The sequence below is a fragment of the Eubalaena glacialis genome, chromosome 12 (assembly GCF_028564815.1).
Source record: "Eubalaena glacialis isolate mEubGla1 chromosome 12, mEubGla1.1.hap2.+ XY, whole genome shotgun sequence".
NCBI classification, from domain to species: domain Eukaryota; kingdom Metazoa; phylum Chordata; class Mammalia; order Artiodactyla; family Balaenidae; genus Eubalaena; species Eubalaena glacialis.
Genome location: NC_083727.1, coordinates 66,128,889 through 66,200,977, shown reverse-complemented (window position 1 = coordinate 66,200,977; position 72,089 = coordinate 66,128,889).

Here is a 72,089-nt window from a genome sequence, read left to right as displayed (position 1 = left end):
TATAAGTGCCATGCACCATGATGTTAATACCACCTTTCCAAAATTGAATATGGAGCCTACTCTAATGGAGCTTACAATCTTTTTGGATTGGCGGCATGAAATATCAAAAATCATGATAGGGCTATAAAGAAAAAGTTCAAGTGCTAGAAAAACATAGGACACAGAAAGAAAAACTAGCCTTAACTGAGGAGACAGGAGTTACAGCAGGTAAAGGGGTGAGGGATGAGGAAAGGCAGAGTGATCAAAATATGTTCCAGTAGGGACTTCCCTGGCAGTCCAGTGGTTAAGACTCCGGGCTTCAAATGCAGGGGATGCAGGTTCTATCCCTGGTCAGGGACTAAGATCCTGCATGCCATGCGGTGCGGCCAAAAAAGAAAAAAAAAATGTTCCAGTAAACGAAAATGCATCCCTATGTTTATAAGGAACTTATGTTTGGAACATCAAGAGAATCTTTGGAGATGAGTTTGGAAAAGGTTATAAGCAGGGTGGAAAGGGTTTTACAGCAGAGTCAGATTTCATGTTGAAAGATCACTCTGACATCCTTGTTGACAATGAGGGCAGGAATACAGGTGGGGAGACTTATTTGATGCCTCCTGCAATGGTACACGTGAGATGATGGCCTTTTGAACTGGAGAGGGGGGAGCAGGTAGTAGAGATGGCTTGCAAGAAATTGACTTGCAATCTATATGGTACATCTTTTGACAAAACTGGCCTCCTGAGACTATTTCTCAGGAATATTTCTTCCTGGAATATATACAAAATTGAAACCGTTCACCTCCAATTGGGACTTGAACCCACGTGCCGGGACTCGAACACAGCCTAAACCCAGACTGGGACTTGAACCCACGGTCTTTTCATTAGAATCACTCATCTGGTGTCTGGACTTACTGAGGCTCAGGTTCTTTGCGTCTCAGCGCAGAAGGAATTCAGGGAGAGGCAAAGTGATAGGCAAGAAGTAGATTTATTAATATAGGACGCTTGTGAGAGATGCAAGCAGGCAGAAGAGGGGGCTCTGCGCCGAGGATTAAGCAGGCTACATTTTTATAATCAAAGGAGAGTGGGGGAGGGGGAAAGGACCGCCTTCCTCCTCATTCTTCCAGTAGATGTCAGGCTTACATCTCTAGCTCCTCCTTCGTATCTGGCAGGAGAGTGTCTGACCCTATGAGGTCAAACTAGGACTGTCCGCGCTTATTCAGATCAGCAGAAGGGTAGTAACATATACTAAAATATGTTGAATCATCTCAGGTTTCCATATAATGAGGGTCTCCTACTTTGGAATGTCACCTTTCCCTTCAATTCCTGTCTTTGGTCTTAAGGATCATTATCTTGCTGAACTCCACCAGCAGAATGCAGGCCTCACTTTTTTCTTTCACTTAATGACCTGGGGCATATCTTGTGCTTTTATTTATGGCTTTATAGTTAAGCAAGCCTGCTTTGTTCCACAATGTTCCGATAGCTTTCTTGAATGATCATTAACTTACAGTGGTCTCCCAAAGTTCCCTAAATTTCCCCCTTTATCTATAATCCCCTCTGGGACTTCTACAACTACCTGTGTAACTATCCTATTCTATCTCTATCAAAATGACTAAAACATGTGGAAAGTTTAATTCAACAAAATCAGTAAAAGGTAAGCATATATATTACAAATTTTGAAGTACTACCTTTAGATATTGTGAGTATGGAATGATATTAAAAAAATCATGGGTGGCCTACTTCAAATTTTTATTCATGAGCCCTCTTCACTCCTATGTTCCTTTCTCTACAAAATTTTTCTGATATGGAAGCAGAAACTGATGCTGGAACAGAAGAGGACAATGCACTTACAATTCCTTTGAAAACATAATATTAGTCACCAAGGCTTGGGGTATTTTATCCCAAGCAGAAAGGCTAAAGGTATAAGAACTTTGTGTTACTTCTTTCTAGCATTGATGGTTGCGCCCCCTCTGCCTGCAAGGTGCCAGGCATCTTTCCTGAACTGTATTTAGGACTTTCTCCAAAGTGGGGGCCTACCTCTCTTCTCAGCTCTTTTTCCCTCCCCCGATGCATCAGACCTTCATGTGCAGGCATCACACATGGCGACCAGCCACACCCTATCATGTGAGTGGAGTTGTGATAAGATGGAACAGAAAATCTGCCCAATAAATTAGGCTCTTTGCATGACAGTTCAACAAACACAGGGAAGAAATACAGTTCTCACATTGGGATTATACAAATGCCAGCTACCTCTCCAGATGCCTCAGGCTAACAGATCACAGAGCTGATAATATGCAAATCTACAACAGTCAATTATTCAGATTAATAACTGAGAACAGTAATCATTCACATTGATTGAGTACTTTGTACTGGGCACCGTTTGAAGTGCCTTATCTGTATTGTTCTTCACATGAGAAAGTTAGTATTTTCATTCATATTTGGTAGATGGAGAAAGTGAGACAGAGAACAATTAAGTAAACTTCTATAGTCACATGGGTAGTAAATGGTGAAGCAAGACTTTGAATCCAGTGGCCTGGCCTGAGCCCACACTCTCTACTGGTGTCAGGAAATGCTTCTTTAAGGAAGGTTCAAAGGGCTTCCCAGCAAAAGTAAAGACATATGATGTGGGGAGAGGGGATAGACCACAGTAGATTTTAAACAGTATTTGGTAGTGGAGCTGGAGAGGAATGAATGGAAACATGAACAACTCAGTGAAATGAGGATTTGTTGTAAGTCAGGGTTCTCCAGAAAAACAAAACCAATAGAAAAAAATATATATATATACACACACATATATATGTATATGTATGTGTATACATATATATACACACATATATATGTATATGTATGTGTGTGTGTATATATATATATACACACATATATATGTATATGCATATGTATATGGCCAGATAGCTATATACAAGGGAAGATTTATTATAGGAATTGGCTCACATGGTTATGGATGCCAAGAAGTCCCACAAAATGCTTTCTGAAGTCAGAGAACCAGGAAAGGCGGTGGTGTAATTCAGTCTGAGTCTGAGGGCCTGAGAACCAAGGGAGTGGAAGGTCTCACTCCTAGTCTGAGGCTGAAGTCCTGAGAACTGTGGGACTGCTAGTGTAAGTCACTGAGTCCAAAGATGTGGGAACCAGTAGCTCCGATATCCCCGGGCAGAAGATGGACTTCCCAGATCAAAAGGCGAGAGAGAGAATTTGCCCTTCCTCCATCTTTTTGTCCCATTGGGCCCACAGTGGATTGAGTGATACCTGCCCACGTTGTTGAGGACAGATCACTTTACTCAGTCCACTGATCCAAATGTTAACCTCTTCTGGAAACACCCTCAGAGGTACACTCAGAAATAGTGTTTTACCAGCTACCTGGGCATCCCTTAGCTAGTCAAGTTGATGCATAAAATTATCTACCCAGAGGCCAAGGATGAAAACATGAAGATCTTATTGAAAGCTAAAATATCAGCTGACAGAGATAAAGAAAAGGAGAATAAAAAGAAATAACACAGAATTTAAAATATTAAAAGCCATACAGAGTAGCTTATCAATTAGTGCTGAGGAGGCCCTTGAGAGGCTCTTTCCAAATATAGAGGAAGAGGGAAAATAGACGATAATGTTAAGAGAAAAGATGATAGCATTGGAAGAGGGATAATTGAGATTTAATATTCTAATAACATTTATTATAGTGAGGTAACAGAAGAAATGATATTTCATAGAAACAATATTCAGAGATACAATTGAAGAAATGTTTGCTGAACTGGAGAAGGATCTAACTATGTAGATCACAAGGGCTCATATGCATATGTATATATATCTATATAGATATATAGATATATATACATATAGATATAAAACACATATGCTAATAGTTTTAAGATTTCAGGAAATAAAAGATCTCATAAGCACTCGGGCAGGAAGAAAAGGAATGGATTACTTAGCTAGGTAAAAAAATCAAATTGTAAAAATGAGTTTAAATGCTCATGTTCTGTAGAGCCACTTTTTAAAGAACTACCCTAGCAACTTGAATGACTGAGCCTTTATTCAACAGACATGTCAACAGAGAAATGTGCCTAGCTTTATCCAAAGAATTTTGGAGAAAGACAGTGCATGACATCTCATAAATCTGGGCAAAAGAAATACAATCTTTAAGTCTGTGTGAGAAGATTTTTTTTGAGCCAACATTCTAGTTAGATTATCTTCTTATTTATGGGATGTGCAATTCAGGCCAAATTCTGACATTCAACACTTAGGTTCCCATGAGAGAGAAGAAGGTGCTTTCTGTCTGTAACTGGAGCAGAATTTGGCAGAATTGCCTTGTGAATAAATCTGTGAGTACTACACACAAAGAGATAAAGTGAGGGGTGTACTCACAAAAAACATGGAGTTCCCTATTTTGGAACTGCACATCAGACAAATCTTGTTCCCATTCTATTAAAATCAATAGCACCTAATAAAATTGCTTAATTTATAAAATGTTTACAAATACCTAATACATAATGACTTACTCAAAGAACACATTCTAAATGAATGTTAAATGAATCAACATGTGTTTAAATCTATGAAGAAAACAGGAAAAGGCAACAGGTTAAAGGAATACGCAATCTGCTCCATCCTTCTTGGGCTTTGAATTTGATTCCATTGTTGATTGTTTTTCTCCCACCCCAAACTCATGTAGGCATTTTTTAAACTTCCGTGGTGGTTGTTCCTCCTCTGCTCTTTATAAATTCTCTTTTGTGCATGTCTTTATTGCTTCCAACATTTTACACACACACACACACACACACACACACACACCCCAGCTCTCTCAGATCTAAGCAGACATTGGAGATCACCATTTGATTCTTTTACCATGAACGTAATCTCTACATTGCCACAACTTAGTTTACATTTTTATTCTCCTTGTCTCCCCCTGCCCATAATCAACTACCTACCACACATATGCCGTTAGAAACATATGTTTCAATGTTTTAAAAAGATTATTATACTTACAAAAATTTGAAAAAATATTCTTACCTTTCTTTCCTAAGAGAAATCAAGTTAAACAAAACGATGATTTAACTTGATTTTTAAAAAATTCCTCTGTCTCTTCCCACCACCACCATTTTGTATGAACTCACCATGAGTTCCCTTTTGCTGTAAAAAGAATTGTATGGCCTTCAGTCTCTAGGCATTCCAACGGATCTCAGAAGGATGACTTCACCCTCTAAAGCACATGTTCATTCCCCTGCACGTGGAACGAAGTAGAATCTATCCTGTGCACCAGGTCCAAATCCCCCACCTGGCCTTCCTCATCTGCTGGCCCCTTTTTACCTGTCAGACCCCAATCCACCCACTACTCCTTCACAAGTAGTCTCCTCTTTTTCCTGTAAGTCCTTGTGACATTTTCATGTCATGAGAATTCTGTGAGAAGATAGAGGCAAGCTGCTTAGCAATGGGCTTGTCATATAGGAAACATTTATTTGAGGCTAGTTTTTATTTTTCCTTAGAATTAGTGCTAAGAGAACTTCAGATACGATAGACTTGTTTCGCCACTGATTGGTTGCCTGAGGTCATGTCTTATGTTTTATCACTGCAGTACCTTACTCAACATGTCATAGACATCTATTTGTTTGCAATTTCTTACCTTTATGAAGAGATGTAATTAGCTGAATTTATTTATTTATTTAATTTTATTTTTTTAACATCTTTATTGGAGTATAATTGCTTTACATCGTTGTGTTAGTTTCTGCTGTATAACAAAGTGAATCAGCTATACATATACATATAGCCCCATATCCCCTCCCTCTTGCATCTCCCTCCCACCCTCCCGAATTAGCTGAATTTAAATGTGATTTTTTTTTTTTTTTTTTGATCCTCTAGCACCTAAAACTTAAAGACCAAAGGGAGGTGACTTCTAATTAACCAAACAAATAAAATGAAGTATTTGTTGTATATATATACATAGATATACATACATACATTGCAAAATATAGATTATATACATCAACATTTTATTATACAATCCCATTTAAGATTTTTTCTTTTTTCAATACTCTTTTTATTACTATTTTCTATTTTTGAAAAAAGAATACATCTCACCCCAACATTCAATACACGTTTTCACTGAAATACAGAAAAAAAGAAAAAAAATGGATTTAACTTTCCTAGAGAGTATAAATCATGTTCATGTCCACATTAGGATATTTTGATTTATAACTGAATTCAAAGGAATAGATTATAAATATACACTAAATAATGAGGAAGAATCTAAGCAGGTATCATAAAACTCTAAACCCTTGAAAGACTAATGACTGTCCATGCATTTCAGAGTAGATAAATGTAATCATACAATTACATTGATGGGCCTTTAAAGTACAGCTCTTTGTGGACCATAAACATTGAGAATGAAAGAAAAAACATAGCAAAAATATTGCATCAATAATGAATGATGAGAACCAAAAGGTACTGGAGGACTGCATTCACAGTGTCATTACTATGCAAGTCAGCTTCCTAAACTAAGAAGTGAAATAAAATAAAAACCATAGGCAACGTCTCTGTGAGTGCAACAAAATATACATGATTTTTCTGTGTTTATTTCGTTTGACGTATGTAAGTAATTTTATTTCTCTGACTAAAGTTATGAAATAAGGCCATCAGCAATTTACAAGCAATATATATATATATATATATATACAGTATTTTATCAAGCTGTTGTTGTCATCACTTTCTATGTATTGTGTTGGTATCATATTCCCCATTATTAAATAAAACGATAGTAAAAAAACCCAGATTTTATATGTGTACAGATTTCAGTTTCAGAAAGCAGTTTTATGCAATGACAGTTGCTATAACTGAGAAAAGTAATAAACAAATGGCCTGTTAGTGACCTGCTGCATCTTCCATACCTGGTTTGGTTTTGAGACAGCCTAGTAGAGTGCAAGAAAATGCAAATGGGTTCAGGGGAGAGTTATCTTCTAACGTAATCCTTGTTCCTTACTGTGTGACCTTGGGTTGTGACTTTCCCTCTATGGAACTCAGTTTCTTCATCCATAAAATGAATCTCATAGAATGGATGATCTTAAGATTCTCTTCGACATAAAATGCCTTATTGTGATATGGAGAGTATGTGATAAAACTTTTAATGATAGGTTTTTCATGAAGGATGAGTATGAATTTCAAAAACCTGGGAGCTTAAGGCAGACCTACAGAGCCTATTTTTTTGGTACACATTATTTTTTAAAAATGAACTACATGAAAACACTTTAAAATCAGAATATTTTACATTAAAGAAATGCATATTTCATAGTTCCTTTGAATAAACAGATCTGGAAATGCTGAGCCTAGATTCTGTCACTCTACATCTCAGGTTTAGGTAATGGAAGAGAGACTTTCCCTATAAAATGGAGACAACAATACCCACCTAGCAAGTTCACTGTGAAAACAGAAATAAGCATGTAAATTACTTAGCACAGTATTTAGCACATATGGGCTCAAAAAATAACAACTATTATTATTATTGCTGTTATTTTCATGAATTACTAATGAGAAAGAGGAAAAGCGTTTGGAGTTCAAGTCTTCCATTTCTTTATAACTACCATAGTTTTGGTTATATAAGCAGTCATGTTTACAGAACACAAACATGATTTGCTGCAGATCTAGGTTTTATTATGATTAATCAATAATATTGAAGTAGAAACCCAATCATCAAAATTAGGTTGACAACTGAATAAGGGATACATACATTCCAACTTTTTCATCACCCTTGGAGGAAAATGTGATACTACAATACATTTTATGAGAGGAAGATAACTTTTCAACTAAAGATGGCAGGATATGATCTCTCTTAGGCAGTTATTCCACTGGGGAGTCTGTCCCAGTGTCTTGAGGAAGTCTTTCCAGTTTTTATGCGTATTAAATTTCACAATATCCAATTAAAAAAAAAAAAAAACAGGAGGAGGAATCCTCTAGAATTTAAATATAGGAGTACAATTCACAGCTTCTCAATTTCTCCAAAAGAACACAAAGCAAGAAACACCTTTTATATTTCTTAAACTAAAAATGTGAAATGGTAAAAGTTACTGGGTCAAAAGAACTTTTGAAGAGTTTCTGAAGCCTGAGGACTTTTCTTTCTTTGGATCATGTATCTTTCTGGGCTCTTGCTCTGCTGTGTCTAATTTGCATTGTACAGGAAGTGTTCTGTGCACCTACCTCTTGCTTCTCCTCCTTCATCTTCTGAGTACCGCTACATTTTGGAACACTTCTCTCCTGCAATGCCTTTCTTTGCCTTGGGCCCCCTCCATTGCACCAAATTATGATAAATTGAAGGAATTTAGGTGTTCCTGTTACACTGGCCAAATGAATAGCTTAAAGGAAACCACACGCCACTAATTGCCATATGCTGTGTTTTTGATCACTAAGTTATGGCCTAACAGTTCATACCATGAAGCCTCTCGAGTCTCAGTTGCCTGAGGTTGCTTGGCATGAATAAAAAGGAAAGAAAAACTTAAAATACCCGCTGAAAAACTCTCGATTGAACATTTTTCTAATAACCCCATACCCTTACACTTAGTCACACCATTAAATATTTATTTTCATCTATTTTAGCGTTTAATTGTCAGCAGCTTCTTTTGATTCTTTTTTTCCCATTTGGTTTTCTGAAGACATGGTCATTTATTAGATAATAATGGTATAAATAAAGCAACTTCTCACACATGAAGCATTGTGAGAAACAAAGGCACATATTAGGTTGATTACAGCTTCAAAAGTTCTCTATAACTAAGAAAAGGGTCACATGGCTTATTACATTAGCTTACAAAGGATTTTCTTTTCCACATATTAATGATACTTGTCAAAAGATTTTTTAGAAGAATCTGTTTTTAAAATTCAAATGTACTATTATGCAAAACTTCTATTTAGTATTATCCCCTAGAATGTAAATTTCATAAGAGCAGAGACTTTATATGTTTGTTACTCCTTAAATAGCACCTTAGTATATTCTCAAAACTTATTGAATGAATAAATGAATATATGAGTATTTCTGGCCTTGATGCGCCACACTATGTTAATTACTCTTTCTAGTGATGATCATGAAAGACTGATTTTGTCCTGCTCTTCCGTTCACTCTTCACTGTAGCAGTGAGTATAGATACTATTCCGACAACCTTTGGTACATTCACTTACAGAAAGAAATGTAACCACTGTACTAGTATCCTGTGGCTGCTGTTTAACAGATTGGGTGTCTTACAACAGGAATTTATTCTCTCACAGTTCTGGAGGTCTGCCATCAAGATGTCAATAGGGCAGCACTCCCTTCCTCTAAAGGTTCTAGGGAGAATCCTTCCTTGCCTCTTCCAGCTTCTGGTGAATGCAGGTCTTCCTTGGCTTGTGGCTGCAAAACTCTGGTCTCTGCTTCCGTCTTCACATGGCCCTCTTCTCTTCTCCCTCTATGTCTTTCCTCTGTGTGTCTCCTATAAGGACACTTATCATTGGATAATCCAGGTTTACTTGGATAATCCAGGATGATCTCATCTTGAGATCCTTAATTTAATTACTTTTGCAAAGACCCTTCTTACACATAAGGTCACATTCACAGGTTCCATGGGTTAAGTTGTGGGCATATGGCAGGAGACACCATTCAACACATTACACTACCCTGATATCAGGAATAGTAAAGCTGTACTTCGACTGATTAGACGATGAGTTTAAAAGAGCACTTGGATGGAGCTCTAGGACTTCGCCTTGAGGTTAAAGGGTGAACTGCTTAGCATGACAGCTTTCCAGGAAACGGAATATCTCTGTGGCCAAGGAATGGAGAAATAGTTGTTAGCAGTCAGATTTGCAGCTGGTGACTACAAGATGCAGAAGAGAAATGAATGTTAAATCAACACACACACACGCACTTACACACAACTGTGACCTACAGAACTTCATTATCATCCCCACAGATCTCTCTGCTCATGTACAAAAGAAATCAGAAATTTGGAAAACAAATATCTTAGACTCAAAGTTAATATTTTTAAACAACTGAATCAAACTGAAGGAAATATAGACAAAATCTCAAAAGTAGTAAACATTCTTACTAGAGATATATTTCTTGTCCTAAATCAAGTAAAAAATCTTTATTTTCAAGTGGCTTTGGAATATTATAAAATGACCATATATTAGGCCACAGAAAAACTACCAAGACAAAGTCCAACACAAAGACCTAATTATTTCTGATAAAAATGCAATAAAGCAAAATGAATAACAGAAATAAAAAACAAACAAAATAAAACACATAGTTTGGGATGAAAATAATCTCTATCTTTTCAACTATGCTTGGATTAAAAAGAATATCAAACCCAAACTTTTGATAAGTGTAAGAACTGTATGAAAAATATTATAATTTAAAAGAAGCCTCATTTTAAAGAATCCAGAAATTTAAGAAGAAAAAGAAATTTAGCTACATGGAAACCAAAAGTTTTTACAAGGGAAATATTAAAATAAATACATATACGCATAAAGTCAAAACAAATGACAGTCTAGGGGAAAATAATATAACAGACAAATGGCTGGTTGCCTTATTTAATAAGGATCTTTTTAAGTAGTAAGCAAAGACCAACCCACAAATTAAACAATGAGGAGATAATATGAACAGGCAATTCATGAGCAAAGAAATAGGAGTGTTTTATAAACATATAAAAATAAGCTTAATCTTAATCATAATTTTTTAAATGAAAATTAAAATCACAATAACTAGTACTTGTATAGCCTGTTTGCTTGTCTGATTGACAAAGATTACAACACCTAATGAGACACTGTTGATAAAGAATATGGGTATTCCTTAGGTGGTAATAAAAAAAATAATCCAAAGCTTTTAGAGAGTAATTTGGCAATATCTAAAACATGCAAACTTTTTGATCTAGCAATGCAAGTTATTGGAATTTATCTTGAAAATATGTATATGCAAATATATCTACTTGTGCATCAATGTATGCAAAAATAGTTTTCTCTGTGGCATCAATGAAACTAGGTTTTCGGGCAGGAGGGAGACTGGTGTATTCTTATTACCAGTTTAAATTTTCTTTTACCAAGTACATGCCTTATTGTCATGATGTAAATAAATAAGCAGTTAAATGAATACGCAAATAGAAAAGTAAGTCAGGAAAAAAATGAATAAACAGTAACTGCATTTTTTGTGTGTGGGGGAAGCAAAGTAAGAACATAGATTCAGCAGATTTCAGGCAAAAGGCAAAGGCGATGTAAACCTAGACTTGGCAAGGCAGTGAGAAATGGTCTCACCAACTGAAGCAGCTTAGTGAGAAGGATGGAATTTCACAAGCTCTTTAAATAATGTGAGAGAGATTTGAAGATTCTTCCTCCACCAAAACACACACACACACACACACACACACACACTCATGATATCTTAAGCTCAAAAAAGACATAAAATCCAAACTAATGTATAAATGTGTATAAAATTATATTTTTGTGAGAAGTTATTAAAGCTGTTATTCAAATAAAAGAGGCGTATGCTTGGATTATTAAAGATTTTCTCCTTTTCTCTCTCTGATGTTCAACACATGAAACAAGAATGCCTGAACTTGACTAATACTGGCCACAGAGGATTTTTCATGCTAAACAAGGCTTTGACAAATAACATGACTTTCAAGGTAGATAAATCTAGACCCAGTGTTAGCAGGCACTAAAAACATCAGCCCATCTTTATCTTTCATGGTTCCTATATTCAGCAGGAAAATGTTCTTTTTCAGTTGAATGCATTTAAATGATAAATAAATAGCTGTGAACTGAATCCTAGAAGAAAAGAGAAAAACAAAAACAATCACTCTTGGCTTTTTTTATGTGACATATTAAAGATTTTCTGGAACTTCAAAATAATATATACCATATGCTTTATAAGTTATAACTGTGGAGGCCAAGTTTTTAGTAAATAAAAATAAAAAACAAAATACAATAATGGAAAAAGGTGACTTCTAAACAGTAAATTTTCTAAGCAGAGTAACACAGTTGAAAGATATGTTAAAGGTTATCTAATAGGCTGATGTTTGAATTTCTCTCTTAAAAATCTTCACTAAGAGTTGATTGTCTAATATGATTGAATACCTAGCGATGATCTACAATCTGGGCCCTACATATGTCTGTGTTCATAGACTACATGTCTTCCTAGATCCCACCAAAGATAGAAATTCTGAAAACATTAATAAGGCTTGGCATGAGAAGCAATATAAAATTGAGGGATTAAGAGTCTGTCATTTCCTTGTTCATTGATTTTTTAAAATTTGCCTAGCTCACATCAATATATTAATATATACATTTAAATATTATAATAGCTTATTACAATTTCAGCAAATAGAATCCCTGTTGTTAACAATAACAGGTCTATTGTGTCACTTGTATAACTGTGCAGGGAGCCCACGTGGAACTGGAAAAAGAGACGAGAAGATGGAGATGCATTTAGTAAAAAAGAGAGAACATGACAGGAGGTAATGGAAGGGGAGAAAAAGAATAACAGTGAAAATTATATAATTTTATTAACTACTAATTTTGGAGTTGAAGAAACAGCCTTCTCAACGTCACTTTTTAAATCTCTGATCTCAGTTTTCTTATTTTTAAAATAAGGATAATCAGAGTTTTTGTTGTTGTTCTTGTTAATAATTAAATTACTTATTCCGCAAAATATTTTGTGTCTTATGGATATTGAGGACTTGATAATAATAAGTTACTTGTTATTATTATCATTATCATCATCATCATTACTAATGCTGAGAATTGCTGAATCTTCTCCCTCACAAGAAAGAAATAAATATCCTAAGAACAATTGAAAGATGAATTCATTAAATCCATCTGTCCCCAGCTTTTCCTGAGATACTCAGTATGGATACTCTACTTTAAACTAGTGGATTCATCTTAAAAACGCAAAGATAAACAAAACTAAAATTCCATTTCTTTTTCTTATTCTTCCTTAAATCCTTCCTAGTCTTTAACCAAGTCTCCTAAAAATAAAGGCTGCTTTCTACTTATTTGTGTCTCCCTTTTCACTGATTCTGATCAAAATGAATATACTGCTTGTTCTTTTTTCAAGAATCTATTAAAATGCCCAGCATTTCATATGTGTGTGAAAAAAGATTAACTGAGGAGGAAGGGTGCCTTTTAAATTTTTCCATAAAAATGCAAAAGGAAGTAGTTGATCCTTTCTACAGGCCAGTTGATCTGACCTTGTTTATTTTATAGGACACGTAAGAGCCCATATCCTTCACCTATTCATTCACAACACTCTCAGGAGACTAGCAGCAATTACTGAAATCCTGTGCTGGTCCATTTCACGCAGTAAAAGAAAAGAAGAAAACCTGGTTTTATATTTTCAGCCCCCTCCTCCAAGATAATTTAAACATAAGCTCATAGTTTTCTGACAACAAAGTCTTTGCTTTAAAATGACAGAATAGTAGAGCTGACCAAGCGTGTGTAGGATTTGGGGTCCTCTTCTTTCAGGTATCGTCTGGTGACCTCTACCTGAAGTCCTGGCTCCAAGCCCCAGTCAGGATTTTCAGTTTTCAATAGAATGAGTCAGTGTGGCTTTCCTGCTCCCCACTTTACCTGTCAAGGTCAATTAGGTAAGAACTAAAATTTATACTCATATGGAAGAGCCCTTTGGATCCACTGCCCCACCTGAGTCTCCTTAGACCTAGTGTCTCTTCCACGGGGAGCATGTTCCAAGGAGCCCCAGTAGGGGGCAGCTCTGCTGGTACTTTTCCAGATGAATATTCTGGCCATTTTCTCTGAATTCTCCCCTTAAAAGCCCTTTTAAGGCTTTGGATTACATAAAGGAGAAACTTCAATTAGATAATAATGATCTTCAACACATACTAATCCAGATTTTTACCAAGGCGCGTCTGTCCAGGCTCAAGAGGAGGCTTCATCATTTCATTGTTCAAGCACAGGAGCCTCGTGTGTGTGTGTGTGTGTGTGTGTGTTTGTTGAATTGTGATGTAAAATGTACTTTTTAGAGCAAAAAAGTTTCCAGGCTACTGCAGTTAAGCTATACTGACAAATAAAGTCACAAATTAACCTCAAACACACACACACACACACAAACACACACACAGGAACCTCTTGACAGGAAACAAAGTAACTAATACATTGAAACATTGACTAGAATCAGATTTTTTTAAATTTCATTTACTGAAGAGCCTGTCTTGAATTATCCCATCTCTGTCTTTCTGCATTTCCTGGGGGTTGACTTTGCACCTGATGTTTTAAGTTAGGAAGTGATGAAAGCGGAGGAGTGTTCTTGGCTTTTTGACCCACCACCAATCCAGACGGGGCTTCTTTATACAGCTTATGTGAATTAGGGAGTTTTGACATCTTAATCACAGAAAGAATCCTTTTCCAGATTTTCTATAAATGATCTGAAACAACTTAAAATTTCTTGGAAACATAAAAGTATGAAATAAATTTACTTAGTTTGGAAACGTTCCTTGTTTATTGATTTGGATAACTGTGGACCACATTGCTTCTTCATAGTTATGCACTGCAGAGAAAAACTCTATGTATTTGGTTGTACAGTGAATGACAGCTGGAGTTGAACCTCATCAAACCATCCTTTGGCTAGAAAACTTAAATAAGAATTTACTAAAAATGCAGAGTACAAAAGAGAAAGGAGCTTACAAAGTAGCACATAGCTAGATGTCCCAAATGCTCTGGCTTTTCACTGACTGTAAACGAAAACACTGCCACTGCTATTGTGTATTCATTTTTCTTGTATAAATGCTAAGCTTATTATATTTCATTCTAATATCATTGGACTATTGCACAGTTAAGGCCGTATCTCCCTCCATATGATGCAAATTATCAGTGGAAAAGAATGTACTGAGGCCAGAAAGTTTAGAAGCCAGTGCTTAGACAAGCAGGAGAGAGAACTTCTGACTCTCTCTGGGCCCTGCATTTTAGTATAGGAAGGGAAGAAGACAGAGCCAGAGATGAGAGATACAGAGAGAGAAAGAGAGAAGTCATCCTGGACCCTTGCTACTCAGAATTACGGTTCAATTTGTAACAAAGGTCCTAAGCCCTAATGATTCAGAATCTGCATATAATAAGATCTACAAGTGATTCATATGCTCATTAAAATTTGAGGAGCTTCCCAAAATAAAAACAAGTCAGTTATATTTTATTGTGAAATTAGTTGTGTTACTCTGTGGATCCGTTTCTTTAAAAAAAAAAAAACAAACTCTTGAGACAAAAAAAAATTTGATTTAAAATTGGTACAGCATCATCTCAAATCTTTTACAGACAATGAAAGAAAAGGTCCCTGTCCAGAAAAAGAGACTCCTTAAAGTCATGGAGGTGAAGCATCAGTAAATAATGGGGGAGAGGGTTCAAGAGCCCAGTGGATCTCTGAGATCGAAAGACGAGGGCCTGAGGTTTGGATGTTCCTCTTCACATGGAGAGTCTGCTTAACATCGAAACAAACAGATTAAAGATCACCTTGTGGGTGATCTTTAACTTCCAGGAGTGTTCAGCCTTTGAGTAAACGAAACACATATAAGATCAAGACAGATTCCTGAATGCCAGTTTATTTGTTCTTTTACAATAATAAATAAAGCCAACATCTTCATGTAGGCAAGGTCAGCCCAGTTGAATAGGAAGCCAGCTTGTAACTTTGAAAAAGATTTGTAAATACCAGATCCTACAAAAAAGGAAAGTAGACAACATTGCAATTAGGTAATTGAAAGAAAGTTCTTTCACTGGGATAGCTTTTGACAATGTGGTCAAAGACACTTAAGACCAGTTTTGGCTAACTCCTGTATCTCCTTTGGGACCTTGTATCTCCATAGGCTAGTCTTATGGAGACATACATTTTTTTTTTTAATCTTTTTTCCATTTACTATTGGGCTGTGCTATCTTTTATTGATGCCTTATTTTACTTCCTCAGCATATATGTTAATATAATTTTCTAGGCCACAGGTTTATTCCAATAAATTTAACTTAACTCTGCTTAGATCAGTATTTCTAAAAATGAAGTTATAGGTACCTGCATCAAAATCACCAGAGATGTTAAATAATTCAGCTTTCTGGTCCCACCCAGAACCACTAAAGCAGAACCAACTGGAACGGTTCCTGGGAATCTGCATTTTAAAAACTCCTCAAATGATATTTACTTATCCAACTAAACTTTTTTTTTTTAAATCATTGGCTTGGGTCTCTACTCTGATTGCTTAATTAGGAAAAAAATCTATACCCACCAATTTAAAAGTTGTTTGAGATGGGTGCTTTTAGTGTAGGCCAACTTTTCCAACCCAAATTGATAGTTTAGTTTTACTCTCAGAGGACTAATTTATTTGAGGCTCTTAGAAGATTCTTCATTCTGAGGCCCTCAAGTAGTACTAACAAGTACATGATCATTTCACACCATCAAAGAATTTCAAATCTAAATCTACTACTTTTTTCACAAAAGTGCATATCTTATACATATATGATGAAATTTAATCCATATAGACATTCATTTACCAACTGCTTTAAGTAGCTACTGTATGTTAGACCTTTTCAGATGTAATCTTTTAAAAGTTTTACTAATATTTATATATTTGGTTATTTTTTTATTTCTTTTCATGAATTTCATTAACAAAATCTTTTTTGAGGGTCTGTCATATATCAGAAACTACCCAATGTACCCAAAATTCACTGTTGGCTAGAACAGGGTGCCAGCTAATGCATGATTCAATTGTTATTTACAGCATAATCAAATGGAAAGAAATTTCTTCAAAATACAACTCTGTAAGGACTTTGGTTTCGCCGAATTTGAGTCAGCAAATTTTGCAAAAGATAAGTGAGGTTAAGTTGTAGTTGATTTCAATATCTATATTTAGCACCATAAGAAGGGCTATTCTTAAAATGTCTAAAAATTATTTTTAAAATTTGTTAAAAAAGGGCAGGCCAGCAACCTGTAAAGAGAAGTACATTCAGTTTACTGTGCATATTATAAAACAATAAATTATGAACACATGATTCTAATACCAATAGATGACTCTTGAACAGTGAGAAACTAGAGATAACCCTTGACCAGCATAACCAAGGGTATGTTGGTCAAGGGTTATCATCAGTCTGGGTTCTCATCTCTGTTTCCTCTTTTCCAACCCAAGAAATCCCTGGTGACTTATTGCTTTTTGAAAGTGGGCAGGGTAAGGATAGGAGAGGGCCGTAAGACCAGGTTGTGGTATGGAATCATATCCTGCTTGGGATCCTGGTTAAAATGGAGTTTTACTCTAAGGAGAGCTTATACCAAAGTATATCTTAATCAATCCTACTGATACGTCTTTCCATTCTCCCTCCAGCTTCTCTCTGGGAGGCATTTAGGACAAGCGCAGATTACTTACATCACGTCTAATACTCCCAGGGCAACCCAATGTTATACAGAATACATACAATAGAAATCCAATTACAGTTTAGCATTCCATTTGATTTACTTGTTTTAAAATTCTGGCAGATGTTAAATAGGTTCAATAAACTCAACAGTAATCTAAAGTCTCTAGATTATATTTAAAATAGTTCTGAGGAACTCAGTAAAATGTCAATTTCCCCCTGATTTGCTACTACCTTGCATATTGTTTCCTATGAAACTATTAATTTTCCTGCTTCACAGTCCCCGTCCTCATCAGTCCACATTTATGTCCCTTCATTCCTTCAGATGAGGCTCTGAATGGGCTGAAGCTCCCTGTGACATGCCGAAGGCATCACGAGATCCAGATCCTGACAGGAAGCCAGGAAGATGGACCAGCCATCCATTTGTTAATGTGTCACACTCGAATTACACATGACTGGCTGCAAAATTAAATTGCTCTTTCAGGATATCAGCAGAGACACAGATACCACATTATAGCTCTGTGTTCCTATTGTTTTCGGATCAGAAAATGCTTTACTTGTGTACCCTTGCTAAATTGTGTTCACTGAAAGTGCAGATTGGAAAGGGTATTGATTGCAGCTTTCCCCAGGCCTGGAGTGGTTCTGTGATTTCAGAAGTGAACATTTAGAAGGAAAAAGTGTGTGTTTCCAGCCTTGGCACCTGGAAAATTCTGGAAACCTTTAAAGACAAAGACTGATAATGAGATGATGTTATTAAACTTCCTGGGAGCGATCTGTGCAGCTGTGTCCATTCTCTGCTTCCTAATCTAAAGTTCTGCATTCAGACTTAATAAGTCTTCCATGTATAATCCTCAAGGCCTGCAAATACAGTTGCATCCATAATAATGGCTGCTGTACATACAGTGTGATGAAGAGAGAGAAAGCAGGGCCCCAACAGCCAACACATATCACTGGCAAAAGATAAACACTGCAAACTTCAATGATTCAAACTTTTCTCTACAGGAGGTAAATACAGATGAAGTTGCCATCACTTGCAAGGGATTTCAATTATGCTTGAATCAAGGTCAAAAAAATATGATATAAATAAAGACCGCCCACATGAGAACACACAGAGGCTATTTATCCAGAGCTAGATATAGCAAGGGAGTCAGCCACCATGACTTGTGTTTGGCAGAGACTCCAAGGCAGGCAGGGAGTGAAAATGCTTTATGGTGAGGAGGAAAAAAAAAGGCATCAGGTCTGCTCTGGTTGGAGGGCGTTGGCATGGGGAAGCTGAAGGCAGCTACTAGAAGCAGGGCATCCTATGTGATGGACTAAGAAAATATTTGCCTTTCTGTGTTGGTCCTGAGTTAGAAGAAGAGGCAAAATGTATGGAAGCTGGCAGCCATTGAACAGCTCCTGAGTATCTGGGGCCAGTTGCTGCAGAGGCTGTGGTTTGGCTTCCCGGGCTGGTTCCCTCAAAGGTTGTGGGTCTGAGTTCTATTGCCACATAGTTTATCCCACCATGGTCCATTTGTATATTCAGTTACTGCAGTGGAAGTGAAAGCAGCATTGTTAACTTCGTGTCGGAAGATGGTGGGTAAACATAATATCCAATACTTCTTTTGAGAGTTTAGGATCACACACCTTAAAGGCTAACGATAGCAACAGACTGAAAATGAGAAAGGTGCTCCTAGTCTCCTTGGCTTCTGCTAAAGAGGCAGGGAGTCAAAATAGCTCTGAAAATGAATGAAGTGATCTTCTCGTGAGAAACTACACCCACATGCTTCAGTAGCTATAGGAACCAGATGATGCTTTGCTTTTGTACTAGGTCATGAAGGACCTCTCTGTTGTAGGCAAGATGACCAGAGTTGAGAGGCGGAATGGATCGGTGTGAACCAGCACGGTCAAGAAGGCTTTCGTGGGGAATGTATAGGTGAAACAAGCCCTTCCAGAGTTGGGCAGGGAAAGAACTGGTGGAGAGACAGTTTATGTACTGTGGATACAATTAGTAAAGGTGTATATTTAGAGATGAGATGGTCAATTTGACTACAGATTCTGCTATGGCAGAATGATAGCAGAAAGTGAAATGAAAGAAAGGTGTAGAAGATATCATAAAGACTATGAAATGCAGCTCTATTGATGGAAAAGAAAAGGAAAGTAAGAAGTGAAGTTGGTTTAGGAGAATGTTGTATTCAAATCTGGATGTGTATTTTTGGACCTGACAGAAGCAGGATATTCAAAAAGAATTAACTGTAGGCGGCTGAATGTCTCCCATTATGTTTTAAAATGGAGAATCATGGCAAGTATATATTTGAAATACTCTCCAGAGAAGTGATATTTTGAAGCTGTAAATATATTCCCCTTAGGGAAAGGTTTTACAGAAAAAAGCACACAAATCTCTTGAAACTTGAGTAATGGCCGCACACAGTGAAAGGAGAAATAAGAATTAGTGGAAAATTCAGAGAAGTAGGATTAGAAATCCACATATTACAGTTCCAAAGAATCTTGGGAAAGTCCATAAAGATGATGGAAGTAGGGGTCATATGAAGTTATCAGGAAGAAGAAACACTATGGAAGGCACTGTACCAAATGTCCTGATGCTATAGTTCAAAATGTTCTTTCATTAGCTGATTAACTAAAATGACTATATTTTAAACACAAAATGAGTTTTAAAAGTATCAAGTTTACAGCTTTGGCTGCCTTGTGTGAAAACTGAACACACAGAAAAGGAGGCCTGGCTGCGTCTGTTTGGAAGCCCGCAAGCTAAATTATTTATACATAATTGAAATGAACAAATCAACTGAAGAAGTTACCATTCACACATACCTAATAAATAAATAGCTGGTTATGTGAGAATATAGGAAAATATGTTATAAATACAAATGGTTTCAAACCAGCAGAAATTGACTTCAATCTTTTTTTTTTAATGTATAATTACTGATATCAGAGGCAGTTTGTGTAAATTTTACCAAAACACACTGAGTTGGGAAGAATTATGAAATGTATAAACACAGAATAATTACACTATATCATTGAGAGAACTAGTCACGCAGTTTTTTGAAGAATGAATCTTTACACACCTTTTACAAAGGGACCCTCCTAAGAATTGAAACTCTGGCAATTATTTTTAGGGCCAAATTATTTGACCTTTATTTCATCTCTCTCACCAAAGTGTACATAATAAGACATACCTTAGGAAGGAGTTTATTTTTATTTTATTTTTAATTTATTTGGCTGCATCGGGTCTTAGTTGTGGCACGTGGGATCTTTGTTGTGGTGCGCGCTTCTCTCTAGTTGTGGCGCGTGGGCTTCAGAGCACACAGACTCAGTAGTTGTGGCTCGGCCCGTGGGATCTTAGTTCCCCAACCAGGGATCAAACCCACATCCCCTGCGTTGGAAGGCGGATTCTTAACCACTGGACCACTAGGGAAGTCCAACGAAGGAGTTTAAAATGAGTATTCATTCCAACCCATACCAGGTATCTTTTCTTAGAGTCTTTATCATGATTCTTTTTTTCACTGAGTACATAGATATCACTCATAATACTAAATGTGATGACTTCATGAGAAAGGATGAATTCCAATTCTGTTTGTGGGTGTGAAAATTGGTGGATGATAAGCAAGAGATATCACAATTTTAAATATGCGTAATTACAACCTAGTATTACACTGTTAAAAATGTAACTGTGTAAAATGGTTAATGTAAATTGTATATGCAAAGTAAAATATTGAAAACAATTGAAGCATCTAGTAAAAGAATAGCCAAATAAATTGTGGCATATCTATATTATGCAGTAATTTTCCGTTATTTAAAAAATGAACCTTTTAAAATGTGAAAGTATGATCCAATTGTAAAAAATCAAAATATGATCCCAGAACTCCCCTACTGGTCCCTGAAGAAATCCCAAGGTCCAGAGATCCCAAGAGATCAGGTTTACTCTGCAAAGAGTGGTCACACAATTATTTGTTATTTTTTGTATACAAGTCCTTTGTGACATATATGTTTGCAAACATTGTCTCACAATAGGTGGCTTACCCACTTATACTTCTTAACAGTGTCTTCTGATGAAAAAAAAGGTTAGTTTTCATGAAATCTATTTTTACTTTTTTTTAATTTATTGTTTTCAATGAACTAAGAAATATTTGTCTCTTACCATGCCAGAAAGAAAATGGAAAATATAATTTCCATTATATTTTCTTCTAGAAGCTGAGTAGTTTTAGCCTTTATTTTAGGGCATGTTCAATTTAAGTCAATTTCTCTGTATGATGTAAGGTAAATGTCAGCTTATTTTTTATATCCAGCATCATTTATTAAAGATATTCTCCATTTCCCATTGAACAGAGGAATTGACACTCTTTTCCTTGATATATTTACTTATCCTTATGTCAATTGCATACTGCTTTTAGACTAAGCTTTACAGTAAACCTTAAAGTCAGATACTATTTATCGTCCAACTTATCATTTGTTTGTTTTTCAAGATTGTTTGGCTAGTAGAGGACTTCTGCAATTTCATCTATATTTTAGAAATGGCTTGTAAATTTCTATTTTTAAAATATACGGGGATTGTGACTGGGTTTATATTGAATCTATAGCTTTATTTGGAGACAGGAGTCAATTTAAGAATACTGAGTCTTCTAATCTATAAACTTGACTATCTTTCAATTTAGCTAATCTTCATTAATTTATCTTATCAAAGTTTTATTGTTTTCAGTGTAGGGATATTAGACAGCTTTGGTTAAAATTATTCTTGAATATTTTATAGTTTTGGTGCTATTATAAATAGAAAACAGTTTTCTGAATTTCATTTTCCATTTGTTTGCTTGTAGTACGTATACAGAAATATTATTGACTTCTACACTTCTTGGATTTGTGTTTTTTATAGCACCAGAAGTTTTACATCCATATTACTATAACTTATGATGCATCTTATCTATGGTTCTGATTAAGAACTTAATTGAGTTGGATAGAGAATATCGATGCTGTGCTACTCCAATCCAGGTGAAACCTTCCTAACTTGAATAATTGTGATTAATTACATTGCATTGCATCTAGGCCCAGGCAATACCCACACACTCACACTTTTATATATAAATATATACATACATTCACATATATATACTGTATATATATATTCATATATATACAATACATACATATATTCAGATTATATATACCTGCATAATATATATATATACAGTTCAGTATATATGTGTATACTTATCCATATAAATATAGATACATACGCATAAATAACCATTCAATTAACCAATAACTGTGATTATTTTGGGTAGTCCTAGGAAAACTACTTAACTCCTCTGTATTCCACTTACCTTTATGCAAATAAAAGTAACAACTCTAATCTGTACTGGGAAGGTTACTGGGGTTAATAAAGATAATTAAATTTGTTAGGAAATATTTGAGCAAAATTTTATTTCTATATCACACCATTTGATATCTATATATAATTTCTTACCATCTCCCCAAAGTGTGGCATTTTCTGCTATTTGTTTTTTTCTAAAATAGTGCAGTGGAAAGTATATTAAAAACTTTGGGCCTGACCAGATTTATTTTTAAAAAGCCAGCAAGATTAGAATTGCATGTTGTTTTAGCCTGGAATAGAGCTTTGGTGTTTTATATTGTTATTATTTTATGTGAATATCTTTGATGGTAGGGAGTCTTAGAAGGTTTTGGTATGATTAGTTCCAAAGTTGTTTTCATAATGAAACAGAAATGTAAAGTCAAGGGCTAAAATCCTGGTTGTAAGGTTTTTTGCTTTTGTTTTCAAATATTTTTATTTTATTAAAAGGATTTAGGCTTGCCCGAATAGTCTTGATGCCTAAGTCTGTCAGTTGCCTTTCATAAGATTCTAAGACCACATAATTATAAATGGGAAAAGTTCTTATCTGAACAGCTTTCTGATCATTGGCTTGTTTACTATACGGGTAGCCATTCTGAATAATGTAATGAATATTATATTTTCTACTCCACTCCTTCTTTCTTCCATGCTGTGATGATCCCAAAAGAAAGCAAAAATATGCTGATGTAATTACAGGTTCAGGGTAATATCTATAGGAGTTTAATGCAGTTTCTTATGCTTCTAAGGATATAAGCCTTTCAATTAATCACAGTTTAAATTATCCAACTGGTTATTTTAATTTCTTCTTATGCATTGGAGATTTTTTCCCCTTCTTTTGTTAGTTTTAGAAATAGAAAATATGCTCAGTGGACATCTTACCTCTTAGCTCCAAAGGTATATCCCATTCTTACCCTGGTTTAAAATTTGTCTATTTTTGTGAAAAATGAGGTAGCAATTTTTAATATTGCTGCTCAGCAATCAATACTGAAACAGAGATCTGGATTTCTGTGAAAGTTACATATTCATGACTCAATTTTTTTAAATGCAGTGCTGTCATTAATATTAAATACTTTGGAGCCAAAGTAATATTATCTCTGTGTTATACCTTACACATTTAATATATTATGGTAATGAGTAGGTAGTAGATGTTGGAAAAGTGACTGGAAAGTGACAAAGTAATGTCATTTCGTGCCTCTCCATCTTTTAATATGGTTGGCTTCTCTGGGTCTGTCCTGTTTTGGTTTATGGTTTTTTGTTCTATACCTCATTTGGCATGTTTGCAAATAAGTATGGATTTATTTATTGTTTATACATAGACCAAATCTATTTTCCATCCCTCACCCCACACTACATTGCTACTATTCTTACTTTCAATAGTCAGCTATGTTTTTAGGGATTATAATGCTTCACATCTCTAAGTCTTATTTATGGTGTCTTAAAGATCGAATTAAGGAATTACATGATGTAACTGATTCATGTTGTGCTTGGTACAGTATAGTCACTACTAGTTCAATAAATGGTAGCCTTGTGAATACAAATCCTCATCCTCATCGTCATCCTCATCATTACCGTAGTCATCATAGATGCTAAATAGACTAACTCAGCACTATTTTTCGAATACATAATATCTACCACTGCGCTAGGCTTTGGATTAAGCTCTTTGAGTGAGGATGCAAATCATAAAATATGAGGCTTAATAACTACAAATATATAAGCAAACACATACAGTTCAGCAAAACAACTTATTCTCTTTGAAATGGTGAAGCAATGTCATACTAAGCTATTTTATTAAAAATAACTTGTTTGAAAATTACAGTAAGGGATGTCATATGTCAATGGAAATTCCTTAGCTAAAATTAGCTTTGAGAATTTTGTCTCTGAGTATCATCTCCCCAAGCACAGGTACTTTATTTAAAGTCCATAATGACAGAGTTTGGTGCTCTGGGAAAAGAGGAGCATGCCCTGTCACTCTTTCTTCCTGAGTGACGTGTGAGGAGTGGGGCACTCATGAAGGTGGCAAATCTGTTGAGAAAGGTTCTCAGGCTGTGTTACCTGAATTTGTCTCCCGGCACCCAGAAAAATAAGTAATCATGTGATTAGTAAGTCTCATTTTGGAGTTAGTTAGGTTTTTGTGTTAAGTGTTGGTAATTCACAATTACTTCTTCCCTAGTAATGGAAATATACACTCTTTTGCCCAAACTCTTTCTCCCAATTCTCTACCAAGAACTCCTGAGACTCTTATCCTCTTCATAGTTATTATGTATCACTTCATTGCATATTTTCCTTGTTTTTCACTCTCCATGGAAGAGTGGACTTCAGATGAATTTAAACTTTATTCATGTGTGACAAAATTATTAACAACACACAAATCTTTATAAAAATCTAATTAAATACCAAGATTGATTATATGTTTACTTCTGCCTTTTAAATAATTACAGATCTTAATCAGGGCCTTGTATGGTGCTGGGAATATAATTCATCATCTGCATACCAGAGAATCCTCAAACACTGTTTCTATTTTCTGTCCTGCAAAGTGATCTGGGGTATCTTTCATACACTCATTTTCTATAGGGGTTTAACTCTCCATGACCTATGTGTGGGGATGTCCTTGATGGGTCAGAGAAAAGGAGGGTCACATAAGTACCTATTTACTTCCTTTAGGCGCCTTCTTTTTTTTTTTTTTATGTCCCACAGAGGCAATGACCCATTTCCCCATTCTCTGTTACTCCCAAATACCACCCTGTGGCCCCCTATTTCATCCTTACTCCTTCAGGTATACTGTTATTGTTCAAAGCTATTGATCATAAGAAAAAAGGAAAGGATCTTCTCAGGATCTTTGCTCCCACCAAAATTGCATCTGCATTAGTGGGCACACCTAAGAATTCACTTCAGTCGTATTCACCAAGTCTAAATATCTCCCCATTCTGATTTTTCCTGCAGCAAAACTACATGATGCATACTAAGATCTAGTTTTATATATTTTATGTTTCTACTCTTTGGTTCTGAAATTATTTTAGAACTGCACGTTGTTCACAAACTTTTAACAGCTATCAAATGTAAGGGACTACCATTAGAAAACAGCTGGCACTTCTTCAGAACTTTGATGACTAGCAGTAACTACTAAGTACATGATCAAGGCAAGACTTTCATAGGAAGTCTTGCATAGAAGAATATTGATTTTCTATTAATAAAATATTTTCTTACAAAATTTTAAGGAAAAAAATAAGAATCAATAAAATATGAAAGAAGAAATATGACAAGAAATGTGCAGGACCTGAGTAAAGATGATTTGAGAGAGTAGTAGATTTTACCATGTTCCTGAGCATCTTAATTCAAGTATCACTTGCCCTATAACATACTCTTATCACTTTCTGAATTAACTTACTTATTTGTTTATTTATATATTTTCTGCTTTTGACACTAAAATATATGTTCTGTAAAAGTAAATATTTTACCTATCTTGTTTACAAAGCACCTAGCACAGAACCAGGTGATCCATTAAAAAAAAAAGGTGACAATTTCAATCTTTCATATAAAGAGTTCTTATAATCCAACAAGTAAAAATAATGTCTGCTGCAGAAAAATAAAGTCATGAAGTGGCAACTCCAATATAAAGAAATACAACTAGCTAATAACTAGCTTACTGTCAATAACTAGTCAAAAAAATGAAAAATTATGACACAATTGACCTCCATTTAAAAAATAATTTAGTAATATGTATCAAACGAGTTTAAATAGTCTCCGTCCTTTGACCTAGGACTATATTTCTGATGAGTAAACAAGAGATATTTTTAAAAGTACATACAAAATAATATACAATATTCCTTGATATGAAAAATTGAAAAAAACAACCTAAATACCTAGCAATAAGATATTTATTATTATCTCCATAATAATTCTATGCAGACTACTAAAAATTGTGTTCAGAGAATATAAAAGGATTTTGAAAACTCCACAGAACAATGTTGATTGAGAAATGCAGAAAGCAAAGTTTCTATATAGTACTATCTTAAATTTGTATTATGTATAAGGATTTGCAAATATGCACATATGCATATAGAAAAATGATTGGGAAAACACGTAAAAAATTAACAGCAACTGTCTCTGAGTAGTGTAAATTTTGTTTCTTTATACTTTTTTGGTATTTTTTATATTTTCTACACTGACAGATGGACTGATTTTATAATTTAAAAAGTCAATAATATTATTGTTAATATTTAGAAATAACATCTGGTGATTTGGAAATATTGAAGGATGTCTATATTAGGAATATTAGTTTGAATAAAGAACTATCTACATTTTATTCTAAATGATAATTATCTTAATGGATAGAAAAATAAGTCTAAGACCATTTTTGGAGAGAGAAGGGGTTTCCAATTACGGGAGCAAGTGTTCTAAATATTTTCAAAAGTTCTCAATCCCCCTTGTTAGAGGAGTATTGTTATAGTTTTCTGAAACCAAGTATGATGCCCTTGGGAGAAAACAGAATTTTGAAAGGAATTTTGTATCTATGTAATTTCAATCTTCTGAATCATTCTATATTATTTGGAGGTTAGCTAGCATTCAGTGCATTAAAGAAAAAAACCACAAAAACAAACATAACAAAAAACTAGTCCATCAACATGTAAGAAATCAAGAACACCCTCTTGTTACTAGGAGGGAAACTAAGGCACAATTAAAGAAAATTCCCCGTGTAAAATCATGTGCATTATAAATTCTCCACCAATAATGAAGGTTACTTTTCAAAAGCTGAAGCAATAGTCATAGCAGCCTCAAGACTCCAGCTAAATATAAGCACAAAAACAGTATACTTGTTGTAAATACAGCAATCAAGCAGGAGCAGCCCAAATTATGCAGAAGAACCACTTCAATCAAGTGAGGCAGAAGGTGAAAAATCACAACCCTGATCATCTTGAGACTTAGGAAACAGTAAGTTAGAAGAAGATAGAAACAAAAGTGGCAGGATCATTTTGAAAAATCAATTATTAATGGATGAGGCAAATAACCTTATGTAAATATTTATCAAATGGATAACTTTCCTAGGGGTTAGGTCATCATAATTAGTCGGTATTTAACATTAGTCTACACTCTGCTCGGGCAAGAGGGTAGCCACGTGAATTCTTTACATAAATACCAATATTGTGGTGGTGGGAGAGTTGCCAGATTTAACTACTAATAATACGTATCTGGAAACCCTGGGTGGAGAGGAAGAGGGAGGGAATAAAGAGGGTTGGAGAAAGTAACAGAAAATGGTTATAGACATGGCTGCTTTTATAAAGACCCAAATCTTTTGTCCTAGTATTCCTGTAAGTGGAAGTTACCCTCTGGAACAGCAGATCTTCTAACCACCACTCTTGCTATTATAATGGCTGTCTTTCCGAGGTTTGGCTGGACAGTTTCTAATGTACCTCAAATTTATTGAGAACCACTGAACAAATTCAGGGATAGAAGTTTTGGGTGGGGAAGTGGGGGAATCCATGTTCAGGAACAGACTCACAGCTATTAAGTCCTTCCTGCAGCATATACACTTAAAGATCCCAGGGGTGGAACCATGACACTGGTATTTGAACTCTCAATTTGGGCATGAGGAGCAAAGGTAGAGGGAGAAAACTGTTTGGAGCAGAAGACACCTGATTTCCATCATTTGTGTAACTGAAATTTTCTGCCAAGTTGATCACACAAGGTTTTTTTTTTCCCTATACCTTCTGTACATACTCAAACAAATATCTTTTATTCATTTATTTATTTTTAATGTAAGTGTAGTTGATTTACAATATTATATAAGTTTCAGGTATACAACATAGTGATTCAATATTTTTATAGCTTATGCTCCATTTAAAGTTATTATAAAATATTGGCTATATTCCCTGTGCTGTACAATATACCCTTGTTGCTGATTTATTTTTTACATGGTAGTTTATATCTCTTAATCCCACCCCTCTATCTTGCCCCTCCCCCTTCCCTCTCCCCACTGGTAACCACTAGTTTGTTTTCTGAATCTGTGAATCTGTTTCTGTTTTGTTATATACATTCACTTGCATTATTTTTTAAATTCCACATATAAGTGATAACACAGAGTTTTTGCCTTTCTCTCTCTGACTTATTTCATCAAGCATAATGCATTCTAGTTCCATCCACATTGTTGCAGTTGGCAGAATTTCATTCTTTTTTATGGCTGAGTAATAGTCCATTGTATATATTTACCGCATCTTCTTTATCCATTCTTCTTTTGATGGACACTTAAGTTGTTTCCATATCTTGGCTGGCAATTTTAAATAATGCTGCTATGAACATTGAGGTGCATGTGTCTTATCAAATTAGTGTTTTTGATTCCTTTGGATGTATACTCAGGAGTGGAATTGCTGGATCATATAGATCTATTTTTAGTTTTTGGAGGAACCTCCATACTATTTTTCATAGTGGCTACACTAATTTACATTTGCACCAACAGTGTACTAGGGTTCCCTTTTTGCTACATCCTTGCCAACATTTGTTATTTGTGGTCTTTTTGATGATAGCCATTTTAACTGGTGTGAGGTGATACCTCATTGTGGTTTTGATTTGCATTTCTATGATGATTAATGATGTTGAACATCTTTCATGTGCCTGTTGGCCGTCTGTATGTCTTCTTTGGAAAAATGTCCATTCAGGTCTTCCACCCAATTTTTAATGGAGATTTTTGTTGTTTTGATATTGAGTTGTATGAGACATTTACATATTTTAGATATTAACCCCTCATAGATCATAACATTTGCAAAGATTTTCTCCCATTCAGCAGGCTGTTTTTTCATTTAGTCCATGATTTCCTTTGCGGTGCAAAAGCTTTTAAGTTTAATTAGGTATCATTTGTTTATTTTTACTTTTGTTTCTTCTGCCTTAGGAGACAGATTCAAAAAAAATATTGCTATGATTTATGTCAATGAATGTTCTGCCTAAGTTCTCTTTTGGGAGGTTTATGGTTTCAGGTCTTAGATTTAGTTCTTTAATCCATTTGAAGTTTATTTTTGTATATGGTGTGAGAAAGTATTTTAATTTCATTCTTTTACATGAAGCCGTCCAGTTTTCCCAGAATCACTGATTGAAGAGGCTATCTTTTCTCCATTGTATAGTCTTACCTTTTTCATTGTAGATTAATTGACCATAAATTTGTGAGTTTTATTTATGGGCTCTCTATTCTGTTCCATTGATCTATGTGTCTGTTTTTGTGCTGGTACCATGCTGTTTTGATTACTGTAGCTTTGTGTTACAGTTTGAAGTCAAGGACTGTGATAGCTTTGTGTTACAGTTTGAAGTCAAGGCTTTCAAACAAATATCTCTTAATTCTCCTAGGCTTTTTCCAATCCCTCTTTCTTAAAAAAAAATTAGCCTCCAATAAACAATTAAATTAATGAGGAAAAAGGAATTCCAGACATCTTAATATTTATGACATTAAACTTCCACAGGTCATCAAACTGCTGAGTAGATGTTTGGAATCTCCCTTTAGTAATCATTCAAGTGCTCCTATTGTCTGCAAATCTTACTCTCTCTAATAATTTTATGAGAACACCATTTTTTCCTCCTGTATTGTGAAAAATTAAAGTAGCCATATTTCTGATTAGCCATTGAAGAAAAGTACCAAATTAGGAAAAAAATCAGAGTTTATGAAGCTTAATCAAGAATTTTTTTAAAATTAGGGAACTCAAATCTTAATAAAGCACACTAAGTAAAAACAGGCAAAACAACATAATAGCAAGAATCATTCAATCACTACTTACTATTACGTTCCAGGAATGTTCTGGATGCTGGAAGAAAAAAAAGTGTAAGACGCAGTCATTGCACTAATGGAACTTGCATTCAAGTGGGGAGACAGACTTGTAAAATTCTATTATGGTGAGAGTTATTAAAGGAGTGGGAAGGAGATGAGGGTTACGGAATTCCAACAAGAGGGCCAGGGAGAGCATCAAAGAGGGGCTGACAGCAGAACAGAGGGAAGGCATTTGGGGCAAAGGGAATAGTGTTAAAAATATTTATGGTGGACTTAAAATTTAGTTCTTATCATCCTCTCTATTTTGATTTTTTTCTTTCTTTTGAGACACTAAGATCATTACTAATTTATATTCTGGCATAAAGTGATATTTAGAGAGCTTCCAAAAACTACAATAGGGTCTGACTCAATTGCCCAATAGCTTCAGCTTCTTGGCTTTAGCAAGTTTCACTTTCTGCCCTTCCGAGGACGGCCAAAACCCAGGTACTTCAAAATTTAGTTTGTTTTTCTGCTGGGTAAGTTTCTCATCTTAAGATTCCTCTTCTCCTAAGCCAAGTTCACTTCCACATGTTTTCTGATTGACTCTTACTCGATCAGGACAAATTGATGAATACAAAATTTATATTCCACACCTTTTTATTCCTCAATATAACAACTCCCAGCCTTCTCAGATGCTCTATGCCTTTCAGGGTTAAGGCATGTGCTTCCTCTCCATAGGGTCTTTATATAATAAGCTTTCTTTTTGATAATGGAATGGAAAATTCTATTCCCAGCTGACTGCATTTTATGCACAGAGAACAGGAAAGGCCAGGTAATTTGGATGTAGGATATCTTCCAGTGTTCCACTAACTTATACCATATGCTGGAGCCATCCACGTATGATCCCTGCTCTGAGCTCCAGCTACTCTTTTGTTTGTCATTCAGGAAGGCTTTGGATGTCAGTAAACTGTGCTCTCTAGCCCTCTTCTCTGAGAGGATAGGTGAAAGGGAGAGGGAAAAAGGGGGATACATTTCAAGGGCAATGAATGTTTCATTGAGAGAATGCCTTTTCTCTTCATCACACAATTAGTAATCATAATATTTGGATAGAATACCAGGAGGTACAGTCTAGAACATGTATGTGATATTCACGTTTGTTTTCATTCGCAGAGTATAAAATACACAGAATATAAGAATAACAAGCAAATTTTAAAAATACTTGGATCATAATGTGTTCCCTGATTCACAAAATAATGCCTTTTGTTACCTCCAGACACTAAACCTTGATAAGTTAAAAGTCATAGAAGCTATATCAGCAATGCTCCTTTTCTACTTTAATGATAAAATTGGAGAAAGCCAGGATGGTGACTTTATTAGAGATGGTGAACTAAATATGATAAAATGATAGAAGAAACAACACATTTACAAAACTATAAACAGTTTATAATGATTTTCATTAGTAGTTCATTCAAAGTGTATTCATGAATATGTAGTTTTGTGCATTTTGATTAAAGCCTAAGGACCGAATAAAAATAAAGTGTGGGATAACTAGATAGAAATATTTCAATGCTTCAAACTGATGAATTTTGAATTATTTTAGTCTTCACTAAAATTTGGCAAGTTTGTATTTTAAAGGCATATTATTTTATCAGAGATTTATTTTACAAAAAGCAAAGGACAAATTCAATAGAAGCCTATCTAGATGACCAAAACTAAAATATTTTCTCGAAGTGTAAAGGGAAAAGAAATAGATTTTCAATAAATAGATTCAAGGTTTAATTTTCACTTTTTGCTGACTTTGCATGGTTGCTGGCAGATATGTGACTAATAAAATCAGAAATCCTGAAGTTGCTTCTCAATTTTTAAAAAATAGCTACATAGCATTCCCCTGTAAAAATTTGCCCAAAGCATTGAACCAATCCTTTACCCACATAAGTCAGCTTTTTTCTTATATTGAGCTATTATAAACAGATCTAACATAAACATTTTTATGCATACATATTTGCTCACAGGAGTGAATTTTTTAGTATGGCTTCTTAGAAGTGTAATTACTGGATCTAATGACATCTGCATTTTACATTTTTACAAATTTACCCAAACTCAGTAATGAACGTTTCACCTCATTTTATCCAGTGGTACCCCTGCAACTGCTGCTTTGCTGAGGTGATATTAAGGAAAGGAGTTGAATGCTGAAGGGAAGAATAAATAGGAAAATGTAAGAAAGTAAGGAGGTAAACAGGAAGATAAAAGGACAGAAAAAAATTGTGGGAGTTGGGAGGATTAAGGTAAGAAATGCATATTGTGCCGTGAATTTAAATGTCAAGTCCATAACTCAAGACTCCATATTTTTGGTGAGCTTCAGACACATTACCTGCACATTTAATGTATGCAGTTTATGTTGATATCTCATTGACTGTGAAAGTAGAATACTTAAAATGAAAATTGCCAGCTGCTTCTTCTAGTTGCTTATTTCATCCTAACAAATGGTACCACCATCTACCTCAAACATTAGAACAGAAACCAAGGTTTTTCCCCTGATTCTTCCCTCCTCCTCCTACTTCACATTTACAATCCATCACTCTATTCCATTATTCTTCTACTTAAATATTTCTAGAATTTGTTCAATTTTCTCCACCCTGGCTATCCCTACCTGAGATTAAGATTGTTAAATTTTTCACCTGGAGTTCAGAGAAAGTTTGTTTTTTTTTTGTATGATTGCAGTTTCTTATTCTATTTTTTCCTTTGCTAGTTTGGCAACTTCACACTTAATATTAATCTTTTCACAGTTAAACTTGATATCTTATCAGGTATACTTAACAAATTCTAAAATTTATCACACAATCCCACCATCTAAAAATGCAAGAGCCTTGGAAAATGTAAATCTTGTTGAATCCCTTTCTGACATATATAATATTGTGTGACTATATATTTGTTTAGTTATTTTAATTCATTTTAAACTCCTAAGTTTGGCATTATTATTATTTTATATGGATAATATTCAATTTACTTAAACTGTATAAGTTCTATATATACTATTTTTATTATTTGTATTATGTTTCCCCTCATTAGACTGTGAGCTCCAAAAATGCAAGATTTTTATTTTTGTTTTTGTTTGCTTAGAACTGTTCCTGGTACATAGTAGATATTCAATATGTATTTTGAGGAAACAAATACCTTTATCTATAAGTTTACCTATTCCTTGCCTCATTGTTCTTTTCTGCATTCAGATAACCTTTTTGGGATAATGCTTCTTCATAATATATGCATCATAAGTTTGCCATGGTAAGGATTTGTTGATGATTAAATCTCATGTGTTTATCTAAAAATAAACACTTTTGCCCTATTTCTGGCAGTTATAAGTCTAATTTGACAGTCTTTATTTTCCCCTCTTAGTGCTTAGAACATATTTTTCCACTGTCCTTTGGCATCCATTGATGAAATAAAAAATCTGTTATTGATCTAATTATCCTTCTTGATAGGAGAATCTTTCTGTCTGTTTTTACTGAGGTATATCTAGTTTTGCATTGATTCTCTCTCTGTCTCTTCTCCCTCCCTCCTGCTCCCTCTTTTTCTCTGTCTCATAAAATTCAGCTTCTTATCTGTTGGGCTTTTTGGTATATGAGGCTTCATATTTTTACTGTTTCTGGAAATTTTTCAGACATTATCCTTAAAATAGTAATATTATCTCTGCCTCATTCTCTTTATTTTCTCTTTCTGAGACTCCAGTTAGACATATATGTACTCCTTCCTCCCATTCTATCCTCATGTCTCTTCCTGAGTTCCCGTTTTCTTGCCTCTCTTTGCTGTATTTTGACTAGATTCTTTAGGCTTATCTTCTTACTTGCTTTTCCCTATAGCTGTGTGTAACTTGCTGTTTTACTCATTATTTTTCCAAAACTACTCATATTTTTCCAAAAATTTCATTTTTCTCAATATATACTCTAACATTTAAAAAAACCTCTTGTTGGTTGTTCATATTTGTGAGTCTATTCTTTATTCCTTAATATTTCATCCATAAGTGCTTTATATTTTGTACTGTAAGATCTAATACCTTATGTATTTGTAAGTCTAAAGCTGTTTTTATGTATTTTTTAACATTTTCTGTTGATTCTTATTTTTATGGCTTAATTATTTGTGTCTTATCTAAGATTATATTTAATTTTAATCTATGGAAATCATGAGGGCCCAACTGAGAATAGTTTATTCTAGACAGATTATTCTACCTGCACGCAAGGGGATAATATGGACCAGGAACCATCTTAGTTCCTTTTTAGTTCCAGGTCCCAGGCTTAAAACAGAAGTCTGAGGTTCAGGGTCCCCATCTTCTCAATGGCTCAGCATTGGTCTCTAGAGCTCTGATGTTGTCACCTGCCCTTGGCACATCCTTTCCTTTCCTGTGTGTTTACAGCTCTCAGCTTTCAGGATCCACTTTCTTTTTTCTTTGCTTACATTTTCTTCTTTGTTTATCACTGGTGATTACCCTTCCCTCCCATGAGCTTAGAATTTCATTAAAATTCCTTAAAAGAAAGGCTGAGCCCCTGATAGAGTTTCTTAACAGCTTTCTATATCTTCAGTTATATCTCCCTCCAGTCCATTTTTCATATTACAGCCAGATTTGTCTACACCAGAAATTCCACCCTCTTCAGTTTAGTATCCCACAAACGATTGCTTGCCAGATAAAATTAAAAGTAAAAATTCTTAACATGTTTGTCATGTCCTCAATAAATTTGCTCTCCAAGAATATTTCCAGCCTCATCTCTTGCTCCTCATTCCACTTCTCTATTTCAACATACAGGGGTTCTTTCAAGTTTTCAAAAGTGTCCTGCTGTTCCCACTTGTAGACATACATTGTTCTCTCTACTTTAATGTGCCAGGATACATTGGTCCCTATGAAGAATATTTCAACATACAGTTCATGCTTTCATTCAGTATGTAAAATATTCAGTAGACAACATAATTACTATGATGTAAAATTGTTAAATATCTGTTTATTTTTAAATTGTGGTTCCTCATTTAATTTCTTTGCTTTAAGTAAAGTTCTCAAGTAAAATATGATAAATTAGCCATATTGATATATAATAAATATATATAAATAGGTAGAAAATATGCACTAAATATACATATATATAATCTACTTACCTATCTGCATATACCCAAACACACACTCATGTACACATAATGAACACTTGAACATGGCATAATGCATTTGTTTTTTGGGCCATGTTTGCAGGGATGTGAAGTGCTGTTTCAGTTGTTGTCAGTATCAATTGTGAAAACGGTTGAAGTGATTGATCAGCATGTATGAAAGGAAACTGACATCCTTAATGTGTCTCTGACTCAGAGATCTGTGGGAACTTGGCAAAAGGAAATTGAAGCTGCAAAACCTATTTAAAGATGTTAAACACACACACTGGGTCTCTGTTTTTATGCACAATTAATGTTCCCCTAGGCTAAACTACTAAAGCTTTCATCATAATGGTGATATGCCTACAATGGACCTTAAGATCTTGCTTCGTGAATCAAGGAGGAAAGAAGAGCTCTTCATTACTAAGGGTCTTTGCGACACCTCTTTGTTCTCTTGCAGCTGGTGGATCTACTCTTCACTTTGCAGCAGGACAATAGAACTCCTATGAAGAAGTGGTGCTGTTTTTATTTTCTAATCTCATTTCCTCTGTCTTAAGCTGCCTTATTTCCACCTGACAGTCAAACGATAAAAAACACTGAGTCACCACCAATGTAGCAGAAAAGGAAAACAAAGGCTAATGTTACCCTACAGCACAGCTACAAACACAAAGAAAGCATAATTCCATGTCAGGGGTATAACCTGGTATGAATTACCTCGTTGAGTTTTTGACAGAAGAGAACAAGTGGCTAATGAAGTCCCGAGAGGCTTTGGGGGTTCAACTTATGAAACCTTTAGTATTATGACAGTGTCAGGACAGGTCAGTCTTACTGTTTCCCTCCCAAGATGGAACACACTTGTCCCCTCATGGTAAAATTAGACATTTGAAAAATGGTAGACTCAAGTAAATTCTGATACTCTTATCATAAGTTTCTGCTCTGAATATGTATTTGGTTTTCTTCTAATTTTAGGAGTGTCACATTTTATTACAGTCAATAATTAATGTTACATCATTTTGTTTTGTTAGTATACACAGTTTATGCATCTTTCTTCTTAATACAGTAAAATAAATATTTCTTGGCTGAAAGAGAATATTAAAACACAATTTGCAAGATATTGTGTAAAATCACTACATTTGTGTCATTGTTCTGTGAATTCAGAGCACAGACCTTGATGATACCAAGAACAATCCATGTAAGTTCACAGATTTTCTGGGCTCTTCGACAATGGGACCAAAATCAGTTCTTGTCCCAGTGCTAACTTTGAAAGGTGTAAGATGATTTAGCCACTTACATTGTGACATTTAGAGAAAAATAGAAAGGTGTTTTCTCTAGAATCTGTTCCTCATCATTTTATCAATATCTGAAATACATGGAATTAGCACAATATGAAATTTTAAATAATTAATATTGTTATGAGACTTACAGTCTTAAAATTGATTTCACAAACCATATTTCAAAACTGATGAGGTAAGCAGCACATGTGTTATTGCAATCATTTTTATCAGAGTGGCAAGGTTTTCAAGGTGACATAGCTAGTAAGGAAAAAGCTGGACTCAAATATCAGGACATCTGATTCCAGAAGGTTTTTGTATTACACTCAAAAATCATGGAGTTTTGGGTTTAAGTAATTTCTCTTTGTTAAAGTGCAAATAAATCTGAAAAGTATATACCTATTAAATCCATTATCAGCACAAATGATCTAAGTATATTCTTTCAAATTAAGAAGGAAAGAAGGAAGGAAGGAGGGAAGAAATGGCAAATAATGACGACACAGCATTAGAACTGAGAGGAGGAAGAGGATCAGAGCACTGGTAAGCCCGTCAGGGCTTTTGGCTGCAAGTAACTAACAGTTAAAACAAACTAGCTGAAGGTTATATGGAAATTTTTAGAAGATACAGAAAAGGTGAAAAAGCAAATGTCCAAAAGGGCAGGAACCAGGACAGTTCTGGAATCACAGCAACAGGCACTAGGAAATCAACACATAGGATTCTCTATCTCTGCTCAATTTCTGCTTCTCTTTTCAGATTAGCTTTATTCTCTCTTCTGAAGATAAAATTCTTTACACTTTAGAACATGTGGCCACCTGGAGCTGCAATTTGCATTCTCAAGGTTTCCTTACTAGGGGAAAAAGATAATCTATCTACCAGTTCTAGTTCAAAATCTCTAGGTGAAGACACAGACTTGATTAGGTCCCATGCTCCCGTTTTGGTCTAATCATAACATTTAGCGGTAATGTGAAACATTTGCTCAAGTGCTTACCTTTAGAGAATATAATTTGAAAATAAAGTAACTCAGTTATTTTTCCACCTAACTAGTAGGAGTGGTAGATTGGCCTCAGAGGAGTTTTTTGAGAGTTGAGGCAGCTATTCTAGTATGACTGGATGGGCTGCACAAGGAGGGCAAGCCTAAACATGTGATGTACATTGTATAGGTGTTTAGGGATTAGTAAATGGGCCCCCTGGGGGATCTATGGGGTTATAAAGAAATAGAGGTAATGGAAGAAAAGAGTGGGAAGCAACTGAAGATAAATTCATTACTTACATAATCATTTCAAGTGTCATACTGACTTTAAGGAATTAGCTCAAAAGCAGAACAAAATAGTAGGCTTAGAGAAAACTGGCTTGAGAAAGTTAGGGATCTCTGAGAATTTCTGTGTGAAAAAATGTTTTTTCAAATTCTACAGATCATTATAAGTAGAGATTAAGACCAAAACAGATGAGGAAAAGCAAAACAGATGAATATGCTAGGACTAAATATAGGAAGGAACCAGAATCTAGAAGGAGAAAATTCATTGGCATCTTGGCCTAAGATGGAGAGTGCTTCTTCTCTCCTATCAGAGCATCATGGTGGTGAGGCCTTGCTTTTAGACTCAAAGGGACCTGATTTTGCATCCTGACTGTCATTATTAGATGATTGGTGCTGGAAAAAATGATTACTATATGAATCTGTTTCCTCATTTCTACCACGAAGTAATACTAGGTCATAGGTGTTGTTATTGTTTTGTAAGGATTAAAAATATTAGATCCTCCATTACAAGAGTCATACTTCCATGAATTGTTGATATGTAACAGAGGTGGCACTGCAGGTCAGCAGGGAAACAATTGGGTATCTCAAAAGAGGAAAAAAAGAAATAGGATACTGATCTTACACCATACACAAAACACAATTTCAGATACATTAAAGGCTTCCATATGAAAGACAAAAACCAAAACACTTTTCAGAAATAATACTGGATATTATTTTTATGACTTTGGGGGTAAAGAAGTATTCTCAAAAAAGATGCAAGAAGAATTAACCATAACATAATGGATTGAGAAAATCTGTTCCATTAAAATTAAGAGGCTATGCTTATTAAAAGATGAGATGATGCTACAAATCTACTAAATTAACAGAAATTTTAGTTTGAACAAGAACACATCACTGTGAATGTGAAGTGACAGGAACTCTCATGAATTCTTGTTGGAAGTGTATGTTGCCAACTACTTTAGAAAACAGTTTGCATTCTGACCTTCAAGATGGCAGAGGAGTAAGACATGGAGATCACCTTCCTCCCCACAAATACATCAGAAATACATCTACATGTGGACCAACTCCTACAGAACACCTACTGAACCCTGACAGAAGACCTCAGACATCCCAAAAGGCAAGAAACTCCCCACATACCTGGGTAGGGCAAAAGAAAAGAGAAAAAACAGAGACAAAAGAATAGGGACAGGACCTGCACCACTGGGAGAGAACTGTGAAGGAGGAAAGGTTTCCACACACTAGGAAGGCCCTTCACTGGAGGAGACTGGGGTGTCGGGGGGAAGCTTTGGCGCCATGGAGGAGAGCGCAGCAACAGGGGTACAGAGGGCAAAGCAGAGAGATTCCTGCACAGGGGATCAGTGCCGACCTGCCCTCACCAGCCTGGGAGGCTTGTCTGCTCACCCGCTGGACTGGGTGGGTGGGTGCTGGGAGCTGAGGCTCGGGCTTCGGAGGTCAGATCCCAGGGAGAGGACTGGGGTTGGCTGCGTGAACACAGCCTGAAGGGGGCTAGTGCACCACAGCTAGCCGGAAGGGAATTCGGGAAAAAGTTTGGAACTGCCTAAGAGTCGAGAGACCATTGTTTCGGGGTGCGTGAGGAGAGGGGATTCAGAGCGCCCCCTAAACGAGCTCCAGAGATGGGAGCGAGCTGCAACTATCAGCTTGGACACCAGAGACGGGCATGAAACACTAAGGCTGCTGCTGCAGCCACCAAGAAGCCTGTGTGCAAGCAAGGTCTCTATCCACACCTCACCTCCCAGGACCCTGTGCAGCCTGCCACTGCCAGGGTCCTGTGATCCACGGACAAGTTCCCTGCGAGAACACATGGCACGCCTCGGGCTATTGCAATGTCATGCCAGCCTCTGCTGCCTCAGGCTCGCCCCACATTCTGTACTCCTCCCTCCCCCTGGCCTGAGTGACCCAGAGCCCCCTAATCATCTGCTCCTTTAACTCCCTCCTGTCTGGGTGAAGAACAGATGCCAGAGGGTGATCTACACGCAAAGGCAGGGCCAAATCCAAAGCTGAACCCCAAGAGCTGTGTGAACAAAGAATAGAAAGGGAAATCTCTCTGTGCAGCCTCAGGAGCTGTAGATTAAATCTCCACAATCAACTTGATGCACGCTGCATCTCTGGAATACCTGAATATACAACGAATCATCCCAAAACTGAAGCGGTGGACTTCGGGAGCAACTGTAGACTTGGGTTTGCTTTCTGTGTCTAATTTGTTTCTATTTTTATATTTATCTTAGTTTAGTATTTAGAGCTTATTATCACTGGTAGATTTGTTTATTGATTTGGTTGCTCTCTTCCATTTTTTAATATATATATTTTTCCTATTTCTCTTTTTGTGAGTGTGTATGTGTATGTTACTTTCTGTGATTTTGTCTGTATAGGTTGGCTTTTACCATTTGTCCTAGGGTTCTGTCTGTCCATTTTTTGTTAGTATAGTTTTTAGTGTTTGTTATCATTGGTGGATTGGTTTATTGGTTTGGTTGCTCTCTTCTTTTTTTTTTAAATTACTATTTTATTTTTTATTTTAATAATAATTTTTTATTTTTTATTTTAATAAATTTATTTTATTTTATTCTTTCTTTCTTTCTTTCTTTCTTTTTCTTTTCTCCCTTTTCTTCTGAGCCCTGTGGCTGACAGGGTCTTGGTGCTCCAGCCAAGTGTGAGGCCTGAGCCTCTGAGGTGGGAAAGCTGAGTTCAGGACATTGGTCCACCAGAGACCTCCCGGCCCCTTGTAATATCAATTGGTGAGAGCTCTCCCAAAGATCTCCATCTCAATGCTAAGACCCAACTCCACTCAACAACCAGCAAGCTCCAGTGCTGGACACCCCATGCCAAACAACAAGCAAGACAGAAACACAACCCCCCCCCCCATTAGCAGAGAGGCTGCCTAAAGTCATACTAAGTTCACAGACACCTCAAAACACACCACCGGATGTGGTCCTGCCCACCAGAAAGGCAAGATCCAGCCTCATCCACCAGAACACGGGCATCAGTCCTCTCCACCAGGAGCCTACACAACCCACGGAACCAACCTTACCCACTGCAGTCAGACACCAGAAACAATGGGAACTACGAACCTGCAGCCTGTGAAAAGGAGACCCCAAACACAGTAAGTTACTAAGTTAAGCAAAATGAGAAGACATAGTAATATGCAGCAGATGAAGGAGCAAGGTAAAAACCCACCAGACCAAACAAATGAAGAGGAAATAGGCAGTCTACCTGAAAAAAAATTCAGAGTAATGATAGTAAAGATGATCCAAAATCTTGGAAATAGAACAGAGAAAATAAAGAAACGTTTAACAAGGATCTAGAAGAACTAAAGAGCAAACAAACAATGATGAAAAACACAATAAATGAAATTTAAAATTCTCTAGAAGGAATCAATAGCAGAATAACTGAGGCAGAAGAACGGATAAGGGACCTGGAAGGTAAAATAGTGGAAATAACTACTGCAGAGCAGAATAAAGAAAAATGAATGAAAATAATTGAGAACAGTCTCAGAGACCTTTGGGACAACATTAGACACCCCAACATTCGAATTATAGGGGTCCCAGAAAAAGAAGAGAAAAAGAATGGGTCTGAGAAAATATTTGAAGAGATTATAATTGGAAACTTCCCTAACATGGGAAAGAAAATAGTCAATCAAGTCCAGGAAGCGCAGAGAGTCCCATACAGGATAAATCCAAGGAGAAACGTGCCAAATCACATATTAATCAAACTATCAAAAATTAAATACAAAGAAAAATATTAAAAGCAGCAAGGGAAAAGCAACCAATAATATACAAAGGAATCCCATAAGGTTAACAGCTAATCTTTCAGCAGAAACTCTGCAAGCCAGAAGGGAGTGGCAGGACATATTTTAAGTCATGAAAGGGAAAAACCTACAACCAAGATGACTCTACCCAGCAAGGATCTCATTCAGATTTGACAGAGAAATTAAAACCTTTACAGAGAAGCAAAAGCTAAGAAAATTCAGCACCACCAAACCAGCTTTACAACAAATGTTAAAGGAAATTCCCTAGGCAGGAAACACCACCAAAAGACATAGACTGGCTGAATGGATACAAAAACAAGACCCGTATATGTGCTGTCTACAAGACACCCGCTTCAGACCTAGGAACACATACAGACTGAAAGTGAGGGGATGGAAAAAGATATTCCATGCAAATGGAAATCAAAAGAAATCTATTCTCATATTAAAATAGACTTTAAAATAAAGGCTATTACAAGAGACAAAGAAAGACACTACATAATGATCAAGGGATCAATCCAAGAAGAAGATATAACAATTGTAAATATTTATGCACCCAACATAGGAGCACCGAAACACATAAGGCAAATGCTAACAGCCATAAATGGGGAGATCAACAGTAACACAATAATAGTAGGAGACTTTAAAACCTCACTTTCACCAATGGAAAGATCACCAAAATGAAAATAAATAAGGAAACACAAGCTTTAAATGACATATTATACAAGATGCATTTAACTGATAATTATAGGACATTCCATCCAAAACAAGAGAATACACTTTCTTCTCAAGTGCTCATGGAACATTCTTCAGGATAGAACATATCTTGGGTCACAAATGAAGCTTTGGTAGATTTAAGAACATTGAAGTCATATCAAGTATCTTCTCCGACCACAATGCTATGAGACTATATATCAGTTATAGGACAAAAAGTGTAAAAAATACAAACACATGGAGGCTAAACAATACGTTACTAAATAACCAAGAGATCAGTGAAGAAATCAAAGAGGAAATCAAAAAATACCTAGAAACAAATGACAATGAAAACACGACGATCCAACACCTATGGGATGCAGCAAAATCAGTTCTAAGAGGGAAGTTTATGTAATACAATCCTACCTCAAGAAACAAGAAAAGTCTCAAATGAACAACCTAAACTTACATCTAAAGCAATTAGAGAAAGAAGAACAAAAAACACCCAAAGTTAGCAGAAGGAAAGAAATCATAAAGATCAGATCAGAAATAAATGAAAATGAAATGAAGGAAAGAATAGCAAAGATCCATAAAACCAAAACCTGGTTCTTTGAGAAGATAAACAAAATTGATAAACCATTTGGTAGACTCATCAAGAAAAAAAGGGAGAATACTCAAATCAACAGAATTAGAAATGAAAAAGGAGAAGTAAAAACTGACACCGCAGAAATACAATGGATCATGAGAGATGACTACAAGCAACTATATGCCAATAAAATGGACAACCTGGAAGAAATGGACAAATTCTTAGATAAGCACAACCTTCCAAGACTGAACCAGGAAGAAACTTGATTAAAAATCTTCCAACAGGGCTTCCCTGGTGGCGCAGTGGTTGAGAATCTGCCTGCTAATGCAGGGGACACAGGTTCGAGCCCTGGTCTGGGGAGATCCCACATGCCGCGGAGCAACTAGGCCCATGAGCCACAATTACTGAGCCTGTGCGTCTGGAGCCTGTGCTCTGCAACAAGAGAGGCCGCGATAGTGAGAGGCCTGCGCACCGCAATGAAGAGTGGCCCCCCCTTGCCACAACTAGAGAAGGCCCTCGCACAGAAATGAAGACCCAACACAGCCAAAAATAAATAAATTAATTAATTTTAAAAAAAATTTTAAAAAAATGAATCAATCATATATATGTGTGTCTATTTCTGGGCTCTCCATCCTTCCATTTATAAAAAAAAAAAAAAAAAAAAAAATCTTCCAACAAACAAAAGCCCAGGACCAGATGGCTTCACAGGTGAATTCTATCAAACATTTAGAGAAGAGCTAACACCTATTCTTCTCAAACTCTTCCAAAATATAGCAGGGGGAGGAACACTCCCAAACTCATCCTACGAGGCCACCATCACCCTGATACCAAAACTAGACAAAGATGTCACAAAAAAAGAAAACTATAAGCCAATATCACTGATGAACGTAGATGCAAAAATCCACAACAAAATACTAGCAAACAGAATCCACCAAAACATTAAAAGGATCATACACCATGATCAAGTGGGGTTTATCCCAGGAATGCAAGGATTCTTCAATATACGCACATCAATCAATGTGATAAACCATATTAACAAATTGAAGGATAAAAACCATATGATAATATCAATAGATACATAAAAAGCTTTTGACAAAATTCAACACCCATTTATGATAAAAATCCTCCAGAAAGCAGGCATAGAGGGAATTTACCTCAACATAATAAAGGCCATATATGACAAACCCACAGCCATCAACGTTCTCAATGGTGAAAAATTGAAACCATTTCCACTAAGATCAGGAACAAGTCAAGGTTGCCCAGTCTTACCACTATTATTCAACATAGTTTTGGAAGTTTTAGCCAAGGTAATCAGAGAAGAAAAAGAAATAAAAGGAATCCAAATCGGAAAAGAAGAAGTAAATCTGTCACTCTTTGTAGATGACAAGATACTATACATAGAGAATCCTAAAGATGTTACCAGAAAACTACTAGAGCTAATCAATGAATTTGGTAAAGTAGCAGGATACAAAATTAATGCACAGAAATCTCTGGCATTCCTATACACTAATGATGAAAAATCTGAAAGAGAAATTAAGGAAACACTCCCATTCACCATTGCAACAAAAAGAATAAAATATCTAGGAATAAACCTACCTAAGAAGGCAAAAGACCTGTATGCAGAAAACTATAAGACACTGATTAAAGAAATTAAAGATGATACCAACAGATGGAGAGATAGACCATGTTCTTGGATTGGAAGAATCAACATTGTGAAAATGACTATAGTACCCAAAGCAATCTACAGATTCAACGCAATCCCTATCAAACTACCAATGGCATTTTTCACAGAACTAGAACAAAAAATTGCACAATTTGTATGGAAACACAAAAGACCCTGAATAGCCAAAGCAATCATGAGAAAGAAAATTGGAGTTGGAGGAATCAGGCTCCCTGACTTCAGACTATACTACAAAGCTACAATAATCAAGACAGTATCGTACTGGCACAAAAACAGAAATGTAGATCAATGGAACAGGAGAGAAACCTGAGAGATAAACCCATGCACATATGGTCACCTTATCTTTGATAAAGGAGGCAAGAATATACAGTGGAGAAAAGACAGCTTCTTCAATAAGTGGTGCTGGGAAAACTGGACAGCTACATGTAAAAGTATGAAAGTAGAACACTCCCTAACACCGTATACAAAAATAAGCTCAAATTGGATTAAAGACCTTAATGTAAGGCCAGACACTATAAAACCCTTAGACGAAAACATAGGCAGAATACTCTATGACATAAATCACAGAAAGATCCTTTTTCACCCACCTCCTAGAGAAATGGAAATAAAAACAGAAATAAACAAATGGGACCTAATGAAACTTAAAAGCTTTTGCACAGCAAAGGAAACCTTAAACAAGATGAAAAGACAACCCTTAAAATGGGAGAAAGTATTTACAAACAAAGCAACAGACAAAGGATTAATCTCCAAAATATACAAGCAGCTCATGCAGCTCAATATCAAAAAAACGAACAACCCAATCCAAAAATGGGCAGAAGACCTAAATAGACATTTCTCCAAAGAAGATATACAGATTGCCAACAAACACATGAAAGGATGCTCAACATCACTAATCATTACAGTAATGCAAATCAAAACTACAATGAGGTATCACCTCACACTAGTCAGAATGGCCATCATCAAAAAATCTACAAACAAAAAATGCTGGAGAGGGTGTGGAGAAAAGGGAACCCTCTTGCACTCTTGGTGGGAATGTAAATTGATACAGCCACTATGGAGAACAGTATGGAGGTTCCTTAAAAAACTAAAAATAGAACTACCATATGACCCAGCAATCCCACTACTGGGCATATACTCTGAGAAACCCATAATTCAAAAAGAGTCACATGTTCATTGCAGCACTATTTACAATAGCCAGGACATGGAATCAACCTAAGTGTTCATCGGCAGATGAATGGGTAAAGAGGATGTGGCACATATATACAATGTAATATTACTCAGCCATAAAAAGAAATGAAATTGAGTTTTCTGTAGTGAGGTGGATGGACCTAGAGTTCGACATACAGAGTGAAGTAAGTCAGGAAGAGAAAAACAAATATCGTATGCTAACACATATATATGGAACCGAAAAAAAAAAAAATTGTTCTGAAGAACCTAGGGGCAGGACAGGAATAAAGACACAAATGTAAAGAATGGACTTGAGGACACAGGGAGGGGGAAGTGTAAGCTGAGACAAAGTGAGAGAGTGGCATGGACATATATACACTACCAAATGTTAAATAGATAGATAGTGGGAACCAGCTACAACAGGGAGATCAGGTCGGTGCTTTGTGACCACCTAGAGGGGCGGGATAGGGAGGGTGGGAGGGGGACCCAAGAAGGAGGGGATATGGCGGTATATGTATACGTATACTAATTCACTTTGTGATACAGCAGAAACTAACACACCATTGTAAAGCAATTATACTCCAATAAAGATGTTAAAAAATGAATAAATTAAAAAAATAAAAGAAGAAAAAAAAGAAAATACTTTGCATCATCTGACAAAGACAAAGCTGTGCAAACCCTATGACGTCTGGGGAAATATGCAAATATTCACCAAGATAGATGTGTAAAAATGTACCACGTGCCATTTTTCATGGTAGCTAAAAGCCAGAAAGAACTCAAACATCTACATACATACAAATTGTAGAATACTATATATTTTAAAAATGAAAATGACTAAATTATAACTACATGCAATAACATGGATGAATCTTATTAACAAAATCTTGTTGAGCACAAGAACCCGTACCCAAAATGATACAATGGTATGATTTCATTCATAAACATTTCCAAAACAAGCAAAACTAAAGCATCTTACTCGGGCATGCACACATAAATAGTAAAAATTGAAATAATAATGAAGAAATATCCTTAAAATCAGGATGAGGGTTTTGGCCATCATCAGGAAAAGGTACACAAGGGTTTCTAGGATGCTGGCAGTATAATTTTTTTCTTTATCATTGATGAATTATCTGGCTCACATTTATTTTGTTTTGTTGATGAAAACGTACCCAAGGTGATGTTTCATATGATTTTACATTAGGAGACCTCCAATATTAAGGTGCTTCTGTAATCCACATTCGTAACTATGTTGTATAGTCTTTGTTTTCCCCTCTATATCTACTCTTCATCTTTGTCCATCCTGAGAGGCTGACTATTTTGGATCAATAACTATCTCTCGTGTCCTCTAGCTTCCTGTGGACTTGACCAATGAGACATTCCAGCAGGAATGAGTGCGTGATACTGTTACCCCTGGCTTTTTACGACCTCAAATTCCCAATAAGTAGTTCTCACCTACAACTATGCCCACTTTTCCTCTTACTGGATAACTGCTGTTCCCCTCCCTTGCAGTTGGGAGCGCTAACGCCACTCTCTATTTCTAGCTCTAGAGTATTGGATTGCTCCTTAATTGTTTTCCTTAATCCTGCTCCTATGATTATAAATAGACCCTCCACTGAACTCTACTCAAATAGTCATATATTTGAGTATGGCTCTCAGTTTCCTGTCAATTAGTTTTCTGACTAACACAATACTGCTTTTCTTCTTCTTGGTCAAATCAAAATGAAAAAAAAAAAAAATGTTTCTAATCACTTTAGCTGGAATTCCAAATTCCAGTAACACACATTGTTAATGCTTCATGATTTGGCAATCAAATACACCCTCCACTGATTTTTATGTTTCATGAAATCATACAGTTCTTGAAAGCAGGACCATCTCATGGTTCTATCCCACACATAGCATTTAGCAGAGTGCTAAATAGTCCAGGGCATAAGAGTTCAGCATACACGTGTTGACTGATTCATCTCTTATGTTTTCATTTAATATGGTTTATTTGGCAATTGGGCACATGTTTCCCACAAATAAAGTTTTCTCTAATTCTATCATTTAATAAGTGACTACTAAAATTTTCCTTTGTGGTCGTCTCATTTGTATTATTATATGTTTACATGTTATAACAGAATAATGCTATTAGACATTGTTTGTATGCTATTATAAGGGGAAAATTATTACGTATATTGATGCCATAGGAAATTAGAACAATGTAACTCTCTATAACTTAAACATCCACTGTAAATAGAAAGATGAGATTTTCATTATTTTATTAGAACATAATAAGCCAGCATCTCATCTTATAAGCCCATATAGTATCTAATATTGTAACTGAGTAGAATTAGGTTTTATTTATAATATATTAGGTATTGAATAAAACTGCATGTTGGGACTTCTAAATTAACTTTTAAAGTTATTTGAATAAGGTATAATTGCTGCCAATCCAATCCTCGAGGTAATATTAATTTAGCATTTGTTTGTGTTTTCGTTTTGTATTTGCAGGAAGGCCACACTACTGCTGGGACTTATATTAGATACAATTCTGATTTGTTCAGTAGAACTTTGTTTCCACATTCAGGCAACCTAACAGGGACAAAGCAAAGCAGTCTTCAAGCCAGCGGCTCTACCTGTCAGACGTAAAAATTGCTATGATTTTTGTTTGTGATATATTTATTTGATTTTGTTCCTATCTGAATACCTATTACAGAGTCATAGTGCCAAGTTTTATCTACATTATTTCAGGATAGAGCAAAAAATGTAAATCATCTATGTGCTTCAAAATACTCAGATGTTAGGTGACCCAGAAGAGTGTATTCTGTTGAAGTTTAGTTCTGTCCAAGAGTGTGTCAAAGAGTCAGTGGATGGGCCGGATTTAATGTCTATTGGGTGAAGTTATGTGGTGGTTAGGGTCTTAAATAGAACATGGCAACAAAGAAGGGACAAAAAACCTCCATCTAGTTTTTGTGATATATTGTATGTATAAAATAAAAGAAAGTTTTGAAAGCTTCCCCAAGGCTAGTGATTTAGTGAATTATAAAAATAACCTGCTCAATTGCAAAGGGCAATGGGATAAGAACTGAACGACCATGAGAAAATACGGCAGAGAGATTCTAAACATCTCATTGAGCTTAAGGTGCTCAATGCAGACAATAAGCTGCCCTTAAATTCTTTTCATTTTACTCTGCGATGTGTGAGACTATGTGTGTAAGTGTTGTTTGTACCTTTAAAATACACCGTTTTGTTAGACTTCAGGTTCAAGGGCAGCGTACGATTTCTGGGAGAATATAGAACTGACAAGTACAAGACCAGGCCTCTGGTCCTCCAAAGACTAGAAATACAGTGATTACCCAGCCAGGGCTTCAGTCACAAGGAAACAACTCAGCTTTCCAATTCATTACTAAACCAAAATAAAATTCTGAATGTTAAAAAAATTAATGGTAAGAATGTAGACTAGAGGATACTCAGAATTTCACACACGCACAAAACCCTGATCTTTTGCGTTAACCACAGATTCAGTGTGTCAGTATTGTGAAATAGCTGCTAGAATTTAGTGCAAGTTACACAACACTGATAGAAGAAGAATGTTTCTCTTCCTCTAGCCTGTACAGAGAAACGGGGATAATGATAATAATAATAATAGATTATTATACCAGCAAGGTTTTAGTGTAAAATTCACTTTTGCATACATTATCCCATTTTAGCATAGATGCTAACAGAATTTTGTATATCTAGATGGGTGTCATAAAATAAGTGATGTGGAAACCAAAAAAAAAAAAAAAAAAAAACCAAAGAAAGAAAAACCCCAAACACAAAACACTCTAGGCAGTTGTCTCAAGGCAGCAGTGTAGGTTTTAAAGTATGGTCCTTGGACTTGTTAAAGTTTCTAAGTTTCATTCAGGTTATTGAAAAGTAAAATGAATTTTCATAATAATACTAAGAAATTATTTGCATTTTTCAATGTATTGACATTTGAACTGATGATGCAAAAGCAGCAGTGGGTAAAATTTCTGATATTTTGCCTGAATCAAAGCAGTGGTACAAAACTATGCTATTAGCCATTTTATTCTTCTCTGTCAGGTACTCACAGGAAAAAAAAAAAGCCAGGTTAACTTAAGAATTTTTGTCTTTGAATTATTTGTATTAAATATCAATCCTTGAGTACGTCTCCTTATATTCTGGGCAATGAAATAAGTACACATAAAGCATTTCTGCTACCTACCAAAGTGAACCAATATTTTCCAAATGAACAATGCATGATGTTTCAAAAGCTTCAAATTATGCATGGGTAAAAGATCCATTCAAAGTAAAAGTTAGACCAATAGACCTTAATGGAACAGAATTTAAAAGTTCATTAGTACACTTTTGGATTCCATCTTACAACCTTTAAGGAATTATTTGTCAAGTTTGGATGTAGTATCAAAGATCAAGAGTCACAATTGCTTGAAGAGGAAAATGCCCTTCCTTTTTTCAACTATATATCTCTGTGAGGCTGGATTTTCATTAAAACAACACAGATTGGAGGCAAAGAAGATGTGAGAATCCAGCCATCTGGAGACATTAAACAAATCTGAGACGTATAAAAACAATGCCATTTTTCTCAGGAATTTAATTTTTTTGAATATATAGTTATTTCTCCTAAAAAGCACACTAGTTGTATTAATAGGTAATAGGTTTATTATTTTTGTTTTATAGGAATTAATAATTAACAGTGCTTAAGTTTTCTGTTTTAATTTTTAATATGGTAAATATCAGTACATATAACTCACATACAGGAAAATTATTGGAGGTTCTCAACAGTTTTCGGAGTTTAAAGGAGTCCTGAGACTACGACGTTTGAGAAGTGCTTGCTTAAGTAAACCTAACAGAAGAATAACGAGACAACATTGTAGCTGTCATTAAGCGTTTGAGAAGCTACCTTGGACATCTTTTGTTTTTACCTGCACAGCATCCAATTCCTGTTTTTCTGAGAAAAGCACACCTGTTTTCCTCTGAGGAGTCATATCGCTTCTCTATTTTAATTGGGGTCTACCTTAACCCCTAGCTGCAGGGGTAGATATTCTACCTCAGTATAGCCAATTAGTACATTTTTCGTAAACCCCATCTCCTCTCACAGCTAGAGTGATTAATCAAAAATGGGTATAAGTCAATGAAGCTCAAGTCTCAGACTTTTGCAGGAAGCTTTGGAGAAGAGATGGGGTTACTAACCCACGGGGCTATTTGGCTAGAACTGTTGTTTGGCATCATGGTCATCATCTGGGCACACCTTTCTCAAAGCAAAAGGATTGCAGAAGAAGATAGAGAGATGGAGAGAGACATAACTCTAATCTTAGCATTTGAGAATCTGGCTCCAACCATGGTAGCTTTATGAGGCTGTAAATTCCCTATTTGATAAAAATCAGTTTGACTTGGATTTCTCTCACTTATGTCTGAAAAGATCCTACTGAGTATTGTTCCAGAAGCAATATGAATCATGACTGACCAGCTTTATTCTTAATATAAGGAAGAAAATTCTGACAATCAGTGCTGTTTCAGTCATTGCAAAAATTGCGCCAAAGGATGATCTAATTTTGAGTTGGAAGAACACTTAGGGATGAAAGGAATAAACACCTTTATTTTAGGAGTAAAGAAATTTACTCCTAAAGATTTTTTGTTATTTGCAATACCTAAGATTCAGATTTTTTGTTATTTCCAATACCTAATTAGTGGTAGACTAAGAAATAAGCTCCGTATCACTTAAGTATTTATAAATATCCAATGACCATTTTTCAGTGATAGAACAGATATAAAGGATTCCAAAAACACTGGTGAGGACCTATATAATTTCAAGATTATAGAAGTCATATCAAATGAGATGAAATAAAGTGGGGAGTTTAAGGAAGTATCCAGAAAATCTAAAAGAATAATACCTGCTATGAACAAGAAGAGTGGTTGCCACAAGGTCTATTATTGTTGTTTACTATGATTGAGAATTAAAATACAATAACTGTTCAGCAGTCGAGTTTTTTGCTTAGGTCTACACAAAATTAGTCTTATGTAATTTCTCCTAGTCATTGAAAAGTCAGTTTTCAAGATTATTCTTAAGAAAATTTGCTGATTTTACACACAAACACACACACACACCCTGATTAATACAATATATATGATGATGCACATTTAGCGAGTTTAGTAATTTTTCTGAGTTTTCCCTCTATATTGAATCAGTTTTTCCAATATATAAGCTTTTCATTTATTGTAATTCAGGTAGAAGTTTAGGAAATATTTGTTATTTCAATCTCCTAGGGTGATATGTACTGCATTAAATCAACACCAGTTTAACTTGAACTGTGCCGTGCACGTACACATGAGTACTGGACTAAAATGTGGGGTAGTTTGAAGATTTTGCCCTTTTGTACACTAGGGCATGGTGTTCCAGAACACATTATTTTATTACTATTCTATTGCTCTGTACTTTTCTTTTTATGCTGTTCTGACTTGAATGTAGTTTTCTTTAAAATATGAAACAAACAGGTTCATGTTTTGACAACTGTAGTCTTTTCTTTCCAGATATTGATCATTCAGATATCCCAACTAAACTCTCACTAAATTATTTTCATTCTCTTGCAAGGAAGGGCCTTAAATTATTAAAAACTCGGTGTAGACAATTTTTCCAGGCACTAATATTTGATATCCTGTAAGTTCAAGAATACTAATCTACAAAAACAAAAAAAAAAAAAAAAAAAAAAACCCAAACAAATGAATTTCTTATTTGGAAACATAAGAAACATAATAAATTCAGTAAAAAAAGAAAAATAATACTGAATACCTTAGGGCACAAATTTAATTTATTTCAGGTTTACCCAGCAGTGCTGTGATTCTGTTGATGAAAGGTGAAGCTCAACTTTGAAGATACAGGTATAGCAAATCAAGTTGAGATGAGAAAAAAAGCCAAATAAGGAAAGAGGGTAAAAAATGTCAGTAATTCTATGTCATCATCCATTTCTTCATTTATAGCAATTGTTCAAAAACTTCAGAGCTACTTGAAGACCTTGTTAAATATTTAGACATGGGTTGTAAATATTTTGATTCTGTGAATTTTAGTCATAGCCTAAGAATTCTTTTTAGTCAGAGCCTAAGAATCTGCATTTTTACTAATATCCCAGGGAATTTTGATAGAGATAATTCAAATGTTACATCAGGCAGAACAAACCTATATAGTCCATATATGAACCCCAGTTAAATTGTGTAAATTACGTATACTAGTTCTTTAGCTTACAAAAGAGAAAGTAAAGGGTATTCAGGAAATAACCCTTCAATCGAATGTCCATTCTGTGTGTTTAATTTGCCAAAACTCTCTCAATGGAAATACAAGAAAAAAATCAAACAGATGAGAGAGAGAGACAGAAATAGACAGAGAGAGATTTGCTTGAAAAACAGAGTGAAATGCCTTTTTCTCATCTTAGTGACTGTCTAGGGCTAAATCCCTTATAAATTGCAGTTGTACTATAATTGATTTCATTCTTAACAAAACATCAAATCCTCTTGGGAAAAAACAAAGGAAAGTGAGATTAGCTAAGGAAACAGAAAAAAAATTTCTATTTCAATGATTAAAATTTATGCCTCAGGAATTAAGCAGGCTTGATGCTTTCCTGGATTTACAGCATTTCATTTGTTACTGTCATTAGCTTTAACTGCTTTGGGAAAATTTAACAACAGAGCTATAGCATGGCTTACAACCATCATGAGCTACAAAGATAGATTCAAGAGCATGCGAAACGTTTCCTTGCAAGCGCTGCTTTAATAGGATTACATGGATAACGCCTTTGAATATTTATTCCCTCTACAAATCAGGTAGGATGCATTTTAATGACATATCTAAAATGTTGTCGTCTTACGGCTGAAGACGACACCTAGAAACGTGTACATTTTCGAAAAGCAATGAATCACAAGCCTCAAAAACTTTCTTGAAAATAGGAAGCTAATTTCAGGATGCATGGTGTCATCTTCATTGAACATATTGAAAAGTAGAATTTATGAAATAATAGCATTGCATATCAGTTCAGCAGTGAATTGGAAAAATGAGATTAAACACAATCATAGGAACATAAAGCTAAAATGGGGCCCTTAATCTTTTGCAATATTTGCTATGAAACATTTTTTGCTTCTGAAAGGACAATTATGATACACAGTTGGATTGGTATCTCTCTCTCAGTTCTCATGCATAAAAAATAAACTGCTAATACATAATTAATGCAAATAATGAAACTGGAAACAAAATCTGATGCCTTGTTCAGATTAATGCCAATTGCTTGACTTGCACGCGTCCCTGTCACTTATATTGAAATTTTACTAGATTTCCTTAATATCTTCCTATTTAAACATTTTTAATCCAAAAATTATGATGCTATGAATTTAGGCATTCTGTGTTTATGCATATGATTTTAATGTCAGAAAACTTGCTTGAAGCTTGTACAATCAGGCTGGCGGTGACTTGAATAAAGTTGTTAACTAATGAACAAAGTCGTTGTTTATATTAATCTGCATATGCTCATCACTCTCCTGAAGGACATTTATTCAACTTTGAGTTGCAAAGCTAATTGAAAGTCATGGTAGGTTGATAAATATTGGAAGTAAGGCTCATATTGTCATAGCACTTATTCCTATTTCATGAATTTTGTAATGAAGAAATATCTGAATGCTTTCTCTCTGTAAATAGTACATTTCTTATATGACTGAACCATAATATTTATGGAAAATTGGCCACTATTTAAATAGCATCCCTATTTCTTTATAATTAAAATCCTGCTTACAATTAGAACTCAAGAACCATTCTTCAGGAGTTATAATGAAAAGAAAGAATTATTAGGACTACATAGAATAAATAAAATATTTTAAAAACAAAACAGTAGTTAATAATGTGTGTTTATGTTTTTCTTTTTCCTATTACTAAATTACACTTTTAAAAGAGGTATCTGTTCGTTTATTTAACCATTGTTTAAATTCCCACTTGTATTAGTCGGCTTTGCTGCTAAACAGTCAACCCACACAGTGTTTTACAAGAACAGACATTGATGTAGTCCTTGCCTCCGTAGGTATTGGTGACTGCAGGTTATCGGTGGCTGTTATGACTGCTTCATTCAGCATGACTCTGCTCAAAAAATCTCCCATTTTAAGACAAAGACTGAAAGAGAGAACACTATTTAGGGCATGCCCATTCTTCTGGCAGTGGGAATTAGCAAGAGACTAGACAAACCTTATGATCACATCTAAAGCTTCTCCTTAGTTGTAGTGTATTTCAAATCCACTTACATTCCATTAATCAAAACATGTCACTAATTAAGCCCACTATTAATGCGATAGAAAGTGGACTCCAGGGCTTCCCTGGTGGTGCAGTGGTTGAGAATCTGCCTGCCAATGCAGGGGACACGGGTTCGAGCCCTGGTCTGGGAAGATCCCACATGCCGCGGAGCAACTAGGCCCGTGAGCCACAACTGCTGAGCCTGCGCATCTGGAGCCTGTGCTCCGCAACGAGAGGCCGCGATAGTGAGAGGCCCGTGCACCGCGATGAAGAGTGGCCCCCGCTTGCCGCAACTAGAGAAAGCCCTCGCACAGAAACGAAGACCCAACACAGCCATAAATAAATAAATAAATAAATAAAAGCTTTATTTAAAAAAAAAAGAAAGTGGACTCCAAGGGTGAAGTGGACAAGGAAGTGTGAATGAATATCTACAAACATTAATAAACCTACCACACCACTGTAGGCTCTTCCACATGGCCATTGCCCTCAAGAAAGTTTCGATATAGAATAGGTTGTTTGCAAATAAAGCAGATTTGCATTATTTAAGAAGGCCTTTCTTTAGGTTCATCCTATCATACCATTTGAATTCTGGACATGTTTATTTAAGAAAAAAAAATCTTATTTCTGTCTGGGATTTCATTTAAGCTATGTGTTCTATCAAATTCCTCATTGCAAACACTTTCTGTTACTGATTCAGATTGCATTTTCATAAATTATTTTAATTCTATACATGGGAGACAGCCCAAATCTAGAATCTCTACCAGAGAAAAATCAAAGTTGATTTATAAGAGTGAAGACTCATGTGTTGTCACAATATGAGGGGAAGGCTGAGAGACATTCGATCACTTTTAATCCTAAGTGAGTCTCTTTCTTGCTGCTCCAGGATGAGATATCTTACTGCTTCCAGGCTAGGTGCACCTTTCTGCCTCATACAGATCATCAAGTATCAATGACCAATGACCAATGATCAGTACCTTTCACCTTCCCAGGTTTCTTCCTGGGAATAGTAGTGGCTAAATTAATTAATTGGTATGTGTGTTGGCATCCAGATGAAACTATAAATAATAACACTTCGTCTAGGGCTTTTTTGTAAGGTGAACTGATGGGTGTGCAATGCAATAACCCATTCCTTATTCCTTAGAGGTTACTATTGCTATTTTTCACATGGAAATGAGAAAGCAAGAATTCACAAGAGCTTCCATCTCCGATATGGGTCCAAATCTAATGGTATCCAGCTCCATCGTCTATGCTCTGCTTTGGTCTTCTTTGATGAGTGAATGCTTCTGCTTATTTTACTTATTCTAGTCAAATTATCAAGATCACACCTGTGTTTCTTGCTTTGTTTATTTCAATTAAATTAACAAAATTGTAGGTGTAATAATTGTGAGAAATATCATCTATAAAATTTGATGAACATCGATTGAATAAAAGGAATACTTCAACCACCTTCTCTGGCTCACAAACCTCAACCAATAATAACTATCCTCTATTTTGCCTATGTAAAGACTTTGACAGTGGTGACTCACTCATTGATGTAAGGGATTCTCCCTCTACTTTTATAGAGTTGGCAGGACTGGCTCTCACATACCAGGAGAGAGGGAAGGGACAGGGTTGTGTACTGAGTTTTACATGCATAAGCTCTAATGCTGCCAAGTTTTGCTTACCCAAAACGTGAGAGCTATCAAATTATGTTAGCTATCAATTGGCCATCCCTTCAAATTCATTTAATTATTTTTTTTAAATTATGCCTCTTTCTGCCTTATAGATAATAGACAAAAATAACTTGGCATATTTTTTCTCTCTCTCTCTCCATACACTATAAATATATTCACACACTTGTACATATTTCTTTTTTCACAGCATAGAATTGGCCAACAGAGTTTATGGATACAATTTTATCTCAAGATACTGATTTTTTTAATTGAGTAAGAATAAATGGTTATGTTCAGGAAAATATTGCCAAATATTTCATTTTGTTTTCATTTTGTTTAATGATGTCTTCATAAAGAGTTAAAATGATTTTATGAAATTGTTTAATACTTGGGCAATCTTAAAAATAAAAGGCAAACATAAATGCTTCACTAGATTTCTTAGAGGAATTAACTAAGGAATTTCTTAAATGCATTTCTTCTGTCAAATTATCAAAGAAGAGCCTATTCAAACAATAAAATGACTAATTTTGCCTACGTAAGGATAAAGTACATAGTACTCAGTGCTAGTGATGATACTATAAAATGTGCATTACTGGCGTGTTGTATAATCTTAATACCATCTTTCCTAAAAGCAATTTGGCCACACATATTCAAAGTTTGAAAATGTTTCTACATTTTGTCCAAGTAAATCTACTTTGATATTCCAAAGGAAGGACAGTATTTATATACATCAACTTAACTGTAGAGGGAATTTTAGGTTAACAAAGCAAGATACAAAATTATGGATTTATAAGGAGATGTAAGTCACTCCGTAAAACTAGAGATCACATCATTATTTGTGTATTTAAAATGAAACCCATCCAACTGACTAGAAGAAAAGCCTGAGATCAGAATTTTTACCTTGAGTCTCCTCTGTAATTCCCTAATTTTATAAATTGAGATCATTCAGCATTTCTTTATTGTAAATCTCCCCCTCTGTCACAGGCAAATGAAACATACAGTTTAGGACTTTAGCTCACTGGTCCAGCATCGGTTCAGTTTCATTGTTGCTTCCTTCTGGATTATTTATTATCTGACTTCTTAGGCAAAACTCATATTTCAATTAACAGGTTGAGGTCATGTGCTGTAAGGTTGAGCCCTTATGTGGGTACCAGGATTGGTATCTCGCCCTGGAAAGCCAGCACCTATTATTGTGTTTTCTTCTTCGGAAACTCCTAAATGTTGTGCTCTGGATGCTTTCTGTAAATTCTACTGAATATTTATTGCTGAAGCTTTCTGTGTATATCGCCCATCTAACTACACCTTCCATATTATTCATCTTTTACTATCTCTTATCCTGCCTCTGCAGATTTACCTGGCCTTCACGTGTCACTTCTCTTGGTCGGGCATAATATAGCCTCAACCAAGCATGGAGTATATCATGAATTAGCAGCATGTCACAATTTTCTCTATTCATCCCCTGCCCCCTCCCCAAGTTCTACAAACAAATTTTGGATCCAGGATAGTGATAGTGGTTGAGGCATGTTCACATTTGCTCTTCACGGCAAATTAAAATAAGTAGATTTACTAGAGAATATTCTGACCAAGCTCCTTTTAATAGAGACACAGGTTTCAGAGGGAAAAGTTGGCATAAGGGTTTGAAACAATCTCAGGATGACAGGTGAAAGATGAGGATCCTATGGCATAAAAAAACATTATACTAAAATATCCTCCTTGAATTCCAACAATATAATCCCATAGTTCTAACACTGAGCAAAATCCTGAAGTTGGCAGAGTTGTAGTTGGCTCGTTCCTACTGATCTTTCCCAAGTCCTCAGACCTCAAAATACCTGCTGCTCATGAAACACCTACTCTATGTCTCATTCCTTTACGATAAGACTCTTAAATGCAGGAAATATGAATATCAGGTGAATAGCGTTCTACCATGGAGTCATGAGGGTCACCAGAATGAAGTGTGGAGAAATATTCAAGCCTAAGGGACTGTCTGGCATCCTATACTACCCCTATCATTCACTCTACCTGTTCTATTGGTTGCACCCCTGATTAATGGTCTGTGACAGTAGGTTCTGTGTCTATCTTGCTCACTACTTTATCACCCGTTCCTTGCATGCCATATGACCTACAGTCTGATGTATAAAGAAACGCCAAGTCCGACAAGTCCTTTAGCCCTAGTCTAAGAAATGCTGATAATTCTTTATGCCATTGTAATGAAAATAAAAGTGATTCCCATAAAGGTAGAGCTTGAAACTTGGGGGAGAAGAAAAAATTTTTATTAAAAAAGTCAGCAGCAGTTAGATGTGAGTGGATACATAAAATATGTTATTTGATAAAATGAGTCTTAGCTTCTTCGTCAGATAAAATGTTTTATTTCAGAGTCACGAACATAAAGAGAGTCTAGAAAAATTATTATGTAGTTAGAAAACAGCTAGAGAATTGGAACATTACTGAACTCTGCAGGATAACAAATGATAACCCTGAGGATATAACTAAATGGGAGTAAACAGTACCTCAGACAGCCTTTACAGTGGCACACCAGAAAAAAGGAAGCTGTATATTTAATGTATTTTTATGGAACAAATGCATAAGAATGTGTGATATGGGTAATTAAAACCAATGAATGTTTATATACCACTGTTCAGCAAATCCAAAATTGATAGAATAAATGTAGTGGGCAACTAAGGTAGGGTCTTGTGTGACAACAGAAAAAAAAAGAAATTAGAATGAGATTATGCTTTGAAAACATAAAGTTTTTTTATTGAGGCCCACTATAAAGTTTATAGGTAGAGATAATATCATCAGATGGGTTTTAAACTGTTTGACTCAAGACACAAATAAAGACCTTAAATTGTTTGTTGTGCTTGGTACTGCCTATGGCTTTGGAAAAGAGAGATCAATAAAAGAAGCAAATAACCAGGGAAAGAATCAGTGCGGTTTTAAGGAATCTAAGTAGAAAGTTAGTGATAGATAAAGTTAATAATGCTGTGTAAAAGTGAAGAAAAAATTTCCCCTTCCACATTTACTAAATTCACGAGTGTGTAGGTCTTGCAAACAATGGGGCATATTTTGCATGCAGTAACCCAATACCTTTTCAAAAGAAAATTGAATATAAATTGTATAGTAGTAAAAATGTCTTAGCTATGATGACTAGAAATCTTGGAAGAAAGAATATGATGCTCGTTCACTAGCATCAACATCCTTGAAAGAATAGTAAGCTCAAGATCTCTACTCCAACTGGCCTCAGCTCTACCACTGAAACATTGTTCCTGTTACAGCTGGCGGCTGATTCCAGATGGTGATTGCTGAAGTTTCCCACAAGGAAAAGGGTGCGCCATGCCCTGGTAGATTCCCAGGAACCGTGAATGCCAAGAACATTTTGATCCTATGGAGGGAAGGGAATGGAAATGGATTGCAAAATATTCTACTTATGGTGAACAAAGCCGAATGACTCACAAAATACTCCCATAAACTGTTGATCCAAACCACCCAGTGAGCCAGGGACCAAGTAGAGATATGACCATTCTCAGAAGCACGATCAAGAAATATTAAGAAGTAAACTTCCTATTTAGATTCAAGGGAATTTAAACTATCCTTTCTTTGATTGAAACTAAAAATTGTTTCGCTTTCTGGTGTCTATACTCACCATTTCCATTCATATTCATTTTACTCTTAATGTTCCAAAAAACAGTTCTTACCTAGGTTTTCTCCATGTTACTCCAGAAACAATTTCAAGTCCTTAACTTTTTTTTTCTTTTTTTTTTTGGCATAATGGCAACATTTGACACAATCGATCACTCATTTCTTAGTTAAACACCTTGAGCACAGCCTCGGGACTGAACGCCACACTTTTTTGGTCATCTTCCCGAGCCAGTCATCCTCAAACTCCTTTACTGGCTTCTCCTCAACTCCCTGACTTCAAATGTTGGAGGGCTCCAGGGCTTAGTCTTTGAAAACATCCCGTCTACACACAGGCCTGAGATTATTCCATCCAGTAGCATGGCTTTAAAAGCCATTTATTTTCTGATGATTCACAAAATGTTATCTCTAGACCTCTTCCCTGAACTCCAGGTTTGTATACCCAATTGCTTAATCCACACTATGTCTCAAATTTGATACATCTAAATCTGAATCTGAATCCTAATTGCCATAGACTGAAGGTTTGTGTCCCCTCAAAATTCATATGCTGAAACCAAATCCTTAGTATGACGGTATTTGGAGATGGGGCTTTTGGGAGGTGATTAGCTCATGAATGGGATTGGTGCCCTTATAACAGAGGCTCCAGAGAACTCCTTCACCCCTTCTGCTGTGTGAGAACACAACAAAAATACAGCCATTTATGAACCAGGAAGCAGGCTCTCACCAGACACTCAATCTGCTGGCGCCTTGGTCTTAGACTTCCAGTCTCCAAAACTGTAAGAAATAAATTTCCGTTGTTTATAAGCCACCCAGTTTATATCAGCCAAAAAGATTGAGACATTGTTCTACAGTGTACAGTCTTCCCTATCAGTACATAGCCCCACCTTATTGCTCAGGTTATGAACTTTCATGCCATCCTTGACTCCTCTTTATCTCTCACAACTCACATCCAATCCATCAGGAAAAGCTTCAAAACGTGCCCAGGATCTGACAACGCCTCACCACATCCTCTGTGATACACTGGTCCATGTCCCAATTTTCTCTGCCTGGGTTACTACAGGGGTCTTTTAGCAGGTCTTCTCCCTAACTCTGCCCTCATCTCCCCATGGTTGATTCTCAACACAGCTGCCAGAATGCCTTTACTTTTAAATGCTCCATTATAGTATTCCTTTGATCAAACCTTCAGAGTCTTCCTACCTAATTCAGACTACAATCTAAGGTCCTTATAATAGAGTTTGGCCTCATATTTTATAGCTCTATCCTTTGACCTCTTGGCTCTTGAGTCACATAGGACACATTATTCCCTAAATACTCTCAAGTCAGGATAAGCACACCAGCTTTTCCATCTGCCTAAAATAATTTTCCCGAGATCTCCCTATGATTTGGATTCCCTTGTTCCTCAGGCCTTAGTTCATTGAGGTCTTCCCTGATGTTCATATTTAAAGTGCCACTTCCACTATACTTATGAATATCTGAGAGACTACGGAGCTACATATTTATTTTTTTACTATCTCCCACACTATAATTAAACTCTGGGAAGACAAAGGTTTTTTTGTTTGTTTTTGTTGTTTGGTTTTGTTTTTCTGTTTTGTTCACTGATATTCCCAGCATCAAGGACAGTATCTAGCATCTAACATCTAAATGAATGTGTATTTTAAAAAATGTTTATACTAATACATTTTAAAGTTAAAAATTAATATATTATTTTATTAATTACTTCTTGTATATGAAGCAAAAAGCATACAATGAATAATAAATCAAATACCATTTTGCCTTCTACTCAAATAGCTATTAGAACACCATCTCTCTCTTTAAAGTAACTGGTGTCCCTCACCTGAATTCCATTTTCCTCCCTACACCTCAGAATAACTACTATTTTGACTTTTGTGCTTATGATTCCTTTGTTTTTCTTCACAGTTTAACATGTATGGATGAGTTGCTAAACAACATGTTATAGTTTTCATTTTTTCTTCTTTATGTAAATGGAATCATATGGTATGCATTTTCTGCAACTTGCCTTATTTCACTCAACATCCATTCAAGATTCGTCTATCTATCCATTCATGGATTCCTCAAATATTCTGTGAGTACCTGCTATATGCCACATACAACTCTATGCTCTTAGGGCACATCAATGACCAAAGCAGACAAAGAGTCTATCACCATGGGGATCACATTATAGCAACGGAAAATAAATACTAATAAGCATGAGTAAGTAAAATAAATTAAATATGTTGCATATTAAAGGTGAAACATATAGGAAAAAAGGAAAAATATACGGGAAAAAAATATAAAGCAGAGTATGGGGAATCAGCAAAACTATGCAAGTAATGGGGAAGGAGGAGAGTTCGCTGTAGTAAACAGGGTGACCAGAGGAGGCCTCACTGAACAGATGACTTTGAGCAAAGATTTAAAGAAAGTAAGGAGGCTAGAAATTTGGATTTATAGGAGAAAAACATTCCATGTACCAGAAACAGCTAGAACAAAGAAGTTAAGGCAAGAGTGCGACTGGTGTGTCTGAGAAACAGCAAGGACGCCAGTGTGGCTGGAGTTGAATGAACAAAGAGATCAGGAGATGAACTCAGAGACCGAATGAAGACCCAGAACCCATAGAGTTTTGGAAGCCACTGTTGAAGTGGAGAAGCACTGCAGCATTTTGAGCGGAAGAGTGACATGATCTGCCTTATATTTTAAAAGTATTTCTCTGTTGCTACAATGAAAATCAATGGTAGGGGACAAAGATGAAGGTAAGAGAGCAGTTTGGAGGCTATCACAGTCATATAAGCCTGATAGAATTTCTTGACAAATTGGATGTGCATGTGAGAGAAGGAGAGAAATCAAGAATGATTCCATAGTTTTTGCCCCAAGAATTGGAAGGCTGCAATTTCCATCCACTGAGGTGGTTACCCCATCACAGTCCCATTTAACTGTGGCCTATGTAGAAGGCTGATGAATCACTGAGAACGATAGTGGTCTATCATAAGCTCAATGAAGAGGCGTCTCCAGTTGCATTTTCTCCTTAACGGAGATAGTAAATATAGTCCCTGACACCTGCGAAATTAGCTATCAAGCTGATCAATGCATTTTTTCCTCAATACCAAAACCAAAGAGCATTAGAAGTCACTTACTGTCAGCTGGCAGAGTATAATTGTACTGTTTTGCCACAAGGCTCCATCAGTTCCTGGGTTGGCTTCATCATTTAACTCAGTGGGACCTTAATTATCTTGTTTCCTATAGGAAATCATGCTGGTCTATTATATTGATTGTCCAAGCCGATAGGATATATTGATTGGTAAGTAGCAAGTATCCTAGATCCCTTGAAAAATACATGCATACTAGACAATGGAAAATACACTAAAGGACTTTTAGGTGCATACCATTGAAAGACGTTTTTCGGCTGTTCAGGTGTCTCAGGATGTTGGAATACCCCTTCCAAAGTGTCAGATGACTTGCATCCTGGACCCCCTAACTGTGAAGAAGGCACAATGCCTACTGGATCACTTTGGATTTGTAGATGACATATGCCAAATTTAGTGGGTTGCTCAATTGTTACACATATTTGGAAATGCTACTCCTATCTGTTTAGTTAGTAACCAAGAATATTGAGAGTTTTGCGTGGGATTCAGAGCAGTGTAGGCCCTCCAGCTGGCCCAATTTGCAGTGCAAAAAGTGTTGCCCCTTGTGCTTATAATCTGTTGAAATCAAGCATGTCCAAGGTGCCTGTTGTCAGACTGCAATGCTCTCTGGAGACTGCTGATGTCAATTGCTGATGGGAAATTGCAGTGTAGAACAATAGTGTTTGGGAGGAAATTCATGTCCTCTGAGTAAAAAAACCCTGATAAGCTCACTGTGAACTGGGTATTATCTCATCTACTAAGCCATCAAGTTGGGCATGCCCAGATTATATGGATGAATCATACAGAAGAGGCCTAAGGAGTAAAAATATTTGTTTCCAATATAAACACTCAGTATACATGAGGAGACACTCAATGATCAGATGTTAAAAAAACAAAAAAAAGACTTATCCTGTCACAATCATTCTTTCTCACTATCAGCCTGAGTGTTTGCCCGCTGGACTTACAAAGGAAGAGGCCCAAAGAGATGTTTTTCGTTAAATTTTCAACAAGTAACCCACCGCCACCCAATCCTCACTGCACCCCGTTCCCATCTCATATTTGATCTGGCTACAGCCACTGCTGGGTGCCCTATCTTCCAGGGGCAGAGAACAATGTCCAGTCATCTGGTGATAAGTCAATTCTATTAGACCTTTTTTATCTTAGAGAAGACAGCAGACAGAATATGTTCTCAGTGGACTAGATCCTTACACTAGATATGGATTTGGTTTCCTTGCCTCCTTCTGCCAGAAACAACTTTTAAGGAATTAGAAAGCTTTATTTATTGTTAGAAAGTTCTATACAATATTGCTTCAAACGAAAGAATTCAGCCTCTGGCAAGAGAAGAAAGACAGTGGGCTGATGCCACGGTATTCAATGATCTTTCCCTATTGTGTACCCCACCAGCCAGAAGCAACAAACCAAAGAGAATGGTGAAATGGAATTTTAAAAACTCAATTATGGCTCTGGCTGGGAAGTAATACCTTTTGAAGTAAGTTGGGCTAATATACAAGAGGATACAGATTCCATTCTGTGATTTTTTTTTTTTTTCCCATAGTCAAAACAAAGGGGAACGAAATAGTGAAATAGGGAGCTACATATATGACTGCTTCACCTAATGACCTACCAAGGCAACTGAATAAGTTTTTGCAGGGTGTATTTTTTATTTTTTACCTATTGAGAAAATCTTTTTTTTTTCTCTCTTTTAAACTGATAAAGTCCAGTATTTAAAGTTTATACATTTTTAAAAATATACCAAGCTTTCATTTCTATGATAAAATTAAATGTCACAATTTTGCTGATATAATTTCTAGGATTTTACCATCTATGTCCCTGAGTAAGAGTGCCCAACATTTTTTTTTTCTTTTTTGTACTGTCCTTGTTAGAATTTTTACTGTTAAGGTGGAACTAGTCTCATAAAATCAATAGGGGAGTGTTCCTTCATTTTCCATTTTCTGGAAGAATAAGATTAAAACTGAATTTACTATGTCTCTAATACCAAATATTCCTATAAAGCTATGTGAGCTTTATTTGTGTGTTTAAATGTTTTTAAATTACTTAATATCATTAATAATTGTATAGTTCAAGTTTTCTACTACATTTTGACCACTCTAGGAATTTCTCATTTGTGTTGAAATTTCTTACTTTTGTTGGCATATAGTTGCTTATAATAACTATTTACCATTTTAATCTCTGCCACGTAGATGGGAATGACCTCTTCTCATTCCTAATAATGTTAACTCATACCTTGTTATATTTTGTTCCATCTGCCAAATGTGTTCCAGATTTCCCCATTTAAAAAAATTTGCATACACAAACACACATCCATTGAATCAACCTATCTTTCAAACTAAAACCTTACCTTTGCCTTTTGCAAACAAACTCCTTTAAAAGTACGGTACATTAGTGAGCAACAATGTATTTATCAGTTATATAATGCTACATTTAAAAAATCACTCCAAAAGTTACCAGGCTAAAACAAGGATTGTTCTTAGGATTCTGTGGGTTGGCTGGGAGGTTCCTTTTGTTGATTTCTCCCAACCCACTTGCGTGGCTACATTTAACAAGAGGGTTAGCTAGGCTGGACAGTCCAAAATGTTCTCACTCACGTCTGGCAGTTGCCTGGGACACCTTGGTTCTCCTCCGTGTGGCCTCTCCTCCTACACCAGGCTAAACCTGCTTCCTTCACTAGTGTCAGCCTAGCACTCTAAGGGGGAATGGTTGAATTTGAAATGCCTCGGTGGCTTAGACTACAGTACTTGTCACTTCTACTACATTATATCGATCAAAACAAACCACAAGAACAGCCTAGATTCAAGCAGTGGGGAAACAGTCCCCACTTCTTGCTGGGAGAAGCTGCAAAAAATTCATGGCACTGTTAATCTTCTGTAGTCTGTCTTCTGGCAGAAATTATTTACAAAGTTCTGGTATGCAAAATGCATTCACCCTTCCAAAGACCCCAACAAAGTTTCATCAGATCAAGGCATCAGGATTGAAGGCTTTGATCTCATGATTTGTATCAGGTTGGGTGAGACCTTCCATGTGTGAGTTCTCTTAGTCCAGAGATCTGTGAAAGAAAGAGATAATTTATCCATCACTCTCCCTTCCCAACAGATAATGGTGAAAAAAGTATGGGGATAACTACAATAGAAATTTCCATTTTAAAAAGTGAGGGAAAGAAGGCACATAGTCAATTGTCTATGGAAATTCCAGTGATTCTGAACTTCATTTGGACACATGCCACCACTTCCTCCTACTCCTAGAATAGAAAATGGTATTTGATAATGATTTACTTCCATTTTCTAGGAGTGGTTCTCTAACCTTATTTTTCTCATCAGCTCTTGTCTCTTCCCTCTGGGCCTTTGGCTCAAGACCTTGGGCTCATGGTCTGCCTTCTGGGGAGACATTCCTTCTTTGTTTGTTTCTTTTCTTTCTTGTTTTTAAATAAGAAATAGCCCTGTTTGCAGCTGAGTATCTTTCTCAAAGTATTCTGTTTATTTTAATCTGTCACTGTCCCTTTTAGCTCAAACTAGTACTGTTTTTGTTGATAACTTTCTCTTAATATTTTCTAGTTTCCTATGAATCTGACTGACATCTCCTCCATGATCTAAAAGATAAATTCACAGTTCATTTTTAGATGGACTTCTTGCTATTTGAAGAATATGTGAAACTTCTAAGGGATAATGCCCTTATGATTTTCAGATGTTCTTTTTTCCCAGCCTAGAGTAGCAACTTAATTTTCTGAGAGCTTAACAGTCTTAATTTCAAGTTTACCATGAGGCCAATTTTTATTTTAAAAATCTTTTTGTGGGCAGAATATAGAGAAGATAAACAGGTTTATTTTCCAACCCATAATATGTACTGGGTCTTCTATAATTCCTGCAGATTTTTCTTGCTCCTTGAACTTTAGTTTATCTTTACCTTCTCGTACCTTATCATATGAAGCTATAAGAAGCCATTTGACAGTTTTCACATTCTGTCTGGAAGTTTCCTTGCTCAGATTCACAAGTTCACTAGGTATATTTTTTATCTTCCACATTTTTCAGATGACATTGTCTCTGACTGTTTCTCCACTGCATAATATGGATCTCCCTTTCTCAAGCCTTCAGTAGTAATTCCTTCATTGTTCTCCCAGAATCCACTAACACTCTCCTTGATGCTTTTATATTTTCTTCCTACAACTTGGTGCCAAAACTAATGCCACATGTTTTAGTGTTTAGTCAAAACAACAATTGTCTATTAATTCTCAGGATTCCACGGGTTCTCTGGGTGGTTTTTTTTTTTTTTTGCTGGTTTCTCCTGGACTCAGTCATCTGCATTCATCTGCATCTTTGGCTGGATTAGGTTATTCACATGTCTGGAAATGAATGCTGATTGTCCTGCTGGGGCACCTCTGTTCTTCTCCATGTGGCTAACAGGCGAGACTAGCATCTCTGAGTGGTATCTCAGGACAGTGGTTTAAGAGGATGAAGATGAAATTGCAAGGCCTCTTGAGGCCTAGGCTCTAGAATTCCAGTAACATTACCTCTGCCACATTCTATAGGTTAAAGTAAATCACAAGGCCAGCACAAGTTTATGATCATGGCAAAGTTGACTCCACCCCTCGATGGGTGGAGGAACAAAACATAAAGCAAAGCAATATGCATACTGGGAAATAATTTGTGGTTGTTAAGAGGAAAGGTTTTGGAGTTAATTGCCCAAGTTCAAATCCTGATTGCATTATTCTTGGCTGTGTCCTTGGATTAATCACTTAATTTCTTTCTGGCTCTGTTTTGTTTTCTCTAAATCTGACTAATAATCCTACCTACCTCAGATGGTCATTGTTGAGGACTAAATGTGTAAAAGTATGTAAAGCATTTACAACAGGGCCTGGCGTGTTGTAAACTCTATAGCAATGATTGCTCTTAGTGTTTAATTTGCTGCTTCTACCTCATTACCTTCTACTCACTCTCCCCTCTTCTGTAGAATGATTGCTGTCCTGCTATTATACTGACTCGGATTCTATAAAGATCATTGGTGGTCCCCAAATGTATTAGATTGTCTTATTATATGTTGTTTTTAATACTCCTTTCTTCTGGAAACACATTAGTGATTTCCCTGACTACCTTTAAGGAGGTAGTCCTTAAAGAGGCCTTTAAGGAGGCCCTTCAGGATCTCCTTTTTCTCTCCCTGCCCCTTTATTTTAATTGTTCACCAGTGGTCTTTCCTTTTATCCATTTTCCTCCTTTCTCAGCTCTTGCCCCCCGGGCAATCTCATCCAGTCCCATTGTTTTAACAATCAACACATATTCATACCATTCAAATATGCATCTTTATTTCTCAAATTCCTTCCATTTCTAGCTACTTACTTGGGTATCTCTACCAATATGAACCACAAGTTCTTCAAATCCAAATAGTCCACCACAGAACTGGGCTGTCAACTTCACTGTATTCCACACTCCAGTCATGGGAAATTGTACTATCATCACACCCTACTACCCAAACTTGTACCATCTTGTACCCTTATTCCTGTCACTTATTCAATATTGCTACCTTATTCCACATTCAAAACTTCAGTCTCTACTGGACTATTATAATAGACATCATCATTGTTCTTCCTGTCTGCACCAGTAACTCGCCCTCCCCTCTGTTGCCTCTGTTATGTATGTACACACAGATCTGTCAATACCTCTACTCAAAAAATTTTGATTACAATTTACTGATTAAACAAGTAAGATTAAAATCCTAAGGGGGACTTCCAGTTCCCTCATGGTCTGTTCTCACCCTGTATGGATGGTGACACTCTTTTTCTATCTCTACATTTTCCCCTGCACTTGTATGCACATATCTGATTCTGAGTACTTCTAATCATCTCATAATCCCATGTCTTTTTTTCTACCTCTTACTCTGCTTGAAATATGTTTCTCTTCCTCCTGCACTTCCTCTTTTTCGAGTATGTGTAGATTAAATATAAGTCATGAAATTTGAAACACCATGAGAGTAGGGTAATTTGTTTTATACTCTTTTTATAGATTTTTGTTACATGACACTTAGCAATGTGTCTATTGTGTAGCATCATTGAATACTTGATATTAAATGGATGAAAAACTTGGTAAATGTTCCTTTCATCCTCACTTGTCATTTGTTTCCTCTCTTTCCTCTCAAAGCACTTTATGCTTTTTTCACAGTTTTTGTTGTAATGTTCCTGAATTATGGTGGTAGCATATGTTCTATCTTCCCCACTGGCCTTTGATTGTATCTGTGGGCAGAGGTTTTGCTTTACTGGTCCTGACATCTACAGCATTTAGTATAAAACAGCACACACACAATGTTGAATGAATGCCTTCCCACTACCCTGTCCTGTGGTTCATCCATCATTTCTTTGGTCATTCGGTAACTGGCCACCACATATGGTCAGTCACAATCCTCATGGTGACCTTCCCTTTGAATCACTGATAAGAAATTTTTAAAAGCATTGAATAAATGTATTAAAAAATTAAATGATAGAATTTCACAGAAAGTGTCTTTGAGCATATTAGAATCATTAATAAAAAGCTATTTAGTTACAAAGTCAATGTCAAAATCAAAAAGCATATCATGATAAAAATGTGTGAAATAGTTACTTGTTTTAAACAAAATAGCAAAATATCTAGGAATATTCAGCTAGTAGTATTATTTCAAGGTATGGGAAAATAATTACAAAACCAAAATCAAAATAATGTATTTCGCATTATAAACTAAAGAAGACCTTCTTATAAGCATTAATTAGATATAATTTTAAAATATTAAGAGTTGAAATTACATACTTGAAATAGTATTTGCAATTCCATTCAGCTTCTTCCTAATGTAGAAATCAATTAAAAAAATTTAAAACATATATACATTGAAAGAAATTTAGGCAGAATGGTTTTGTTTTAATCTCAGAGAAAATGTGTTCTAATAGTGTTCTCATTGGGAATACAATAACTGTAGTTATATAATCATGAAAAGAAAGAAATGGGTCGATGGTCATAAAACTCCCTTGATAGTCGGGCATTGTTAATTTAAAAGTAGGAAGGCAGGGATTAAAGTTAATGAGGGGCTGAGCCTCCATGCAATTTAGTTAAACTCTTTAACACAAAAGCTGGTAGAATATATGGTAAGAATGTACTAGAGGGAGCAACAGGAGACAAGGTTGTGAATCAGGCTGTGAAAAAGAAGAGAAAAACAGGACACCCTTTAAAGGAAATGATAATCACATAGTTCCATCACTTGATAGATTAGAGCAATCAAAGGGGTTGGAAATTCCAAATTCAGTCATTTGATAGATTGGAGAAATCACAATAAAGACATAAAGGTAAATTTGTATTTCTCATGAGGAAAATCAAAGTGGATTATTAGGTACTCCCATAGCTGTTAAATATTATGTTGACTTTAATTCTTCCCTGGGTGCCTGAGAATGTGTCTTTTCTGGTCATAGAAAGAGCAAAGTTACTTCTAGACCTTTATTTTCAGACTGCCTAGATGTCAAAATTACATTACTCTCGGGGAGAGAATAGCCATTTTCAGAGTTAGTGGTTGCTACAGAAGGGATAAAATTTTCACTATCCACACAAAGTAAATTGAATGTAAGCTGGACAAGACCCCAGGTAGCAGTAGTGAGATAGTCTGTAAAAAATTTCTTTCACCTAATTCCTTCCTTCATCTATTCGTTCATTTATTTAATAACCATCTCACACCTACTATGAAATTGTTTTAGCCTGTTATAATCCAATGGCTACAAGTTAAAATTGACTATGGTCAGAGCTTGAATAGTGATTTTTAACACTTTTTAGCTGGGCTTTTCATATATATATGAAAAGATATATATATATCTCAGTAAGATGTTGAAGTTCTTTTTTATTGCAGGTTAGATATATCTATTTGGCATCAAAAGATTCTTTTCAGTCAATTCTAATAACATTTTATTTAAAAACAGTTGGTCTTATATTCATAAATGTAGTTTATATAGAATGGGCAAGAAGCATTTAAACAATAAGACCACGGATTCCTGTGGCCAGGGAAATGCTGTCAAATAGAACTTAGGAAATCTTGCAGAATCAACTTTCCACTAAAGAAGATTTTTTTATGAGATCATATTCAATTTGAAAGCAGTTCTTTTCCTGCCACAAATAGACTATAAAACTGCTATGGTCATAGGGCAGACCAGAGACCATGAAGACAGACAAAGACATTTACAGCGTGGCTCAGTGTAGGGGGGACCAGCCATCCCCAGGTAAGACAAGCGATTTTACAATCATGTGCATTTTCTGATCATGGAAAGAGAAAAGTTGCCTCCAGATTTACTTCCCTGTACAGGGAACACGTGACTGAAAAACAGAAAGCTTCCTTAGAATACAGTAAATTGTATTTCAAGTGCCAACATTGTACAGTTGCAGAGAGGGAGACCAAATTATTTGCAATTGTTTGGGAAACCTTGATAAGTAGAAGCAATAATTCTGCTGCAGACGTACTTAAAAGATAACCAGATTATGATGAATGTGCAAATAAAGACAAAACA